This window comes from Pteropus medius, unplaced genomic scaffold, assembly GCF_902729225.1.
Source record: "Pteropus medius unplaced genomic scaffold, Ma_sr-lr_union100, whole genome shotgun sequence".
NCBI lineage: Eukaryota > Metazoa > Chordata > Mammalia > Chiroptera > Pteropodidae > Pteropus > Pteropus medius.
The window spans coordinates 23,250,511-23,318,273 of record NW_024349797.1 but is presented as its reverse complement, the minus strand read 5'-3'; the positions used below and the strand labels follow the sequence as shown (position 1 = coordinate 23,318,273).

At 57.6% G+C, this 67,763-nt stretch overlaps 4 protein-coding genes and 1 pseudogene across 12 annotated transcripts in view; 1 reads left to right on the top strand and 4 right to left on the bottom strand.

Annotated features, from left to right (window-relative positions):
• The window catches only part of TNFAIP2 (TNF alpha induced protein 2), a 13,748-nt gene extending 9,666 nt beyond the window's left edge, over positions 1-4,082 (bottom strand). The window contains exons 1-4 of one of the 7 annotated variants that reach the window (XM_039884296.1): positions 3,928-4,082; positions 3,203-3,527; positions 2,373-2,592; positions 70-439 (exon numbers count right to left, since the gene is read on the bottom strand). In XM_039884296.1, coding sequence (XP_039740230.1) covers positions 70-424 — 355 coding nt within the window. In that variant the 5' untranslated portion in view covers positions 425-439; positions 2,373-2,592; positions 3,203-3,527; positions 3,928-4,082. Of the gene's footprint in view, positions 1-69; positions 446-2,372; positions 2,639-2,817; positions 2,934-3,202; positions 3,528-3,927 lie in introns of those variants that run through there. The other 6 variants (XM_039884292.1, XM_039884297.1, XM_039884298.1 and 3 more) reach the window with 6 other exon arrangements.
• Positions 4,083-11,707: 7,625 nt separating this feature from the next.
• EXOC3L4 (exocyst complex component 3 like 4) lies at positions 11,708-25,701 on the bottom strand. Of its 3 annotated transcripts, XM_039884290.1 has the most exons (12): positions 25,526-25,698; positions 20,857-21,278; positions 19,317-19,968; positions 18,265-18,376; positions 17,911-18,033; positions 17,419-17,519; positions 17,114-17,194; positions 15,253-15,367; positions 14,650-14,751; positions 14,403-14,588; positions 13,721-13,842; positions 11,708-12,613 (listed from the first exon to the last, which is right to left on the bottom strand). In XM_039884290.1, the coding sequence occupies exons 2-12, from the start codon at positions 21,260-21,262 to the stop codon at positions 12,421-12,423; spliced, it is 2,193 nt and encodes a 730-aa protein (XP_039740224.1). In that variant the 5' UTR covers positions 21,263-21,278; positions 25,526-25,698; the 3' UTR covers positions 11,708-12,420. The 3 variants fall into 3 exon arrangements, 1 of the variants encoding a protein (XP_039740224.1); XR_005657645.1 differs by lacking the exon at positions 11,708-12,613 and having other exon boundaries at positions 14,403-14,555; positions 14,633-14,751; positions 25,526-25,701; XR_005657646.1 differs by lacking the exons at positions 11,708-12,613; positions 25,526-25,698 and having other exon boundaries at positions 14,403-14,555; positions 14,633-14,751; positions 20,857-21,293.
• Positions 25,702-29,006: 3,305 nt separating this feature from the next.
• Positions 29,007-32,377, bottom strand: LBHD2 (LBH domain containing 2). Its single transcript, XM_039884291.1, has 3 exons — positions 32,097-32,377; positions 30,381-30,537; positions 29,007-29,316 (listed from the first exon to the last, which is right to left on the bottom strand). Exons 1-3 carry the CDS (start codon positions 32,163-32,165, stop codon positions 29,219-29,221), a joined length of 324 nt encoding a protein of 107 aa, XP_039740225.1. The 5' UTR covers positions 32,166-32,377; the 3' UTR covers positions 29,007-29,218.
• Positions 32,378-47,824: 15,447 nt separating this feature from the next.
• The window catches only part of CDC42BPB (CDC42 binding protein kinase beta), a 92,746-nt gene continuing 72,807 nt past the window's right edge, over positions 47,825-67,763 (top strand). The window contains 1 exon segment of the mRNA XM_039884288.1: positions 47,825-48,218. Coding sequence (XP_039740222.1) covers positions 48,044-48,218 — 175 coding nt within the window. The 5' untranslated portion in view covers positions 47,825-48,043.
• On the bottom strand, positions 52,106-52,221 carry LOC120619945 (uncharacterized; annotated as a pseudogene).

The following is a 67,763-nucleotide window of genomic DNA, read 5'->3' as shown; positions in this document are numbered from 1 at the left end:
GCCCCCGCCCTGCCCAGGCCCTGGCCAGCTCGGACAGGGCCCCCAGCCCCACACGGGGCTCCGGCCTACCTGTGGGCAACCCGGCCGCCGGCCCAGGAGGGGCCTGGAGCTCGCCCTCCGGCTCCGCAGAGCTGGGCTGGCCCTTCTTCTTCCTCCCTTTGGTGAAGACGCTGAACATGTTGGCCAGGCCTTTCGCCTTCTTCTTCTTCTTCTTCTTCTTCGAAGCCTCTTCCTCCTCCCTCTCCGGGGCTGCCTCGGCCTCCAGTGGTGGCACTAGGTCCTCGGAGGAGGCCTCCGACATGGAGGCCTCTGACTCAGCCTCTGACGTGGAGGGCTCCTTCTGGGGGCTTCCAAGGCGGTCAAGAACTCCTGGCACTGGCTGCTGGCCTGGGAGGCCTTGGAAGAGGGTCAGCATCTTCAGCATCGCCCTGGCTCAGGCCTGCAGGTTGGCGAGGGACGGGAGAACGAAGGGGTCAGCATGTGCGCAGCAGTTGGGCGCACAGGCCCAAGCACACAGTCGTGGAGGCAGCTCTAAACGAGCCTTATCTGCTGTCACCCTCACGACTGCCAAGGCTCTGGCCTTCTTCCATCCGTGCCTGTGCCAGAGCACAGACAGCTCAGCTCCTTCCCCGGACACCAGCTTCTCATCTCGCACAGCAGCCCTTCCGACTCCGCTCCGCCACCCCTCCACCCCCCGAATCTCCTGAGCAGGGAGGAAGCTGGGGGTGCCAAGCCTCCCGGATGGAGAGGCCCTCACTTCGTTTTTGGCAAATCCTTCCTCGATAGCCCATCCTCTGGGCAGGGGATCGCAGGACACGAAGGCACCCAAAATCCAGGAGCCCCTGGGGAGGGGCAGAGACTGGGCTGCAGTCCCACTGCACAGAGCAAGAACAGCGGTCTGGGGACCTCACACAGGAACAGGGCGGGCTGAGGCAGAGACCCAGCCCTGGCCCCGCCCTGCATCTTGCTGGGTTCTTCTCTTGTCTTGTCTGGCTATGGAGTCCCAGAGGGATGCTATGAGCAGAAACCTGGCTGCTCCTGCTGGAACCGCGAGGTGAACAGAACCCCGTATCCGGGCCCCATATCCTGGCCTTGGGACTCAGTCTGAAGAAACCATAGCGCCCTCTCAAACTCCAGTGGCTGGGAAAGGACTTCGGAGAACCTTTCACGTGTCGGGTAGGGACAAGGGACCAATGGGCCATGGCTGCCTGTGGTCACACAGTAACTCAGACCAGGAACCCAGGCTTCCTGGCTCCTGCTTCACCCTGCATGGTCCCAAATGGGGTGACAGCATCATCACAAAAGCTTTTACTTCCTGGATGCCCATCCCATCTCTTCCTCATTCACATCCAGGAAGGGTGTTACTGTCCTCGCCTCACAAAACTGACCCAGGGAGGCGCAGAACACCCCTATGGCCAACAGCTTGGGCTTGGAACTCATCACCTGGCTCTGGGTGCCCCCGCCTCTGTGACCCCACCACCTCACGAGCTGCATTCAGAGATGGGGGACCCCCTTGTGCCCAGTAGCACCCTTCCAGCACCTTGACCATTTTTGTCAGAGCACAAGATCAGTGGAGGGGAACATGACCGACCCCAGGGGAGAGAACAGGGATGGTCTCCCTGGTAACTGGGGTCACCAGTAACCTGAGTAGCTACTCCACCACCCAAGAGTAAATACACCCAATCATGACTCATGGCACATTCTGACTTCGATTCTGCTTTGCAAAGGCTCTGCCAGGCAGGAGGAACCGGGGTGTGTGCGTGCGTGTGTGTGTGTGTATGTGTGTGTGTTAGAGGGGGGCCTTGCCCTAAGCACACAGCAGGCGTGGTGGCTCAGATCAGGCCTGGGAGACTTTCTAGAGACCCTGTCACCTCCCCATCAGCCCACCTATCTTGTCGCATTCCCCCAGTGGCTCGTCCCAACCCCCTGAGCTTGGCCAAAGCCACCTGGGGGCCAGGAAGCCTGGGTTCCTCCTACTGGCTCCACCAGGTGCCCTGGGCCAAGTCCTACAGTGGCCTCCCCTGTGCCATGCAGGTTGGAAGTTCCACTACAGAACCAGGCAGGGGGTGGCTGGGGCACCCCCAAACCAAAGTCCCTAGATGTGAGACCACTAGGCGCGTCTGCCATGCCCACCCATGCCCCAGCTTCCCCTCCTGATCCATCCCATTGTCATGCCATAGGAGCTGGTCTGGCAGGCTGGCCGGGGCTGCTCGGCCACATCCTGGATGCCCAGGCCCGTCCTCTGGTCCTCTGCCCTCCTGCTGGAGTGAGGGAGAGGGCCATGTGGCCCAGTGGCACTGCCCAGCAGCCTCACCTCTGCCCTCGCCGCCCCCCACCTCCTTGGCCCCCACACATGCTGGGCTCCATCTGACCTCCAGACCTTGCTCTCGCAGGTCCCCGCATGGCATCGCTGCCTTCTTGCCTCTGGGCCACAAAATCCTCCTCACCCTTCAAAGTCCTGCAGCCCGTGGCTCTCCGAGTGCTGAGACGATGCGGTGACACCACACGGCCAAGGGCCAGCCGCTGGCCGGGCCTCAGTCAGCGTTGTGTCCTGCGTCCCAGTGTCTGTCACGCCAATCTCAGCGCCCAGGTCTGCAGAGGAGGGCAGGAGAAGCATCCCATCAAGCCCGGGCGCTGTCTGCGGGAGACAAGGGGCCCAGAAGTGGCACCCCTCCTTCAGTTTTCCCAGCTCCCCCTGCTTCTCCTAAGGCCCACGTGCCCCTCACCCTCCTCCCCCAGCCAGGACCAGCGTCCACACAGCCCGGCCTGGCCTCTGCACCTGGCTCCTGCGACCTGGGCGGGATGGGGAGGACATACCCATCGCCCGGATGACAGCGCTCCGGCACGTAACACATGAAATGACTTGGCCTAGGTCAGCCAGCCAGCCTTCCTCCCCCCACCACCCGTGGGCCTCAGCCTTCTTCCTGCGAAAGGAATTCCCGCCCTCTGCCACCCCCGCGCCTTTCCCCACAGCCCCTCCCTCCGCGCTGAGAGCGCCAGATCCTGGCCCTCCGCGGCACCAAGCGCAGCCACTTGGGTCAGGGGCCTCAGTTTCCCTGGAGGTGGGGCTACGAAGTGCTGGAAGCTTTGAGCGCCCCGCCCCCTCCGCTGTCTTCTGGCCGCGGAGTAGGCGTCGCGCGGACCCGCAGCCGCGCGGAGTGGTGGGGACAGACGCCCGGCCCGGTGAGTGGAGGCCACTTACCGTGTCAGCCGGCCGCCGCAGTCCCTCAAACCCTGGCGCGGCCTGAAATAGCCTCAGACCCCGCCCCAACCCGCCCGTTCCTCTTGGCAACCGCGGAAAACCCGCGGGCGGGCGCCAAGGCGAGCGCCGCCTGTGTCCCCGGGCGCGCGAGCCTCCCGAGGTGGTGCCGGGGCTGTCCAGGAGGGGAAGGGTGCGGGGGGTCGCAGGCAGGGTGGCGAGACTGGCCGAGAATCCGGGTACGTGGGGTGCAGGGACCGGCGCCCAGGGCGGACCCGAATCCCTCTGGCGCTGACCCATTGTCCGACGACGGCTTCTGATTGGCTGGCTGGAAAGGACCCGGGGCTCAGGCCCACATTTCCGCGTCACAGAGCCAGCACCCACCAAGCGTCCCTCCCCACGCCGCGGACTACGGAAAGGTCCCACCCTAACATCCTCGGCCACGCGAGGATCGCCCCCTCTGGGGAGCGCGTTGCTTACTCTGGGTATCACTGTGACCACCTAGGAGCCTGGGGAGGGAGCCTTCCCGGAGGAGGCGCCCTAAGGGAAAGGGAACTTCAGGGATGGTCAGCTGTTGACAGAGTTCCTGGGCCAGGCGCCTTCCTACGTTCTCACGAGCAGGACTTGCTTGAAATGAGGAAATGGCTCAGAAAGGTGAAGTGGCTTGCCAGAAATCAGGTGGGCAATGATGGCGGAGTCGGGATTCACACCCTCCTGGTGACCCTTACCTAAGCCCTTTCCCTTTCTGGGACCAGGGCTGGGCCAGGACAGGCTCCTGGAGGCACAAGGCTGGGCCCCAACAGCTCAGGCTTGATCATCACTCAACTCAGTTTTGTCCTCCCTTGGTGTGGCCTTGAGCGGGGCACACCCCTTTCTGGGCCTCGGTTTCCCCATCTGAGCCCAGTGTCTCCGGGTCTGCAGTGGGGCGGGGAGGGGGTGCTGGTGGTCCCTTCCCTAGAAATTCCTGACCTCTGGGAAGGACTCGTCATCCAGGAATTTCCCGGCCGGGCTTCTCGTGGAGCTTTGGTCCCTCCCTCCCTTGCATTTGCTCCCCTCCTCCAGCTGGCTCCCCTCTCCCCCTCTGGCGAGTGGGCGGGCCACCGAACTGGAGTGCCCCTAGGAACGGAGAACTTCCTCTTCCTCCCTGGGAATGGTGGTCAAGTGTCAGGTTTGAGATTAAACATTGGTCCTGGTTCCTGGGGCGGGGGCAAAGCTGAGGAGAGGGTGAGAGGGGCTTTGGGACGTGGCAGTAAGATGGGCTCCACCCCTTCTCTCCCAGAGGCGGAGGCAGGGGATGACATTTTTCAGAAAAGCCACCAGAGCCAGTGCCCCAGGGGCTGGGAGGGGCATTCCATCTGCCCTCCCCGCCCCCGCCCCCCTTGCACAGAGGAGAAAGGAAAGGCCAGGACCCCCAAGTTCATCCAGCCAGATGGGCGCATGGGATGAGGACCGAATGGCCCTTGGCTCGCTGCCTGCTGCGGCCGCCTTCCAAGTCCTGAAGCCCAAGGGACCCCACCCCCCACCCCAGAGTCTCCAGATCCCATCGCTGGGCAGGAGTGACTCTCTGCAGCGCAAGGACCGACCGGGTGGCCAACCTCACCCCTACCGCCCATGCCACCTGGACCCGTCTCCATGACTTCATCTGAACAGCAGCCAGGGCCAGGGCTTGGGAAAAGCTGCCTTTCCCTTGTCATGTTCCCTTTCCCTGAGGTCTGGCGTGAGGGTCAAGGGTCATGTATGTGAAGCCCCCAACCCAAGGGAAAACCTCTGAAAATGGGGCTGCAGGAGGGATGACAGCCAGGGGAGGAGGCTGACGGTGGGAGCTATTCTCGCCCCTCGACAGAGGGGGAAACTGTCCCCAAGAGGCAGACACTTCCAGAGGGAGTCAAAGACCAGCCAAGAATTCCACCGTCATTAAGAAATGAGCATCAGATGCTGGGCGGGAGTGCGCCTGGCCAGCTGCAGTCCATTCTCCCCCGCGCCCAGCAGCCTGGCAAAGTTCAGGCAGGCCCAGAAGTCAAGTGCGCCAGCACCTGGCCAGGAGCCCTGGTCATCTCGCACGCAACATATGACCTTGGGAGCCAGGACACGTGTGACTGCATCTCCCTTCCCTCTGCTCAGAAGTGGCAGCTAACTTTTTAAGTACACGTTTACATGTGTCACAACCATCGCCACCATCGTCCATCTTCTTGCAAAACAAACTCATCAAACATTAACTCCCCCTCCCCCCACCCCCAGCCCTTGGAAACCACCATCCTGCTTTCTGTCTCCAAACATTTGACTATTCTAAGTACGTCACATGTGTGGAATCATTCAGTGTTTGTTCTTTCGTGACTGGTTTATTTCACTTAGCATAATGTCCCCAAGGTTCATCCACGTTATAGCATGTGTCAGATGTCCATCCTTTTTAAGGCTGAATGATATTCCGTTGTTTATCCATCACCTGTCAATGGACACTTGGGTCGCTGCCACTTTTTGGCTACTGTGAGCGGTGCTGCCGTGAATGTGGGGGTGCAGATACGTCTTCCAGACCCTGCTTTCAATTCTTTTGGGTAGACAGCCGACTTTTGTTTAACTCCCAAGAGCCACTCTGTTCTAAACGCTTCGCATGCAGTAAAACCTCCCGTCTCTGCACCTGAGCTGTCTGGCCGGGCAGGCCCTCGTTGCATCTGACCTGACTACGTCAAGCTTCATTTCAGATATTGATTGACACTGGGGCGAGGCGATGTTTTCATCACACTGTCTTGTGAAGCGGGCGCCCTTAATTATCCCTTTTTCACGGATGAGGAAACTGAGGCACAGACAGGTGCGGTCATGTGCCAGTCGGTGGCGGGGCCGGGAGCCCTGTGGCTGAGCCCTGTGCTCTTTGACTTTTCCTCGATGTCACTCTACGTCTGAAATGAAGCTCGAGGTAGTTCCGTCAGACGCGAGGAAGGCCCGCCCAGCCCGAAAGCTTCCGGGCAGAGATGCGAGATGTTACTGCCCTCCGCTCCTTTCATCTTTGAAGATAGAAAGGTTTCCCAGTATTTCATGGCCTTGTTCATTAATCCAGTCTTTACTCTCTCCCTCTGGGGAAGCCCAGACGCATGAGCTGGTGTGTGATTAATGGTCCTCGCTCTGTGCCATCTCGGGGTGGTCTAAGAGCCTCGCGGGAGAGATGATCCCTGGAAATGGAAGAAGTGTGGGGGCTATGGGGGGTGGGGGGCTGTGCATACTGGGTTGGGGCAGGTGGGTGCAAAGGCTCAGGGCTGCGCTCACAGGAAGGAAGGGGCTGTGGCTTGCGGGGCCTGGCCAGAAGGCATGGCCAGTGGCCTTGGTCACAACAGTGGTCTTGGCCATGGGGTGGGCTCCTTGGGACCAGGAGACCAGGGCACCCCAAGCTGCCACGCAGCCCCACCCCCACAGGCCCGGGCCACTTCCCTCTGTGGGATGACTTGCACTTCCTTGTCAAGGCCGGCTCCCCAATCCCGCCTCTGCCTCTCCTTCTCCAGCCATCGCCTGACCCGGGACCCCTCCTGGGGCCTCTTGTTTCACGGGATTGCCCTCCTCACTAACTGCACTGACAGATGAGGAAACTAAGTCTCAGAGGGGTAAGCGGACACATAGGTTAAGGCCTTGAGGCAAGGGTCCCCGCTGCCACCAGGCCTCCCCCGAGAGAAGTCACTTGCTCAGGGTCATTCGCAGCTGCACCAGACCTGGGCTGGAGTCTGCTGACCTCCCTGGGGACCACGGGATGGCCAGGACAGCTGACCAGGAGCCACCCTCACAGAACACCCTCTCCCATGAGAGCGCTCGCCCCCGCATGAAGATGTTGACTTGTCAACAGTTCCTTCCCTTTCTCCCAGGAGAAAGGCGGGTCACACACTCCTTTCTGTGTCTGGCAGATAGAAAAACTCAAGTCTAAGGGGAAACGGCTTCTGCAAGGACCATGGGGCAACAGGTCCCCAATACCGGTGGCCTTCCACGGAGTGCAGTACAGGAGGGCTTCCTGGAAGGCGCGCGCTGCCAGGAACCAGGGACTGTCCAAGTCAGCCCGATGGCCTGGCCCCTCTCTTTAAAAGGCCTGGCTTTTCACAGTGGTTTTTGGTGGTGATGCAAGATGGCCAGGGTTAGCTTCTGTCACCTAGGGCCTGGGGCCGCCCGGGGGCCCTTCCGCTAGCTAGCATGACTTCCAGGAAAACAGCTGAAGAACTCTGCTTTCCACTGCGTCCCATCCAAAAACAGAGGCCGGTCATGAGTCAGGAGCTCTGGTGGGAAGCCCAGTGCTGAATGGGGCCAGGCCAGGGCGGGGAGGGGAGGGAGGCTGCCCCAAAAAACAGAGAGCCTGCCAGTCCCCAGAGCCTGGCTGCTGTGTGCTCCGCCCCATGCAACACCAGCAAGCTCTGGGCTTCCGAACTTTGGAGAAGCAAGGCACGACGGTGGGGGCTCCGGCACAGGGACCGCCTGGCCCCGGTGATTTTAGACACACGGCTTCACCCCTGGTGCTTCAGTCTTCCCTCCTGGAAATGGGGCTGACATGTGCTTGAGGGGTGCTTGGTAGGCTGAAGGAAGATGGGAAGATGGTGTGTGTCAGTAAGAACCGCCGCTCCCGGGAGTGTGGGCTGCAAACCAGGCCCCCCTCCAGCACGTTCGCATTTTCTCAGACGGTGCTCCCCATTTCGCACCAGGAGCTAGAGGGCAGAGAGGTGGAGGAACTTGCCTGGAGTCACCCAGCTGGGAAGGTGCAGAGCCGGGACCCCAGCCTGCAGGTGTCTGAATCCACAAGCTAATTCTTAACCCTCACTCTAAATCCGCAGGGAGAGCAAAGCTCAAACTGCCAAGCAGAGCCTGGCACGTGGCAGGCCCCCCAGAGATGGTGGGACTGCTCAGGACACCCCTCTTTCCTAAGACCCTAAGATCCATTATTTGAAGACTCTCTCAATCTAAGAAGTTAGTTCTTACAGGGCTCAAGGACTGCCCGCCCCGCCCCCCAACCTCGATGCCTCTGCAAAAGTGGCTTCTTCACCCATGCCCGAAACTTCATGACGCAGGTCCCTTCCTTGGCTAAGTTTTACAAACTCAGGGGTCCTGGAAGGAACCCTGGTTGCTTCTGGGGAAGGACACAGGGGAGATGGGAATAAGGAGACTTCACTTTTTATCCTTTCTGTACCTTTTTAATTTGGAACCGTGTGAATGTATCACTATCCGAAACATGATCGAAGTTAAAAATGAAGACACTTATCACGTTTTATAAGCCGCCGATGTGCGTGTGGGCGGGTGTGCAGACAGAACAGAGCCTTGCAAGGAGGAAGGGCCTTGGCGATGACCAGGCCAGGCTCTGTGGGTCCCGGGGTGGGCCTGCCTTGTCCAAGCTTCCATCCCCTCCAAGCTTTGACTAGCATGAAGTCCCAGGGAGGCGGGGCTGAGACCCTGGTGGCACTCACCCATGGTGGGGGGCTGCACCGCCCCCCTCATGGGACTTGATCCCCTAGACCCGGAGCTTGGTGGGCCCTGTCTTGCCACAGTACCCAGCACAAGCCCACTGCCCAGCGTGCCACCCATCGGCTGGGACCAGTCCCTCCCCCAGGCCCGAGCATGGACAGCGGGCAGACAGTGACCCCGGCAGGGGCTCCTCTGGTCTGCTGGGGTTCCCAAAGGGACTCTGTGGTAGAAGGAAGTGAGACGGGGGACGGCACTGGGCCCTGGGAACAATGTAGCCTCCTTCCCCCGACCACCGCCTCCTATCCCACAGACGGTGCAGGGGCCCCCCTGAGATCTGGGGCCAGGAAGGAAGGGGCCTGGGTCACCAAGCAAGGAAGGCAGAGGGAGAGGCTGTGCAGGCGCGGGGGTAACATGCTGACCGCTGCTCGCAGCACAGCTTTGGTGCTAGGGTCTCATTTGCCCCGAGCTCCCTTGCCTGCTGGGTGGTGCCCGCGTGCTGCAGATGAGGACACCGAGCCTCAGAGAAAAGCGCCCAAGCCACCAGCTGCGGGAGGGTAGAGCTGAGACCTGAAGACACACCTGTGTGCCATGGCCCCATGGGCTCGTCCAACAATACGCTCAAGCAGGAGTGGGCCCGAGCGCCAGGGACCAGCAGGGAGAGGTACCACACAGGGCGCAAGCCCCCTTCTGTCACCCTGGGCCTGCCCTTGGGCCGGCAGGCTGTGGTTCCCCATGCCCTTGGACCTCTGCACCCCACCTTGGCAGGCTGGCCCTCCACACCTTCACATCGCCCTCCCAGCCAGGCCCGGTCTGGAGCCCCAGAAACTTCTCAGAGCAGGCCCTGTCCCGAGGGCCCATAGGCTCAAGGACAGAGAGCAGAGGCCCCTCTAGTCCATGAAGGGACCTGGAAAGCTTGGGCGTCGGAGGAAGCCGAGCTGAGCAGAGAGGAGAGAGGAGAGCCATGCTGTGGAGGGGGGTGCGGGGGGTACCAGGGATCAGAGGGTGGGGCCTGGGACCCAAGCTCGGGGGCAGTAAGATGGTCCCAGGCTACGCTGCTCCACTAGAGGAACACAGACACTGGGCCATGGTCCTCTGTCCCCGGGGCACAGACGGGCTGGCTCTCCAGGAACACGAACACGCACGTGCACACGCATACTTCCTTATCAGCCAGGTAACTCGCTCCGCGACATGGAAGCAGCTCTGGGAGCCAGCCCACCCTGCTGGCCTGGATAACAGATGGCCAAACACTCTGGGCTCTTTGCAAGGCCTCAGAGGACCTGGTGGGCAGGGAGGGTGGGAGGGTCCTGGGCACAGCACCCACCCACCAGGACAGAGAGGCCAATGGCCAAAGCCCTTGGTCTGAACCATCCCAGTGTGTCCCCTGCCTCTCAGCCAGCCCTATGGTCTCCAGCTTCCCGAGTGCACCCTCATTAGGAGCTGCCATCCGGCCTCCTGCTCATCCTGCTTGCCTTGGGATGCTGACCGTGGCCCCCGGCCCCTGCCAGGCTGGCAGGGACACACACCAGGGCACACATACGCACCTGGGCACAGACTTCCTGGCTCTGGGCCTGGAAATGCTTAGGAAGGCAGCCCTGAGTCTCGGGCCTAGATCCTTCCCCTGCAACTGGAAAGAGGCTGCTCAGCCTCCTGGGGCCCTGCCGCCCTCAGGCTTTGCAGCCTCTCTGAGTTCCCCCACTCCTGCACTCGGGGTCTTAGGTCCTGGGAACATGGGGTCCCAGGGGGCCAGGGTCCTGGCTGTATGGCTGACACTTCGCTCTCCCCAGCCTGGGAGTCGCACCCCATTTCACAGCTGGAAATACTGAGGCCCAGAGGGATAAAGGAACTTGCCAACAGTCTCATGGCTGCAGAGTGGCAGAGCTAGGACTGGACATTTTCCCACCTCAGCAGCCTGGCTGGGAAACCCGGGCCCAGAACCTTCAGACTTAAACTTAGGGGCTCAAGGGCCAGGTCAGTCAGGGTCTGCGCCGGGGGCTGCCGGGGCTTCCTGAGGAAAATCTGGCCAACACCAGACCAAGTCAAGACTTCCTATACCCCACCCTACCCGACCTGAGACTCACCTAGGCCACTCTTGGCCACTGGGGCTACAGGTGCAGTGAGGCTGAACTGTCAATCATCTGCCCCTTCCTAGTAAAAGAGGTGCCCCTCTGATACGGCCCCTCCCCGTGGCTGCAGATCCCAAGCCACCTGTGCTGGCGCCTGGTGTGAAGCCGTGCCCACCTCTGCCCTCTGCTGGCCTCAGTTTCCCCATTGATACAAGGACTCAAGCACGCCGTGCCCCCAACCCCCAGCCCAGAGCCTGGGAGCCTGGGAGCCCAACCTCTCCTCTTCCTCATTCCTGCCCCACCCAGCCCCACCCACCAGATGCCCTGCTCTGGACACTCCCTTGCTCCCTCGACCCCTGTGCACCCATGGAGCAGGCAGCCCTGGCATCTGCTCCCAGTTCCCGTTGGACCCCAACGTGACTCAGTCTTGGCTCAGAGCTCCAGCCTTGGTGCAGGGGACCGGGCGGAAGTGCCTCGGTCCCACCCACTGGCTGTCCACAGTGTAAGGATCTGTGCCCAGGAGGAGAAAGGCCCCCACCCGCCCAGCCAGTCCCGCAGTTTTCAGGACCCTCGCCCTGTCCTTGGCTGACTCAACTGTGTTGGGCCCTTTGAACCTTGGACCACCTATGGTTACCTGCTCCCCACTCCTGCCATGGTCAGGGTTAAGCCCAGAGAGCCAGCGGGGGCTTCCTGCAGGGGTGTTGGGGCGGGGGCGGGGGGTGGCACCCATCCCGCCTGTTTCAGTGTCTCCCTGTACATCCCCTCATCTCAAGCCGGGCGTCCTTGGCCGGCCCAAAGCTGCCAATGCAAATGAGCTTTCCGGTCAGCCTCACCAGCTGGCAGGAGCCAGATTTCAGTGCCAGCTTTTCATGAGACAAGGACGGGGGTGGTGTGGTGTGGGGGGCAGGTGCACACTGGAGTGAGCTTTTTGCAGCTCCATCTCCGGAGCTGACACTTATCAGGTCATCTCCCCCCCCCCCCCCCCCCAACCCCCACAGTGTCAAGCTTCAGCAACCCTACAACTCTCTCTGCTGAGAAGTCCGTCTCGCATCTAACCCGGACACCAGAAGGTGCAGGGCAAACCTGGGCCTTTTCTGGTCTCCCAGGGGCCCAGGCCTGCTTGGAGCAGGAGAGAGCAGTGCCCGCTTCTGCTGGGGGAGGATCGCTTGGCACGTGAGGCGAGCAGTCCAGGGCGCCGGGTTCTGAGCCCCGTTTGCTCTGCAGCCACAGCTGTGGTCTCCCCACTGATACAATAAGCAGAAGAGGGCCGTCCACTACATGGAGGCACGACAGAGCCTTCCGGCCTGGCTCCTTGGACCCGGGGACCCAGGCCTCCTGCTCCCAGACAGCTTGGTCCTGCACCCCACTTGGGGGTACACCATTTTAATTCATGTTTATTTAAAAAATAAATACTCTGTTGTTTGCTTTCAGACTGGGAGTGGTGTGGGACACTCAGGCGGGAAGGCCTTCTCTGATACAGTGTTGGAGGGAGGCCCTGGCTCCCACGCATGCCCCCACAGATGCCTGAAATGCCTCTATTGTGGCTGCGACTCTTGGCCCAGCAGCGTGCTTGGCAGAGGACAAAAATACCATGACTCTGGGCTTCAGGGTTGGGAGCGGGGCTGAGCATGCCTCCCTGGACTCCCAGCTCCAGGTTCGGGGCCTGCGGGAACGTGGTTGACCCTACGCCTGCTGCAGCCCCCGCCTGGGGTGGGCTCCCCTCTGGACCGGGAGCAGTTAGATGCAGGCCATGAGCATGTCCACGGATGGGGGCACCTTGATCTCCTGGAACAGCACGCGGTGCCCATGGGTCCCGGAGTCCCCAGCCTTGGCCACAGCCCTCAGCAGGTCCTGGGCGTGCTGCAGGAGGCGCTGGTTCCGCCGGTGGCCCAGGCGGCGCAGGGACAGGATGGCCAGCACGTGGTCCCGTCTGCAGAGACACGGGGCCTTTGCTGAAGACCCAGCACCTCCAGGGACCCCACATCCCAGGCGGAGGGAACCCCTCGCTCAGGATGGACGTGCGAGGGCACCCACATTCCTGGAGCCTGGTCTGAGAGGGGCTGGGAATGAGGAGCAGAGCCCCCGGAGGGGCTGGCTGGTACTTGAAGGGTGCCTGCCAGGTGGAGACGGGAAGGGGCCCGCTGGACAGGTGAGACAGCCCGTGCAGAAGTTCAGAAACGCGGCCTGAGGGAGGGGGGGCGACGTGGCCCTGCAGGGGGCGGTCAGGGTCAGGGGACCTCCAGACGCTCGTGTGAGCCCCGTGCTGGTGGCTGCAGCCAGAAGGGCACCGCGTGGAGGCGGGAGGCCAGCACCCAAGGGCGTCGCTAGAAGCTAGTTGCCCCTTCGCAGCCCAAGCACCCCTTCAGGGCTCTAAGCAGGAACCTGGGAAGGTGGGGCGGCAGAGGGTGGAGGGGGGGACACGGAGGTCCCAGGAGGGGAGCCCCAGAGCGTTACTTTGTGTTGCAAGGTGAACAATCACTCTGAGTCAAAGGCAGAAAGACAGCTGGGCCAGGCCTGGGAAATCTCCCCGGGGCTTGGCCGCGGGGCCAGAGAGGGAGTGAACACCGGGTTTTCTGCGCCCTCCCCTATCCTGGAATCTCCCAGGCCTGTGGAGAAATTCAGACCAGGATTTCCACAAGGTCGATGACTCACCCAAACCCCAGTACGACCCGGGGATCAAAGCCTCCTTCCTCTTGGCAGGAGTTTCCAGAGAGGGCTTTCTCTCGGAGGTGGGGTCACACCTCCCCCCAAACTCCCGGGGACATGTCTCCACCATTGGACTTCTGATGAGGGGCCCCAAGCTCGCTCAGACTCCAGGGCTCCCCCATCCCACCACGAGACCAAACGAGGACCTCAGGGAAGAGCTTACGAGGGGGGAGCAGCCCTGTTCCCTGGCTTCCCCACCCCCAATGGGCTCCCGGGGCTCCTCACCCGCCCACCTACAGCCCCCAGGACCCTGCTGGAGGCACAGATCCCAGGCCCCACGGCCCCCTGGCGCTCCAGCAGAGCCCGGGGTGGGGGCAGGTGGGGCGCAGACCTGATGTCGGGGTAGCTCCGGATGAGCGTCTCCAAATGCCTCTGGATGTCCTCTTTGTAGGTCTCACCCAGTATGTCCGCCACACACGGGATCGCTGGGCCCAACCACGTGGCCCCAGAGCCCTGCAGAGGCAGGGGGACAAGTGCAGGGCTGGCCATCTCCCCAGGAGTCCCTTTGCCACCTCTGCAGTCTGCCTGTAACCCGTCCATTAGTGTGCTGTTGGCCCTTCTCCTGCGGCCCCCACTGCAGCCCCACGGAAGGGGACATGGGACTTGGCACGCAGACTCGCCACAGCACGTTTGGCATCTCTCCAAGTGCAGCACAGTGTCTTCACTCTCTGCTCATACGGGTAAAGTGAGGCCCCAGCGGGGAGGTCCTGCCTGGAGTCACTCAAGTCGGGGACCAGCAGGCCGGATGAGGGGTGTTTGTGTAGGGAGAGGGTACCTCGGCTCCACTGAGCCCGTCCAGTCCAGAAGATGCGGCTGCGACCCTCACTCTTTCCCCATGCACCCCACAAAATGTAAGCAAGCTACGCAAAGCACCGCCCACTAGGCCCCGCCCCTCTCCGGCGGTGCGGGGTGGAGGCCTCCGCTTTCCCCAGAGCCCTGCGCTATGCTCTGGGCTCTTGCAGGGACCAAGCAGAAGTGAGAACAGTGAGTGAAGGGCCCATGGCTGCAGGTACCAGGCGCTGGAAGGTTCCGTCAATGGCCTGGGCATCAAGGGCCATCTTCTGGGAGCAGGCCATGCGCTCCACGCCCCGGAGCCGCTCCTGCGGCCTCAGCGCCTGGGCCAGGTACTCCCGGACCACGTAGCGGTGCACCTCCTGCAGAATCTCCTGGACAGCGGGGGCGGGGTCAGGCCCAGCAGCCTGGCCGGGCATGCCCCCACCAGGCGCCGGCCCCTTTCAGTTACCTGTGCCGGGCTGGGACCACAAGCTCCAGCTGGCTGGTGAAGGCCAACACCTTCTCCATGATGGGCAGCAGTGCATCTTGAGTCAGCCAGGCCTTGGTGCACAGGACCCTGAAGAGTGGCTGCGGGCGAGGGTGGGAGTGGGGACTGTCCAACCGCGTCCTCCCCGGCCACCAGACCCTTCCCTCAGAGCCCAGCACGCGGCTCCTGACGGGTGTTTCAGGCCTGGGGACAATCTGTCAATAGGAAGAAACTCTAGGGGACTATCTGACTTCTCGACAGGGTACCCTAGTGACATCTCCTCTCCTACCACAAATTATGTGCCCTGAGCTCCAGGGGGCACAGTGTGAGTTGGAGCCTCTGGCCCGGCCTTGCTTGGAGGAGCCCTGGGGAGGTGCTGAGTCCTTGGCCCTGTGTCCTTGGGCCTTCTGTCTCCAAGAAGTGGAGACTAATTGTCCTGCTCAGCTGAGAACTTGTCTGGATCTCCTGACCACCCCCAAGACACAACACCTGAAACTGCCCCTGGGGTAGATGAATGCTCTGACTTGGACCCCCAGGTTCCAGGGCCCGGGGAGCACCTGCTGGGTGTGTAAAGCGGGGAGAGAAGGGCCCATGCCACGCACCTGCACATCGCGCTGCAAAGCCAGTAGCAGCTGCTTCTGGAAGGTGCAGATGGTCGCCACCAGGGGCTTCTCCAGCTCCGCAAAAGTTCCCGGGAACCTGGCCAGAAGACTGGTCCTGGGGAGCGGCAAGGTGGGGCAGGCTGGGGGACAAAGCCCAGCATACAGCCATGCAGGCTAGTGCCACACCAACTCCATTCACTTAGACTATAGTGTGAAAGGCAGCCCCTGCAGCCACGCGGTGTAGTAACCCTGGGAGCAGAGTCAAGTGAGGTGACAGCACCAAACCCCCAGGGGCCCATCATCGAGGGGTAGGTCAGAGGGATGCTGGTGGTGGCCCCACTGCATGGCAGAGCCACTCTGTGACAGCTCTGATCCAAACCTCCATCCATCCTGGACCGTGCAGCACAGCGTGCCTGGCAAAAGGGCCCTCCTCTGAGCCTTATAACTGCCTCCCTGAAGGTGACGATGTCCCCATTTCACTGTTGAGGAAACTGAGGTCTAAGCTATGCCCAGTCCCTGGTTCGGGGACGGAAAAGGGCAGGCTAACGTTCCATCGGGGGCTGGCCAGAGGCTGCCTACCGGAAGATGGGAATGTTCCCGGGGGCTGAATTGATGGGCCTGGCGCAGATTAGGGACAAGGGAATGTTAGGGAAATAGTGCCTCCTTGTGGTCAGGCTCTGGATTCAGACAGGCCTGGTTCAAGTGCCAGGTCCAGCACATACTGGCCATGTGACTGTGGACAAGTGGCACTTTCCCCCCCGAACCTCCACTTTCCCATCTGTACTCTGGGATGTCACACTTGGGATGAAATGCATCCGACAGATAAAGCCCTAGCACAGTGCCTGGCATATCACAAGTACTCACGAAGAGCGAATATAAACGGAGTCTTCTAAGGCAGGGGTCCCCAACACCTGGGCTATGGACCAGTACTGGTCTGTGGCCTATTAGGAACCGGGCCTCACAACAGGTGAGGGGCCCGAGAGTGAGCGAAGCTTCACCTGTATCTGCAGCCGCTCCCCAGCGCTAGCATCACCCCCTCAGCTCCACCTCAGATCATCGGACATTAGATTCTCATAGGAGCACCGGTCCCTGGTGCCAACAAGGGTGGGGACCGCTGTTCTAAGGCATTGAGTCCTAGGGGCAGGTGCTCTGATTTCCACTTGACAGAAAAGGAAAAGAGGCACAGAAAAGGGACGTGACTTATCTCAAGGCACACGGCCAGCTGGGATTGGAACCCAGGATGGCTGAGTCTGTGCCCATAGCCGCTGGCTGCCCTGCAGCAGCTGGTGCACCCCAGCGAGGTGGAGACCCTGACATTTGGTGTGAGGTTAAAGACACATAAGGTGGGCAGCCACTGCCAGCCTGCAGGGAGGGCCTCTGTCTCTTGGGGACAGAGGGATCCAGGCCGCGTCCCCAGTATATCTCAGGTGGAATGTAATGGAGGGCGTCCCGAAAAAGGGGGTGTCTTAAAAAGAAAGAAGTCTGGCTGGGATGAAGGGAGGAAAACAATGGAGTCCAGAGTGGCAGGGATGGACTGGGCAGGAAACCAGGGTGGCAGGGATGGACTGGGCAGGAAACCGGGGTGGTTGTAACTTCTCGGCCTCTGCTCAGCCTTGAAATACCCTGCATCCCTTCCAGGGACTCAGCCCCGCGGATGAAAGACCCCACAGCGGGGACAGGTGTTGGGGGGTGCATTCCTGGAGGCCACCTGGGACGTCCGCCCAAACGCCTGTGTCCAAATTTGTTTCCTTTGCGCGCGCGCCAGCAGCCGAGAGCCATCCGCGTCCCGGTTTCTGGAGCTCGCGCGCCCCCTGCTGGCTGCGCCGGCACCGCGCCCCGAGGAGGAGCAGGAGAGACCCACCTGAGCTCCTCGCAGGCGTTGATGTTAGCGCCCAGGTGCAGCTGGTTCACTGCTTCCGATTCCAGAAAAGCCTTTTCAAATCTGGGAGCAGGGTACGCAGAAGCCTTGGGGAGCCTTCCCGTCGCTCTATAACCCACCTCCCCCCGGCCCTTCCCTCCTCGAGTCCCCACGCAGACCTCCAGCCTTATGATGAGGCTCCTCCCTCCGACGTGTCCCGGCATCTCCGACTCCCCCAGGGACGACCACCGTCCACACCGGGATCCGGCCGCTCACCCACCCCGCCCAGGCAGAGGATGCGCCCGCACCTGGGCACAAAGAGGCCAAGCTCGCGCGCGCATATCTTCAAGGTGGTGGCCTCCAGCTCCGCGGAGATGGCCCTGGCCGCCTTCACGTGCTCTGCCACCAGCTGCGAGTGATGCCACGCGCTGAGCGGGAGTCTGAACCCTTGCACCTAATGCCCCCAGCCCCCACCTAGTGGCTCAGCACGCCCTGCTCTGTCTCACAGTCTCAGCTTCAGCTTCCAGTGGCCCCCACCTGGGGGTCAACCCTCCCAACTACCCGGGTACACCATGGCCACCTGCCAAGCTGGAAGCTGCACTCTGGCGCTCCCAGCCTGGCCATGCGACCAGCATCCCTCGTCCCGCCCCACGTGCAGCTTCAGGCTCCCCGCTAATGGGGAGGGAAGGTTAGGACCGAATTTTATAACTTTGGGTGTCCCCACCTCCAAGGAGACCAAACACCGGCTGCGGCCAAACATACGTTCCCTCCTCAGCCCCCCTCGCGGGCCGCAGCCGCACCATGTGAACGTCCACGGACAGCGGCGTGTGGTAGCGGCCCTGTATCACGTCGGGCGCCTCGGCGTCCTTCCAGCGGCTCTGCTCCAGCTCCAGGATGCCATCGAAGCAGCTCGCGATCTTGGTCTGTGTGGGATGGGAGGGGGTGGCGGCGAGACCTTCCCAGAAAGGAGATCCGGGTGTCCCCTACCTCCCGAACCCTGTCGCGTGCCCTTGGAGACAAGCATCACCCAGCGAGGGCACAAGCCGCGCCCGAGGCCACAGGGTGAGGCCTGAGCCGCAGCCGGCACTTGGAATGCGATCCCGCAGGCGCTGCACGGCCCCGCCCGCCCTGGCCCGGCCCCGCCCCCGCCGAACCTCGAGGAAGCTGGTGTAGTCGTTCTCCAGCCGCGCCCACACCTCCGGTGCCAGGAGCGGGGGCAGCGGCTCCGTGGACAGAGTCAGGTCCGGGGCGCCCAGGAAATTAGGACTAGAAGACAGGCAGGGGGCTGATGCGGCAGCGGCTGCCCCACTCCCCTCTGGCCGGGCTCAAAGCCTGACGTCATCACCAGCCATTACCGGAGGGTCCCGGACCGGGGCCTCTGGTCACTCACTCCGCCCCGCACCCCGCCCTCCCGGCTTCTGTGCCAACCCCACCTCGCCCCACAAGCTTCTCAATGCTGAATGTCCTGGCGCTCTGGCAATCGGCTGGGTGCACAGAATACACAAGGACGGCTGTGTAGATGGACCTCGCTCTGCCAGGCTGCCTCTGAAGTGACCTCTACCCTCACAGTCGGGGCACACCCAAGACTGAGCTCTAAGCGCCCCCAGCACCACGCAGCTCAGGGAACTGCCACTATCCAGCCCACACCAGGGAAGCCGAGAGAGGGGCACACAGCAAATTGTGCCCAGGACTATAGGTACCCTCTCCCCACTGTCTCTCCGGCCCGTGCGGCTGGGGAGCGCTCACACGGGAGGTAATCCACCCCACGGCACCGCAGGCGGAACGGCCTGTGCCCTGCGGCCGGGTGCCCGTCCAAAGGGGAGAGCAGGGGCGAGATCCAGCCCAGCCAAGCCGCTGTGAGCGCGCGGTCGTGTTCTGCCTGGACTGGCGCCCTTTTCTTAATTCGCCCAAAGGCACCTTGTGGTCTGGCATAGGCTCTCTAACGGGGCTCCACACCCTCCCCCACGCTTTCCAGCTTCAGGAACCAGCGCCTCGGTGCCCCTTAGAAAGACCGTGGCGGGAGCGCACCCTGACCGAGAACCGGGAGGAAAGAACGTCAAAGGCACCGGCATTTTTGACGGCCAATCAGCCGCCCTCTCCCAAGGAGGAAAGGGAGGAGCCCTGCGCTCCTCAGGGTTTCCGAAGGCCTCCAGGTGAGCAGTGCCAGCCCTCCCTGCTGTCCACGGTGCCCTGGCTGAGACCTCACCTGCCGTAGACATTGGCGGCCCAGTCCAGCAGGATGTACAGCTGCTCGCAGCCGCGCGCGTCGTGCGCGAGCTCCTGGAGGCGCTGGGCCACCGCGCTGTGGAAGGCGCGCAGGTAGGCCTCCCACGCCGAGAAGCCGGCGGCCACGTAGGCCGGCTGCACCTCCAGCTGCACCTTCTGCAGGTCGCGGCGAACCAAGCCGCCGAGCTCCGCCAAAAGCTGGGCCAGGCCCGACGCACCCCCGGCTACCTCCGGAGCCTGCCCTGCGCCCGCCTGCTGCACACGCTCCTGCGCGCTCCGCCTCACGGCGTCCTCCCAATGCTGGCGCCAGCGGCGTGGTGTGCGCAGGAAGTCGCCGTCGGCAGGGGACGTCGGGTGGGCCTCCTCTTCCGCGCGCACCACTTGGGCCAGCTCCGCCAGCGCGGCCGCGTCCACGCCGTCCGGGCCCAGCGTCTCGCGCACGATGGCGGCTATCTCCGCGGCCAGCCCGTCGTAGTGCAGGCACACGTCCATGGCGCGCCGCGCGAAGCCCGTGGGGTCCTGCTCGAAGGTGTGTGAAGCTTTCTCCGCCACTAGCCGCGCCTCCAGATGCTGCAGCTGTTCGAAGGCTGTCAGCAGCTTTCGCTCGGTGATGAGGTCCGCCACGGATTTGCCTTTTTGCAAGGGCAGGCGAGGAGAGGGGCGGTGAGGGGCGCTGCCCCCGCAGCCTGCCCCCTCCACCCCCAACCCCCGTCTGACAGATGCGGACCTGGGCTTCCCGGCCCCAGAGCTCAATGGAAGGTCTGCCGAGCAACGTCCTCCACAGCCACAGCTGTCCCCTCCGAATCGCCTTTGAGGAGGCAGAACCCCAGGCCCCAAGCCGGACCGACAGCTGCGTTTTGGGTCAGCCCCTGCCTTCCTCACTTTCAGCCCAAACCTTCGCCCCTGCTCCCACCCTCGCCCCAGCTCTGCAGAGCTGGGCCCCCTGGTCTCAGGCGCTGTCCCGATGCAGGTCCCACGGGGTCAGAGCTCAGGCTGTGTTAGTTATGCACTTCGTGTGCTGTCCCCTGCCCTGGGCCAGCTCACACCCCCAGGAGGCCTCTACCTCCACCTGCAACCCCCCTTCAGGGCCCAGCTCCAGTTCATCCTGGCCTGGGCAGCCCTCTGACCTCCCCTGCAGGCAGCCATGGCTCCACGCACCCCCTGCGGCCCTGTGATCTACGGGGGCCTGTGCCTGGTCCATCCCCGAAGTTCAGCCAGCAACCAGGCCACAGAGGGCCGTGGAGAGGCGGGGGCTCTGGCCCCATGCCAATGTGGATCCAAATCCCCTTCCTCCACTTTCCAGCTGGGAAACGTGAGGCAAGTCACTTAACCTCTCTGAGCCTCGCCTTCCTCGCCCGCCCAGTGAGGGCCGCCTTCCCCGAGATGCTGGGGGAATTTGAAATGCGATTGTGCAGCAGGCGAGGATTGGGGACGCTGGTGAGCAGAGCCGTCAGGAAGCGCGGGTTCTCCTTCACCGCCCCCTGGCCTTGCTTTCCTCCCAGGCTTTGTGAGGTTCTCACCTGCCTCAGTTTCTGGCTCCTCAGGCCCCGCCCCAGTGGACAACTGCCGGCTGACACCATCCGTGACTCTTGGCACAGCGGTGGCCTGGCACTGATCGGCAGCCGGGCTGTCGTTCAGGGCACGGCGCCGCAAGGACTGGAACAGGAAGCGGGAGCTGCGCCGGAGCAGGCCCGGGTCCTCCTCGGAGCCCGGGCCAGAGGCCCGCTGGCTCGCCCGGGCGAAGGCCCGCTGGCTCGCCCGGGCGAAGGCCCGCCGTAAGGTGCCCAGGCCCAGCCGCGCATCCCCACGGTCGGTGCCAGGCGCATCCACGCTGCCAGCCCTCCCAGTGACCGGGGTCTTTGGCTCCGCAGGCTCCTTGGGGCTGTGCAGCTCTGGCCCAGAGGTCACTGTCCGAGGTGACGGCATCTTGACAGCAGGAGAGCTGGGGGTGAAAGAGAGGCTCAGGAGGCCTGGGGGGTGCCCAGCCCTGGGGAGCAGGCACAGAAACCCTTGAGAACACTGTGGGCCCTGGCGGGGCCCAGCAGCTTGTCAGGGGAGCTTCTCTCTGAGAAGGAGGTGAGACTCAGCCTGTCAAAACAGTGTCATTCGGCAGCTCTCGTGGCCTGAGCTGTCTGTGCCGGGCTGCAGCCAGCACTGAGTTGCAGACAGCTACCTCCTCGAGAAAGTCTTCCCTGACAGCACCTTCCAGAAGGGTCTCAGGTGCACGTCCTCACAGGCTCTGCCAGGCCAGACCCTCCATCGGAGTTGGAGAGGGGTCCTGGACATGCAGGTTCTGGGGCCTGGCCCAGCCCGCTGTCCCCAGGGCTGGACCCAGCAACCACATCCTGGATCTTAGGTCCTGAGACCTAAAATATCCCACCTCCGCAGTCACCACCCCCAGAACCCTCAGCTCACCCCATTCAGCCCATCAGGCCCAACTGCTTCAGCACTCAGGGACCCCCGTGGAAAGCCACCTCCTTCCCAGGGTATCTCAGAACCGGAGGGAGGCGGTGTCAGGGTTGAGGGCACTGGTGGAGGCAGAGGCCACCCGCAGCTTATCAGGGCCTTGCAGCCCTTGGTGGGGGGTGGTCCCAGGAGCCATGGGTCCGTATCTAACCACTGCTGTTTCTCCCTCACTGCCTCTCTCCCCCCGCCCCCGCCATGTGTTCTGGCCTTAACCCCATAGGGGGTGAGGACGGGGTCCCTCGAGTATGGGGGTGCCAATCAGAGGCTGGCTCTGTCCCACCCGGAGCTCGGGTTCTCACCACCCGGGCCCCCCAAGCCCTGCCCACACCCTCTTTCAGCCCAGCAAGGCTGAATTTGACTTTCTGGCTTTAGGTTAAGCCAGGGATGGGAGAAGGGAGAGCAATTTCTGTGCCTGCCGGGACCTCCTGCCCACGCCACTGTGAAGAGCGGGGTGGGGTAGGGGTTCCGGCTCGCAGGTTTTCATTTTGGCCTTGGAGAACCTGGGACCGAAGGGAGCGCAGAAGTCACTGACCAAGAGGCTGAGCCCCAGCCCATTCCCGGGTCCCCCTGCCCCCCAGGACAAAGGCCGGAGCCAATACCTGACCCTTGGGTGACCCCAAGCGGGAACAGCCTCTCCCCAGGCCTTGGTTTGCCTGGGGTGGGCAGGGCCCAGGCCCTCACCCACACCTACACCTTCCAGCGAGATGTGTGTTCAGGGGTCAGGCAGGCAGGGCTCAGCCGAGGCCTGAGTTCCCTTGCCAGAGGCAGCCGAAGGAGGCCCCAGCGAGGGAGGGGTAGGCCCAGGTGATTAATGGGGGCCTTATCAGCCCCGCCCCGGGCCACAGGTCATTGTCCTCCCCTGGCGCCAGGACTCAGGGACCCTGCCCTGACTCAGACTGGCCCACACAAGGCAGGAAGCATTATCACAGGAACCACGTGTCCCCCCCGCACTCTCCCCTTCCTGGCGCCCCTCAGCGCCCACAAGGGGCGGGCGTGGTGCCGAAGAGAACTGTCCCGGCTATGCCGCGCCCACCCCTGCTACGGGCTCTGTCACCAGGGGCATGTGGGGAAGGACAAGCTGAGCCCAGTCTTAGTTGGGAAGACATCACACTTACTAAGCACCTACTGTGTGCCCAGTCCAATGCCTGGCACACGTCACATCTTTGGGACAACAAAGTTTCAGGGTGTCATTCATCTTATTCCCAGATGAGGAAACAGGCTCAGAGAGCAGCAGGGTCCTGCCCGAAGCCACACAGCTGAGGGGTGGGAACCCCCACCAGCCCAGGCCTGGCTGGAAACCTGGGAGCAGAGGGTAGATTGCTCTGCCTCCCAGAACCAGTGACTCGAGGTGGCTGCCCAAGGAACCCTTTCTCTCAGCATAGGGACCCAAGGTTGGGGCGGCTCCCAGATGCCACGATGGCGTCAGACTTGAAGGTCTCCCCAGAAGCCTAGGCAGATTCTGGGAGGAAGCAGGGCAGCTGGTGGCTGGGGCTCATGGGAGGTTACACAGGCAGAGACGGCTCGGCCACCCTCATGCCAAACCAGGGCTGCTCTGAAGGCCCATTGGGGTCCCCAGCGAGTCCCTCAGTCTCCTTTGACCCTGCTCCTGCAGCTTCCCAAGCTGTTCTTGACCTTCCCAAAGCACAAGGCAGCCAGGTCACTCCCTTGCTTTAAACCCTTCTGTGGCTCCCACCGCCCTCAGGCCAAGCCCGAGTCCTCAGTTGGGCATTCGCAGCCCACCATCCAGGACTGAAGTTCTCCAGCCTCCCCTCCGGACTTCCCCGACCCACCCCCACCCCACGCCCCTGGCCTCTGTCCCCCAGCCTGTGCAGCCTCCTGGCTTCTGCTTAGGCCACCCCCATTCTCAGCCTCCACCTCTTTGCTCTTCAAACCTGACCTGGACTTCAGAACCCAGAGGTGTGGTGCCGCCGCCTCCAAGGAGCCCTTGGGCTGTGCTGCACCGCCTCTGCTCAGCGGGCACTTGGGACTGTCCCTGTGGTGATAAGGCCCTCCTTGCTGGCCTGGGAGCCTTTGTCCTTCTGCCCCACCCCATCACCCCAGAGCCAGCCTGGAGGAGTGAACCATCCGTGTCAGGGTTGCTGTCACCTGGGCTGGCCCTGCTGAGCGCCATGCTGGGGTCTGCTGACTGGTTCTGCTGCCCCCACTGTGGCCCCTGTCCCATACCTGCCTCCCCACGCCTGTGGGGCCCCTCTCTGGCTCTGTCTCCAGTGCCCTGAGTGTCCAGAGGCCCTGGGCCCCACAGTCTCCAGGTCAGGCCGACGCGGCTGCAGAGCCAGCGGCAGGGGTGGGAAGGCCGCCCAAAAGATGTGGTCACTGGGAGCTCCTAGCCGGGGCCACTGTCTGTGACTAAGAGGTTGGGTCTGAGTCTCCCCCACTTCCTACCCAGCCTTGGCTTCTCCCCACTTTTCCTAGACCTGTTCTCCCACCTGCCTCGCCCTCAGTGCCCAACCACCAACCCCCACTTACCCTGAGCCTGGGCCATCACCCCGTCCTGCCGGCCTCCAAACCAGCCACCTCGGGCAGGTGACCGCCCGCATCCTGGGCCATACCCCAGGCTGTCTCCCTTTTCCCTTCCACCTGCCATCCCCCATCACCTGATCACAGGTGCTAACTGCGCTCCTTCCTGGACCCATTGGATCCCGTCTCCTCAGAGCAAGCAGGGGGGGAGGGGTCTTACAGAAACATAAACCCTCCTTGAAACCCTTCCTTGCAACCTAAGAGTCTCCTCCTGAAAATAAGAAGTCAGAATATGTGTTCTCATACATTTCACATTTGTCTGGAAGAACGTAAGGCAGTAGAGCAAGCAAAATAAATATGGGGAAGGACCATATCCACAGGAGATATGACCGTCTGCTGAGAGAGTGGCTCTTCATCCCCCCGGGGAAGCCTATTAGAAAAAGGCACTTAAAACGCTCTCCCTCAGCAGCGACAAAACATGAGACCCCAGGGCACCAACACCCTCGGAGAAACGGACTCCTTAGCTGGGCATCCAGGCTGCTTCTCCCGCTCACTCACCAGCTCTAACCTCTCTGAGGCACTCACCTGTCCTCCACACTTTGTACAGGCTGTTCCCTCTGCCAACAGTGACCTCACCCCCACGTTCTCCAGCTGCCAATTTCTTCAAGGCTCAACACAAGGGGCTCCTCCTCCGAGAAGCCTTCCCTGATCAGCTGAAGCCCAGGCCACAGTCCGTACCTCCTGCTCTGGGCCTAGTCCAGCCCTGGGCATATCTTCCCCCATGACTGAGGGACAGAGGTATCTACCCTTTGACCAGGACCCCCCCACACACCTGGACAGGGGGCGGGGCTGAGCCAGCCCTCAGCCAGGGCTAGTACACAGCAAGTGACCGAGAAAACAGATAAGCGTATTTAATGTAGGAGTGTAAGCCTGTGAGTGTGTGGGGGCTTTGCACCTCTTTGCGCTGGCTTACGTGTGTCTCCCTGTGTGTGCCTCAGAGGGTCTGCAAGTGGTTCCCTCCATGAGTCTGTGTGTCTGTGCCCTCACGCATGTCTCTATGTCTGCGTCTGTCCGTCCGCTTTCTGCATGTGTCTAATCCCACTGGCATTTTGGCCTGGGCTCCAAGCCAAGGCCCTTGGCCTAGAAGGCCTTTAATAGAACCAGAGCAGTCTTCGGTCCCTTGAGTCCCCACCCACAGCCTACAGCACCCCCGTGGCCCTCCCGCTCCACCTGCGTGGAACATACCTGCCGAGTGGTAGACACTAGGCGCTGGCAGAGCAGGGCCACCAGGAGAGGCCGCTGAGCAGGGTCCTCAGAGCCAGGCCCAGGCAGTGAGGCCTCTGGAGCAGCCAGAGCAAGTGACCAACAGCTGGGACTTCCCAGCTGTGGTCAGTGACGGCCCAGGCCCACCGGCCCCACCCCCAGTCCCACCCTCCACCCTGCCCAGCACTTTCACTTTCAGAAATGCCCCCACCCCCTTCCCATTCCAGAGGCAATCTCTCCAACCTTTGATTCCTGGCGCCCAGGGCTCAGGCTGAGGTTCAGGGGCCATGGGGTGGGGTCGGAGGAGGCTGCCCTCCTGAGCAGTGTGGCCGGACACGCGGGGGGGGGGGGGACTCTTTCCTGGCTGCCGGCTCCTCCTGCGGTCGGACCCAAGCCAGCGGGAGCAGGCGCCGCCCAGGCCACAGCACCTTAGCCTGAAAAGACAGAGGTGCCAGCACCAGGCCTGTCTGCCAAGCTCATCCTGAGAGCGCCCACCTGCCACTGAGAGCCCAGAGAGCAGAAACGTGGGCCTCGGGCGCGGGGGCACGGTGACAGCAGAGGGAGTGTCGTCAGCCATGCCACGGAGGGCTTCAGGAGCTGGCAGAAGGGGCACCCTTGGGTGCGGAGGGCTGGCTCTCTGGGCAGGGCCTGCGCCAGGTGGACAGGGAGCATGGCCCTGCTCCTCCCCAGTGGGTCAGCTTGGAGACATTTTGTGGGAAGAGTCACCGAGACTTCCCAGAAGAGGCAGACCCCACACTGTCGTGGGGAGATTCTGCTGTGAGCGTCCTGAGGGAAAATTCTTAGGGAAAATCCGAGGAGGACAGATCCAGGCCTGTCCTACCTGGGCTGGAGCCACCAGGGTAGGGGCCAGAGAAGGGAGGTACCCTGCCTAGCTTTCTGCTCCGAGGACAGGGTCTTCCGACTGGGGCCGCCCTGACGGACGCGGGGGCACCTCAGGCTGACCCTCCTGTTCCCCAGCTCACAGGGCACAGCGGGGTCCTGGGACCTCCAGTTGTGGGTCACCTCCACTCAAAAGACAGGGCCCTGCAAAGCTGGTGGTGCCCTGGGCCTGCGGATTGTTCCTGGACTCGCCCCAAGTCTCAGCCGCACCCCACGCCCTCCCCCACCCGGGTCCGCTTTACAGAAAGAGACTGTAATATTTCTTTTATTCTATTTCCATGTTGTTTTCCCCCAACTTTCTGAGTAAAATCCCTTTGGAAAAGTTCCAGCCTGTCTCAGAGGAGCCTGGGCCGGGCTGGTCTGGCTGGGGTCCGAAGGCGGAGGGAGCGGGGGTCGGGAGGGCAGGCGTAGTCCCCGCCCCCACGTGGGGCTGCACTTCTGACTCCGAGTCCCGGGCTGCTCCTCCATAAATGGGGTTGCTATTGGGGTCCAAGGGGGTCACCTCCATGGAGGACCTGGATCCCAGGTCAGAAGGGCAGGGAAGGACCCTCACCATCAGACACTTGTCTGTCCCAGAGGTTCCTGGGAGGCCAGGCGCTCTCGCCCGGCAGGCAGGGCCAGAGGCGGGTCAGGACGGAGATGGGTCTGGGCTCCACCCGCCGCCCCTAACTGTTGGCCTGGGCGGGAGACGGTGCCTCTGTCTGAGCCTCAGTCTCTTCAAGGTGAATAATGCAAAGGATAGGTGGCCAGTGGGCGGAGGCGCCCGTTCTTTCTGCAGTGACCCTAACCGTCGCCAGGGGGAGCCGCGGGATGACTGCCACGGACGTTTCCCCGGGTCGCCCAGAACCAAGGCTCTGGGGGCGGGGCCCTAGGTGAGGAGGCGGGGCTTAACCAGGGGCGGGGCATCGGCCTCTGACACCGCCCCCGACTGTTCCCACCCGCGCAGGTCCTGGCGAGTGGCGGTGGGTGGGCTGGGGTCCTGCCGGCCGTGGGCCCCTGAACTGTGCGGGGCGAGCGGATGGCAGGGTCCACACGCCCTGCCCGCCGGCACTGGGCTGCCTGCCGGGGTCTGACGCCCCACCCTCCAGCTCACCCAGCACGGTCCCTGCACCTCTGATTATGGGTCGCCCCACCCAAGACCTGTTCTGTTACAGGATGTGCTCCAGCTACCACGCGGGGGTCTCACGCACACCTGGGATCCTGTCCGAGCTCAGCTTTTTGTCAGCTGCGAGACCTTGGGAAAGTCGTGTTTAAAGGGGTGTCACGCTGCCCGAGAGGGGTGAGGGTGAAATCGCCACCCGACATTCCGCAGCAGGAACCCGGAAATCACCCCGGCTTGCTCAGGTCCCTCACCCTACATTCCAAGTGTCAGCAAGTCCTGGCCACACTTCCTGGGAAGTGTCTGCCCCCCTTTCCCACCCACTGGGGACCCGACAGGAAGGTCTGGAGGACAGCCCAGCATCTCTCCCAGGCTGCAGACCACTGGAGGGCCCACAGAGGCGTCTTTGACCTGCGTATGGGGCCCATGTGGGTCACCGGGCTAAAATTAAAGCCGACTCCCAGGCCGCAGAGCAAACTTCTGCACCTCCGACCTCTCTGCATTTGGGGTGAAGAGGGCTATTTTTAGAAGGTAGGCGGGTTGCAGAAAGCGCCTCATTCATCCTGGAGGTTAGCAAGGACTCCGGGAAAGAATAAAGGGGCCTGTGTCTCCCGCCTCCCACCCCATTCACCAGCCATCCCACCCTGCCTGGGCCTGAGGACTTCGCTGTGCTAACATTTATGCCGGACTGCCCCCCCCCCGCCAGGCCCGGAGCTTCCTCAGGCCCCAGTCAGGCTAGCCCAGGGCAGGGGGCCTGCGTGGGGAGATGGGAAGGAGGCGGCACGCCTGGGGAGTGGGCCCAGGCAGTGCACATTTCTGACCCCCCTGCCAACCCAATGGGCCAGCAGGGCTTCCCGGTCCTCGTGCAGTGGATCAGAGCCAAGAGACAATGTCGCTGGAGCCCACGGAGGGACAGGACGCTCGCGTGGTGCAGGAGGAGGTTCCACCCAGTCCCCCGTGTGGGCCCAGTCTAGCGGGCTAGCTTCCCATCATAGCCTCGGGCCCCAGTCTTCACAGCTCAGTTTCCTCGTCTGTGAAATGTGACTTTTGTGAGATTTAATGAGATGGAGGCCGGAGCGGCACACCCTATCCCCTATGCCATTCGTGTGCCGCACGTGCTCGGTGTAGAGGGGGCCCAGAGAAAGACTGCACTCCTCAGGCCGCTGGCCCGGGGTGGGGCGGGGTGGGGAGGCCACCGGGACGAATCTGGCCCTGCCTGGGGTGGCCTGGGCTGGGGCAGAGCAGAGCAGAGGGTCCTAGGCGGGGGCACCGAGGAGCAAATGCCACAGCCCCTGGACAGCCCCCTGACCCCCACCCCCTGCAGAACACCCGAGGGGGCTCTCGCTTAGCACCCTGGCCTGGTAGAGCTGGGCTCCAAGCCGAAACCCTTGCCCGGAAGGCCACTGGCAGAACCAAACTTGTCCTCAGCCCCTCAAGTCCACACCAGCTGTGTCCACTGACCACCAGGAAGAGCCTTTATTCCTGCTTCAGACGCGGAACAGGGAGGGGTGCGACCCAGCCCCGGGCCGTAATCGGGATTGGGCAGGGGCTTGGGCGGGGCCAGACTCGGTGAGGCTGGAGGTGTGGCCCGGCCACCTGGGGCTGAGGCCCTCTCGCCTGTCAGAGGGCAATGGCAGGGTGGCGGGACAGCAGAATCCAGCCGTGTCCTGGTTCTGTTACTGGGCCGTGGGGTCCTGGGCCTTGGCGCCGGCACACTGGCTGCCAGCTTCATCCGGAGCCTTCCCTGGTGCTCCCGGCAGAGTCCGCGAAGGGGCTGCAGAAACACAAAGGCCTCCATGTTTGCGGGGCTGCGTTTCCAACAGGTTTGCAAGGAAGCGTGGGCATGGGGGCTGCAGCCCAGGGGGAGCAGGCAGCTGAGCTGGGGCTGGCCACGAGTTCCCCACAGACGAAGGGGAGGGAGCGGGTGCTGGACGCTCAATTCTGGTCTGGGAGGCAGAACCAGGAGTACCTGTCTCAGGCTCATCCACCAGAGTAAGGGGGCCGCGGAGGGCAGGGAGGTGCAGGGCAGACCGGGAGACTGCCCCAGAACCCGAGCGCCACCAGGGGGCTGTCCGGTCCTGAGTAGAACCTGACAGGTGGAGGGAGCCGTGGGGAGGGGAGTTCATGGCATGGACAGGCCCCTTCTGGGCTCAAGCTAGGGGATGGCTGACTGGTAAGGGCTGTCACAGAGGAGGAGAGAGAGGAGGCGGGGCGCTCACAAACATCGGCTGAGGCCGAATTCATTTCCTCACCAGGGGCAGACATCCCAGGGCATAGCTCAGCCCTCAGCTGCCCAGCCTGCTCTTTCCTGTACCTCGGCCCTGGCTCCTGGCTGACCCCTCTCCTAGTCACGCGTCCTCCCAGCCTCCCCAGCTTCGGCGGTCCCTCAGCCTTTAACCAAGGCTCCCGTGGCCAGGACAGGAGCCTGCCACCGGGCCGGCCCGTCTCCCCACCTCGTGGGACTAGGCCTACTCAGCACCCTCACCCCTTCCAGGCCCCCGTGGGCAAAGATGATGAATCAGGAGAGAAGAGGACAGAGGAGGCAAGACTGGTTGGTGACAGGTGACGACGTGCCACCGTTCATCCAGCAAATGCTCACTGCATGCCTCCCCGGTGCCGGAGCGGGGCCCCGACAATGGACGAGGGGGCCTCGGTGTGTAGGTGGGAAGGAGGATGGTGACAAGAAGAGGGTCAAGGCCAAGCAGAGGCTCAAAGGGCGGGCAGATGGGCGGGGTATGAGCCTGCTGGCGGGGGGACAGTCCTGCTCGCAAAAGCGGGCAGGAAGGAGACCCTGCTTCGGACTCCTTTCTACGCCCCCACAGCTGGCCCCTCACTCACCAGCAGCAGCTTGGCTCTGGGGGGGCCCCCTCTGGGCGCCTTCCGGGGGCCAGCGCAGCTCCCCACTCTCCACGGCACCCATCTCACTGGGCTCCACCACGATCGAGGGCAGCCGCTGGCCCAGCCGAGGGCCTTTCTCCCGGATGCCCACCGCAGCCTGCGGGGAGGGTGGATGGGGCTTAGGCGGTGCCAGGCCCTGAGCTCCCCACTCCCCCCGACGCCGGTCTTGGGGCCCTCACACACACATCGCTGAGAGCGCCCCAGTTCCTCCCCCATCCCACTGCTGAGGCTGGGGCACTCAGAGCCTGAGGTGACAGCTGTCCCTGGGCACCATACAACCCACCTGGGCTCCTCCTTTAGGCCCATTTCACAGATAGGAGCCTGAGACTGAAGAGGCCAAGGTCACATAGTAAGCAATGGAGCCCAGGGCTTCCGTGCGCCCCGGCTGCCTCTGGGGACCCTGTACAGCTCCTGCATGGGGTCTTCCCTGTTGGGTCTTTGATCCCCTCCCTGCTCAGAGGAGCTGAGAAGTTGTTGCCATGGCAACCTGAGCCGCTCACTCTGGGCTCATTGTTTAGTGCCCACAAGAGTGTGCGGGGGCGCGTCCCCAAGCCCTCCTGGTGGCCTCAGCATCTCCGCCTCCCATTCAAGGCCTTCCAAGGCAGCGGCTCCGGCCGCCGGTGCCACCGCGCAGACCTCTGGCCCCGGCGCCCAGCGCCCCGGACTTGCCTGCCGCGCGGGGCTCCTTCCCCCAGCTCCCCGCCCCGCCCCTCTGACCTAGGGCGTAGTCGTTGGGCGCATGTCCACCTTCCCCCAGCGGTGAGTGCCTCGCGGGAGGGCAGACGCACCAGGCGGGACTTCCCTAAGCAGCCCTCCGACCACCGCGGCAGAGCCTGTGTTTAAATGCATCTTCCAGGGCCCCGCCCAGACTCTCTGGGTGGGAGCCCAGGAATCCGCATCTTCACCAAGTATCTCCGGTGACCTTGAAGTGTGAGAACAGGTGTCCCTGGGCTGGGACATCCGTGGAATGAGAGGAGCAGCAGAGCAGGGCCCAAGCCACGCCCAGGTGACCAGACTCTCCTGGGTCCTCTGACTGCTAGTCCAGGGGCTGCTGCCCTCCTCGAGTCCAGCTACTCACCCTCCTCCTTCCCACCGCCTCCGAGAAGCCTTCCTGACCCCCATCCTGGGAGGTGTCACTGGGGCAAGGGACATCCAGGCCAGCAGAGCTTGGAGTTCCAAGGCCCGGTGTGCCTCTTTCCATCTGCCCTGCCAGGGAGGTTGTGTCTGCAACCCCAGGCTCCAGACTGGGCCCTGAGCTACTCCAGCCTGTCCCCACTCTCCGGCCGCATTGGCCCCAGCAATGACAACAATGAGCACTCAGAACATTCAGATTTACCCCTGTGTAAGGATCTCACCTTTTAGCTGCATCGACCCCTCCCCCACAAAAAAACCAAAAAATAGCTAGAGCTAAGGGCAAGGGACCCCGGCCCTGAAGATGAAGCCTGGGGACCCCTGGGCCTGGGAGGGGGGCTGAGTGAGCCAAGGCAGCTCAGCCTTCAATTGCTTTATCTATCAGACGTCTATGGAAGAGCAACTGCCTCCTCCACCCAGGGGGGTAAACTGAGGCATGCCCCAAGTCATGGGCCAGGGCTTGAGGCTGGCTCGCTCCTGTCCCCCAAAGCTGAGGGCTGGCACCCCAGCACCCCAACGACCTACCTTTCCTGCTAGGCTTCCGGCCTCTTCAGCGGGGCTTAGCTCCGGCATGGCAGTCTGCGGGGCACTCATCCCGCCGCCGCTGTTGGCTGCACGAAGACAGGGAGCAGAGAGACCCCGAGACAGAGGTGTCTGCTGTGGACCGGATGCTGGATCCCACCCTCCTTCCGGAAGCCTCAGACTGCTCCAGCCCACATCCACCCCACCCCACACTGGGCCCAGCGCCTATGGCTCCAGCTGGACCTCTGTCAGGACTAATCTCTGCCCGAGCCCACCCTCAGAGGGGGCACCACACAATGTAACCAGGGCTGCAGAGGGGCAGGGCTGGGGGCAGGGGCAGAGGCTGACCCAGCCTTCAGGCCCACGAGGGCTTCCTGGAGAGGGTCAGTTGATCTGAGGCCCGAGGCATGAGCGGGAGGCAGTTAGACCAGTGGGGAGGGGAGTAGATGTCCTGAGCCAGGGAACAGTGCGGGAGGCACAGGGAGTGGAGGGACCCGAACGAGTTTCAGAGACAGGAGGCTGGGAGCGAGAGGGGCCAGGTCTGAGTCAGCGGGATGAGAAGGTGCCCAGTTCCCTGCTCTGCCCACCCCCTCCAGAGCAGACACTCAACATCCACAGCTGAAGGGGAATGGACATCTTGCCTGCAGCCGGCCTGACCACTCAGGCCAGGCACAAGGGCATGAGAGCCCAGCCAGAGACCACCCGGCTCTGGAAAGGAAGCCTCAGACCCTCCCCCTGTACTAGGCCAGAGGCGGGAATGGGGGTGGGGTCTGGCAGGCAGATACCTCCCTTGGCACTGCCTGGGAGGCGGCAGGGGCCACGGACCAGGGGCAGGAGAGCTGCGAGGGGACCGGGCAGGGGCAGAGGCAGGGTGGACTGCTAATGATGGCCTGCTGGGTGTGGGGGAGGGGGTCCTGTGGGGACCCAGCAGAGGGGGGACGGCCGCCATTCTGGGAAATGAAGTTCCTTTCCCCAATACCCGGCTCAGGTCAGCTCAGTCCCCTGACACCCAGGGGAGGCGCGAGGGGGCCACATGCTGTGCTGGGTGTCCTGGGCAGCGGGCGGCAGCGGGCGGCCAAGTCATACCCATGCTTGCCTCCACCCCATCCCGGAGCATGCGAAAGCTGCCTCGGCCCTATGCCCGCTCCCAGGACTGTCCCTCTCATTGATCCCCTCAGCCCAAAACCTCGGCTAGAGCCGAGGGCAGCTGGGCCAGAGACAGGAAGAGTGGACTCAGAGACAGGTGTGGGAGGCAGAGGGGAGGCAGGAAAACCACTGGCCACAGACAAAGCAGAGACGATACAGCTGGAGAAAGGAGACCCGGACAGAAGACAGCCCCAGGAAGGTGACTCAGATGGAGAGGGAGAGGGGAGTGGTGACAGACGCAGGTGACAGAGCTGTCACCTTGGGTCGAGCCAAGGGGACAGGCAGGCAGAGAGCAAGTGCCTAAGGGCTGCCTCCCCGCGGCCCCGCGCCAGGGTCCCGTGTCAGCCGGGACACCGGCCCACGGAGGGCTCCAACCACACGCACCTCCCCCGGCTCTCAGGTGCGTAGGGACAGGTGTGGCGGTGCACAGCACCCGGGGGCACTGCTGTGCCCCAAAGCCTGGCGTCCAGCAGCCGGGGGCTGAACGTGGTCCCCACGCCCTCCTCTTCCCCAAGGAGCTATGACTCAAAACCCTTCAAACGGCCCCCTCCCTCCTCTCCCAGCTGCGCGGCGCCTGGCTGCCAGGGCGCACGGGGCCGCGGGCCGGGGCAAGGGTGGGGAGGGGGCGCCCGCGCGCCTCACTCACTCACCCTCGCGCGCTGGATGCTGGCGGCCACGTTCAGCTTGGCGCTGCGAGCCCCGCTCGCCCTCCCTCGCTCCGAGCGCGCTCCCCGCTCCCCGCGCTCCCCGCCCACACGCGCTTGCACGCCCGGCCCCTCATTCACACTCGCGCCCCTCTTGCAGGCCGCTCGGCGCCCCTCTGCGCTCCCCAACTCCCGGCTCTAGCTCCCAGGCAGGACCCTGGCGTCATCTCCCTTTGGACAAGATCGCATTCCCCAGAACCCGATCCCTCTCACTTGAGATCTCTAGCCTCAAGTTTGAGGTGTAGGAATTGAGGAGTCAGAATCGAGTGGGGCCAGCTACATAGGAAGAGGACACCCTCTAAACGGAAGGAGGAGAGAGGACAAGGAAAAGCGGACGAGGACGCGGGAAGGCCACGGGGTGTGTCTGCGGGGGTGGGGGATGTGGGGGCAGCCATCCAGCCACGCTCCCCTCTTCTCGTCATCCCCGACCTCATTCAGAAAATGGAGCAAAACGCTTAGCTCCCTGTACAGACCTGACGCCTGAGACCAAGGTGCATAACCTCTGACCCACGTAATTCCCCACCCTTCCAGCATCCAGCACGAACACTAACGTCCATTATCTAACATCCAATTTCCATCCAACACCCACAATCCATCATTCAGCATCCACTATCCAGCCACCGTCATCGACCATGCACCATCCAACATCTATCCACTATCCATGAGCCACCAGCCATCATCCACCATCCAACGTTCACTAACCATACAATTCCAATCACCATCCACTGTCCAACCACCACCCATTCATCATGCATCCATCTATTCATCACCAACGCCCACACTGACCAAGCATCAGTACACCACGAAAATACCCATCAGTCCAACATTCATTCACCATCCATGCATCTACCACCTACCCATCACTCGTTCATGGTCTAACAGCTTTCCATCAATGTTTAACAACAACCTATCCGCCTACCATTCATTAACCCATTCACCGCATATCTGGTTGTCAGTCAATCTACCATCTATCTACTGTTTGTTTATCCAGATTTACCCAGTTTCCATCCATTAGCCTCCATCCATCCAATCAGCCACAATTCGTCCATCTACATTCAATCACCACTGTTCACCATCCCTCATTCATTCAAATTTCTATGAACTATAACCCACCAACCACCTGTCCACCAACCATCTACTATCCCTATCCAACACATATCTATCCATTCATTGTCCATTTCACAATATCCTCTATCCATCCCTCCATCATCCAGCCATAATTCACTATTCATCCAAAACCCATGCAAGTATCATTTACCACCCATTCATATTCATCCATGCCAGAAAGATTTACCGAGTCCCTTCTATGTTCCAAGCATTATTCTAGGTGCTGGGGACAGAACAGAGAGAGAGAGCAGCGAGCGTTCATCCACCATCGCTTCATTATCTGTGCACCGTCCCCATTCATTATTCATTATTCTTCAATATCCATCTTCATTCACCAGCCATTCACCACCTACTTGCCATCTATCCATCTTCTTCCATCTATACATTAAGCCGCCCGTCTACCATATACCACTCACCACCTACCATCCATCCACCATCTCTACCATTTACACATCCACCATTCATCTTTCGTGCATCCATTTCCCAAGATATAACTATGTATCGTTTAACCATCATCTATTTATCACCTGCTCATCATCCATCCATCTAGAATTCACCCATTAATTACCTCGTCACGGTTCACCTTCTGTCTACACTTCCACAGTACACACCCATTATCCATCCACCTAACAACCATCCATTTATGTGCCATCTACTCCCCCATTCACGCACCATCCAGCCACCATTTACTTGTTCACCATTCATGATCCGTCCATTAATTGTATATACATTCACATTTATCTACCATCTATCCATTCTTTTTGGATAGATCCATCATGATCATCCACTTACTATTTATCCACCATCCAGCCATACTTCTACGATTCAGCTACCCATCAAGCATCTACTATCCATCACCTATTACCTGCAATTAATCTACTATCTATAGATTCTTTCAGTATCCATCAATTCATCATTTTAGTGTCCACATCCATCCAACCTCCATCTCACAATCTACAATCTATTTATCTGTTCGTCATCAATTAACCAACTACCATTAAGCAGATGCGCCCACCCTCCACCAACTTCCATCCACACACAGTCTAGCACCACCAACTATGATGCCTCCAGTACCTATCTAACCATTATCTGTACATCCATTCACCCCCTATGCATTCTACGAGTGCATCATTCATCCACTAATTTACCTCTCCATCCAGTCATTCATCCCCACCAACCATCCATCCATCTAGTAAGTCATCTGTCCATTATCCTGCCACGCATTCATCTATTATCCTTATATTTTATGTTATCCATACACATAAACATCTCTTCACCACCCATCTCTATCGCTCATCTATCCATCCATCCATATCTCACCATTCTTTTGCCCTGTCATTCATAAACTAAACATTTATTTATTAATAAATATTAATATTAAACATAAATATTGAACATGTATTAGTGGTTCTAGTGCTGGGTTCTGGGATCATCAAGATGAATAAGATTCCATCCAAATTCGTGATCTGATGGATTCGTGGTGTGATGGTCCACAAAGCAGAAACAGATCAGACAGAGAAGCATCAGTGCAAAAACGTGGATTGTGTGAAAATCTTGGTGCCTCCACCTTCCAGCCACAGGATGGCTGGAGCTCTTCGCACTGGTTCCTCACGAGGAGGACTGGGAGGGGGCGTCATGGCAGGATCGGCAGACACCTGATTGGGTCCCTGTCACTGCGTCGTGGGGGACCTGCCGATGTGGGTGTAGAGAGAGGTGAGACTGGCATAGATCACGCATGGCCAGGACTACCTGGATGGGTGCTGGGTCCCCGATAATGTGGCCTGATGACAACGGCGAGCTCTGGGAGCGTTTTAGGCAGGACCCCACCCCCATCTGCATACCCTTCTTCCTGGAAAGCGCCAGCTCCAGAAGGACAGGGTTTGCCTTACGGTCATGCAGCCGTGCTGGAGTGGCCACTGTGGCTGCAACTGTGCCATCTCGACACCCAGACACCCTCCTGTCAGGAAAGCCTGTTCTAGCAGACTCCCCCTCCGCCACCCCACCCCCCAAAAGGCCACCTCACTCCTTTCCGATTGTGCAGGAATTGCTCTCCCTACTTGTTAATGAGGGTGCTAGCTGTCACCTAAGGTGTTGGTTGTCATCCAAGGTGTGAGCTGACAAGGACCTCACGGCTCCTGGTGGTTGCTCCTAATAGGGTTCTCAGGAGGTGCTCAAGTCCCTTCTCGCATAAGGCTCTGACTGAGAAGCAGGAAACTGGAGACAGCGAGTATCTTTACAGACAGGCCTGGGGGCCCCTATCTGAGCCTGCAGAGTCAGCCTTGAGGCCCATCTTTGCCTCGAGCCTCCCATTCTCCGTCTTCTCCTCCTTCCTGCCCCCGCCCGCAGGCCTCTGAATCGAGGCAGGCAGATCTGGAGGTCAGAGCTGTGCGTCCTGGCCTCGCCCAGCCTTTGCTGTGCCCTTGGGAGGCCACGCCCCTCTCTGGGCCTTCGTGTCCCTGCCAACGCAGCAGGATGAAGTGGACTAAATAAAGAGCAAGGACCAACCATCTCTGATGTTCCCTGGCCGCGGTCAAGCTGCAGTTGTCCCCTTCACAGGCCCCTCACCCACACATTCCCCCTCCAAAGCGTGAGTGGAGACGAGGCAGCGGCCCTGGGCTGAGGGTACCGCGGGGAGGTTCGCTCTTGCCGCCCTCTTGTGGTCGTTCTTGGTTAAAACACTCCAGACTGCGCGACGGCCACAGCAGAGCAGTGACCAAACAGCGTTCAGGGGTTAGTTTCAAACATTTACTATTTTGAAGTGCGATGTGAGCACGGTCGTCCTCACATCGTGAGGACTTTCTCCTCACGTGAGAGGCAGTTTCTCGACTGAGCCCTCCTGCCTTTGGTGGGCTGGTGGGAAGAGGGTCCTAAGTGAATGACACCAGGGGAAGAGTGGATGGTCCCAGGGGATGGACTGACCTGGAGGGAAGAGGGAGGTCTGGCTGGAGAACATCTCCTGTCTCACCCCGAATGAAAGGCCCAGAGGTAGGGATGTCACCTGTCTCGCTCCAACACTAAATCCCCAGCCCCTAAAGACAGGCTGACTGCACAGTGTCTGGACGTTTGTTTCTTACACAGACAATTAGATTTCACAGTATTAAAAATGCCGTAATAGGAGGATCACGCCAACGGAGGCAGCCCCGGGAGCAAGGCGCGCGGGTATGCGGGGCTCAGTGCTGGGCGCCCTTCCCAGGCTCTGTGGGACTCCGAGAGCCTCAGGCGTTGCCATCAGCCACCACCACAGCATCCCTGGAGGCCTGTGGCATGTCCTGCCTACGGCGAGCCGGGGACAGTGGGGGGCAGATCCCTGGGAATGGGGGAATGTCCTCCCATTGAGACTGGAGTGGGGAGAGGAGGACCCAGCCCTGTCCCCCAGACCTTAGCTGCCCTCCCTTGACCTGCACTGTCACAGGACTGGGCACGTTGTGGGGCTGGGCCCAGTGGAGGTTTGGGGTGGATGGCGGGGAGACTCCAGGGGTCGAGCTTGGCATTCAGGTTGGGCCACCGGGCTTCGCTCGAGCTCCCTCTCCGGGCCGGGTGACAAATGCCCACCGCCTGTCCTGGGACTTAAGCGCCGGTGGGTGACAGGGACACCCATCCATACGCCCCACTTCCCCTGCCCACGAACCCGTCCAGGGAAAGGCAGGCTGCAGGCTGCGGGCCTGGGGGCCTGGTCTCCCCTCTGACCCTGGGAGTGGGGGTGAAGGCAACACCGAGCGCTGCCCCAACACCCTGCTCTCCCCCAGGACCCGATGCCTTGGAGCCTGTTCCTCAGTCTCTGTAACAGTCGCGGTCCCCACCGTCTTCCTCCCTATGGGACGAGCTGGGATTCTGGCTTGTGCAAGCCAGAGGAGGAGACCCCGGTGACACCCCACTCAGCGCCACCACCTGCAGCCCGTGTCCCCGGCACAGCCAGAGGAACTGAGGCTCAGAGACACTGTACCGGCCCAAGAGTCAGAGACAAAGCCGGGCAAGATCCAGGGCCTGACCCCGCGCGGCGCCGGCACCCCGCTCCCTGGGGAGGAGGGGACTTGCTCCCCATTTCGCAGGCCCCGAGCGCAGGGAGCTCGCCCCCCGGCGGTCAGGGGGCAGGGGGCGGTGCTTGATTCCAGCTTGAAGGACAGGTGACCTGGGACCGATGAGGAAGGAAGTGAGAGCAGAACCCCAAGTGTGGGGACCACAGCGGGGCGCCGGCGCGACCCGTGACCCGAGGCTGGTCCCGCCCGGGGCATTGGCCCGCGGCAGCCGCGGGAGGGAGGGGGCTGTCCAAGCCCACGCCTGCCGAGGTCACCCAGGGCCGAGGTCATCTCACCAGCGCCTAGCCCGCAAAGCGCTCGGCCCACCCCACCCTGAACCCAGTCACCACAGGGGACAGTGCGGTGGCCCGCCCTTCCTGCTGTTCCACTCCGGCCCACCCTGCTGTGCGCAGGGAGAGACAGGCTGGGCAGGGTTCACGGGTGGGGCCTCCTGAGGACCCCCGCACTACCAGGAGCGGAGGGCACGACCCAGCTGGCCAGGCTTGGGGACACCCCAGGTCTTGCCACGTGGGACCACCCAGTCCCACCCCACTAAGCTGTAGCTCCTATTCATAGAGGTGGTGACAAATCCTTCTCCAGGAGATGTTGGTTTGCGAACAATGACTGTCCTGAGACACCTTCGTGTAACAAACATAAAGTTTAAAATAGGTGCCCCTTTATGCGCCTGTATATTTGTATAGCACAGAATGTTCTGGATTCTAGGTGAGCTTGCATGCACTTTCTGTGTCCTGGGCCCTGTCTGGGCTTCGCCGTGAGGATGGTATATTATTATCCCATTCTACGGAGGGGAGCGGGGCGGAGAGGCTGAGGGGGCTGCCCCGGGGCCCAGGCTGAGTGGGAGGCGGGCTGGCATTTGGAGTGGACACGCGCCTCACGCTGCCACTGCTGAGCCGGGGCTGCGCCGGGGTGGGGGCGTCACACTTCTCACTGCACCAGCTGGGGCCCGGACAACCGGTGTGTTTGGGGACAGGGGCCGTTAACTTCCCCTGTTATCCTGGCACAGGCTCAGGAGATGCGACTCGGAGAAGCGGCCCTGCCCAGGCTGGCGCAGCACAGGACTGAGGCGGGACCTGGAGTCTGCCCCGTCCCTCTGCTTCCAAGGCCAGCTGCCCACGGGGGCGCCCTGCAGTCATCGCTGCCCGGGAGCGCTGAGTCCCCTCGGAGTGCGGGGTGGCTGTGAGGCTCGCGGGTGACGCGGAAACTGCCCACTCCTGGCGGGAGCTGGGCTCCGAAAGCCCCCCGGGACCCCCCTGAGAGTGTGGGAGCAAAGCCGTGAAGCGGGCAGCGGGAGGCCCGGCCTCGGTGAGACCGGCGGACGGGGGGCAGGGGTCGGGGTGGGAACAGCCGATCCAGCCCCGGCCCCTCCTGCAGGTGGAGGCAGAGCCGGGTTCAAGGCCTGGAGGCCTGGCGGGCGGGGGACCTGCGCATCACGGCGGAGGGGTGGGGCCTGGCACCCCGGGTCCTGACCGCCTCTGAGCCCGGGACCCCGCCCCGGCCCCGACACGCCCCATTCGGACCTCCCCGCTCCCTCAGTCCCAGCAGCTCCAGTCTCCCCCACCCTCGTCCCCGACCTCCAGAAGGTCATTAAGCCGCGCGTGTCACCATTTCCTCCTGTGGCTATCCACCGAACCCGCGGTGGGACACCCGCGGCAACAGGCGCACCTCGTGCGCGGTAGCAGGGGCCCCCAAACCCTGGGCCCTAGCGTGTGCGCTCTGGACCGCGCCGGGTTGGGAGGCAGGGTGGAGAAAGGCCAGGGGAACTGGTGGCAGGGGCAGCCCAGGCCGCGGCCCTGGGGGACAGGCCCGGCTTCCCAGCTCCCCGACTCCCCGACTCCCCGACGGTCAAGGGGGAACCGGGAGCGGGGTCTTTAAGGCCAATTTAGGGCCGTGATTTGTTGGCCTCTGTCCCGGGTTTAGGGCTGTGCGGCCCGGGGCGATGATGGGCTTCTAAGGATGAAGAATGGGTCCCGCGGCGCCCTCTGTGCCCACCCGTGCATCATCTCACTTCGTCCCCACAGCCCTGCAGCGGTGGGGACCATTATGCCCACTGAGCAGGTGACCGATAGTGTGCCAGTGGGGGTGCTCTTCCCCTGAGCACAGACGGGTGAGGCAGTGGACTGTCCCCCTGGAGTGTGCAAGCTACATCTCCACTCTCCTTCCCTCGGTTGTCACCCGGCCCTGGGAGGAGGGGCGCAAGCAGGAGGGAGGGCAGTGCCCCCCAGGCGGGGAGCAGAGGGGCCCACGGTGGCGGTCTCTTTAGAACATGCAGCAGAGTCACAGGGAGGCCCCTGCCCAGCGCCTCTGGGTGTGTGGGTGGGGGCTGCATTTCTAACGAGACCCCAGGGGATCAAACTGAGATCCACAGAGTGGAAGGGGTGGCCAGAGGGACAGAGTGTCCTCAGTCTGCCCCTCCCAGACCTCCTCTTCTCCACGCCCCAGGGTCAGCCTGGGGGACATCTCTGTGTTCAGGGGCAGTGTCCAGGCCTCTGCTGGCTTAGACAAGTCCTGGCTCCATCGACTCGCTGGTGGCCTGGGGCAGGTCTGTCGCCCACTCAGAGCCTCAGTTTCCCTCCCTGCACAGTGGGGAGGGGACAAGGCTGTGTGCGGATAAGGGAGAGGCTGTGTGGAGAGCGTTGGGCACACAGAGGTCGCTGGGTTAGTACCCCTCGTGGGGTGACTCTTCTCGGGAGGAGGACACCAGCCTGTTGGAAGGTGGCACCTGCTGCTCTGAGGAAAGGCAGCACAGCGTGCTGGCCCGGGGGCTGGGCTCAGATGCAGGCGCCGCCACCAGCAGTCACTGCGCTGCCCCAGCCTCCGTTTGCTCTTCTGAGAAAGGGGGGGCGGGTCCTGTCCCTGCTCATTGGGTCCTGAGCAGGCTGGTCTGCAAAGTGCTGTGCCCAGAGCACTTAGAGTATTTGCAGAGAATACTCCCCACAGGCCCCCGACTCTGGGCGCCTCCTCCCTGACCTCCTGGTCCAGCCTCCACACCCAGGCCTTCCAGGCAGCAGGTAGTTCCCTTCGGTCACGCTGTAGGCTCCCGGAGGGGAAATCCTAGGTCCGAGGCTCAGAAGGGATCCTCGTCACCGAAGCGGTGGGGAGCGCAGAAGGCTTCCGAGCTAGAGAGGGGCGTGTTCAGAGCAAGCCTTTGGGAAGACTCCTTCGGTGGCCAGTGGAGGATGCGGGAGACTGGCAGGGAGGGGAGGGCAGCGGGGCAGGGGCTGTGCTGACCGCCGCCTCTGTCTCTCGCCTTCCATTGCCATCGGTGTCACTGGCTACTGTCTGTCAGCGCAGCCGCAGGACGATCTGCACAAGGCACACCCAGCGTGACTGCAGGCCGTGCCCAGCCCTCGCAGAAGCCCCACAGAGACTCTGCGATGGGAGGTCCCCAACCTTTCAGACAAGGAGCTGGAGGTCACAGCGCCAGGCTGGCTCCCCCGTCCTCCCCCGCAGCCTGCAGAGCACCGCTCCTGGGCACTGCTGGGCACTGCTGGGCTCCGTGCGTTGAGTGCGCGGGGCCCTCCGAGTGGCTGTGCAGTGTCTCCTGCAAGGACAGGCCTGGGACCGGACCGGGAGGGCAGGGCTTGCAGACTCGCGTGCAGTCAGGTCTATGGCAGGTGCCGAGGGACGGACGGGGGACTGTCTGACCTTCCTCCCTCCTCCCCGCCACCCTCGCGCCTCCTTCACGCACAGACATCGCCGCAGGCTCTTGCTTTGCGTCTGATCCCGGCAGGGGATGGGTTCCAGCCCTTGACCGTCACCGTCCTCCACGTTGTCAGCTCTGAGGAGGAGGAAGAAGGGAAACAGCCATGGCCCAGGGAGTCAGACGGCAGGAGCCTCAGGCCCAGGCGCGACCGGCAGCGCCCCGGCAGACACCCCCGCGGCCGGGGAGGCCGAGGACCACCGCCTCTCGGCCATTGGGCCAGGGACCGCTGGCTGCCTTCTGCTCCCCGACTGTGCCTGCGGATTTTCTCGGCCTGGAAACCCTCGCTCGCTGCTTCCTTCTTGTTCGCTTCTCAGCTGCGGCCACTGCTGTCGAGACGCCTCCCTGAGGTCCCCACCTACGAGGCGTTCCCCCAACCCCCCCATCACGGTCCATGTCCGCTTTCCTTGGAGCCTTCCCCACTGTCGACATTCTCCCTTCTTACTCCTCTGTGCCCTGGTCTGTGGTCTGTCCCTGGACCGCAGTGGACGCCCCAGTGTCCGTCTTGGCTGCTGCTGTACCCTGGGCTCCTGGCACAGTGCTGGCGTGGAGCAGGCGTCCAGCCCTTCGCGTCAGTTGAATGAATGATCTGCATCATTTTTGAATGGCCACGTGGAGTTCCGCATTGTGAATGTACCATGATTTCTGTATTCGTCTTCTGATGGACATTTAGGTTTTCCTTATGCTAATTGCAAGGAAGCCGGTAATGAATCTTACTGCACGTGTGACTGTCTGTGTCAGAGTCCCAGCGAGGGCAAGCGGAAGCGGAGAAATCGAGGAAAGCATAGAAAGGGGCCTATTTACCGAGGGGTGGGCAGGGCGCGGGGCCGGCAGGAAGGGATGGGGCGCTCCCAAGGCGGGCAGCAACGGGGAGCTGTTACTCCCTCTGGGTCCTCTAGGGGCAGCAGGAGGGAGGGGTGTCCGGAACCTGGGGACAACTGCTTCGAGAAGATGGGCTCCAGCAGGCTGTGGCTGCAGTGGTGCGATGGGGTGGGGGTGGGGATGGGCACCTCTTGCCCTCCCCAGCTCCCCTTCCCATGGGTACAGCCCATTTGGAGCACAAAGCAGGTGAAGGGGGGAGAGTGGATTGGGAGGGGCAGAGTGTGCTGCCCGCCTCGTGCCCTTCAGCATCCACCCTTGTCCTGTGGGACAAGGGTACCCGCCTTGTGCCCTTCAGCATCCACCCTTGTCCTGTGGGAGAAATGTGTCCTCAAAACCTGGGGCACACGATGTCCCATCAGCCTCTGATGGTCCTGGATGATGATGACCAGGCAGTGCTCCAACCTGCAGCCTGAGACACGGCATCAGCGGCGCTCTTCATGGGAGGTGGGGGGCGGGAACGGACGAGAAGGAAGCCCTGTGACCCGTGCCAGCGGCCCCGTCCTCCAGTCTTCACTGCTGGTCCCCCGCCCCCTCGGCTCCAAAGCAGCTCTTGCTTTCAGCTTTGGTGGCGTGACCCAAACTTTTGTTCCTCCAGGACCTGAGTCCTTCATGGGCCTGCCACCAATGAGCTCCTTTTCCTTTTCCCAATAAGAACCTTCAAGCCCCACGGCGACACCCCCGGGCTCCACATGTCATCCACCTGGCCCCCAGGTGTAGTACCAATTCAAGTACCCTCTGACAATTGGGCCTAATATTCCAGGCAGCACGGGGATCCCTTCCCTGCCTGTCGGTTCAGGGGCGGGAGGAACCAGACGTGACCGTGGGGAGGGGCTGTCTCAGGTTTAATTCATCAGAAGCACGACTGTTTCCTGGTGGCGGTGATGCAGGCCGGGGCAAATTCCCCCGAGGGGGAAGCAGGCAAGAGCGACAGAACAGCCTTCTTTGGTGGAAAGTGTAAAAAGAATTCGACACACACCGAAGTTAGAATCGAAAGGAAAGTTTATCGGAGAAGGGGTCACACACCACAGAGCGTGGGCTCTCAGAGGCAGAGCGTGAGGCTCAGGGAGACTCGGAGGGACAGAGACAGTAGGGACGAGGACAGTGAGAGAGACAGAGTAAAGGCCCTGAGAGGGACTGAGTAAAGTCAGGGAGAGTGTTGGGGCGTTCAGTTTATGTATCATCCTTTGGATCCTGTGAGTTACAGTTTAAAGACTTTGTTTACCCACTTCCTTTGATGGGGAAGAGTGTGTCGTTTGAAAAGGTAAGAATATGTAGCTGGCAGTTTCCAGCCTTTAATCCATAGGTTCCCTATGGTTTTATTTTATTAACTTTTTTTTTTTAATTATGGTGACATTAGTTAACAAAATCCAGCAAGTTTCAGATGTACGATTCAGCAGTGAGTCATATATATATATGTTGCATTGTGTGTTCACCGCCCTATGGTTTCAGCCATGGCGCGTGAACGATTTTATTTGTGTAGGCGCCACTTAAAGACTGTTTTTCCTGTTTTCCTTTCGCGATGTGGGAAATGGGTTGTTAGCAACCCCAGCAGAAATCTTCCTTTGTTCTGCAGGTGTCCTCCTGGCCTGGCACAGGGCTGAGCAGCGCATTGCAGCCTCTGAATATAGCTTGATCTAGCATTTTAGTTCTCTTGCCTCCTGCCACATTAGAAGCACTCCTCTCTTAGACATTACCCCGAGGTCACAGGAAGGAAAGCAGAAGTTCCTCCCGTGTTATTAGATGTGACAGTGGGAGGGCTGCCCCTGCCCCGTCCCACTGCTTGGTTCCTGGCCCCATGCATCAGGCTGTGGGCGACTGCACCACACAGTGCTTGCTGGGTTGGGGCATACACCACAGGGCTGCAGACCTCCAGGTTCTCTCTGTGACACTTCTTTGTGACGCTGTCCTGAGTATTTCAGCTGCCTTGGTCTCCCCAGCCTCTCAGCCCTGCATCTCAGCTCGTCCACTAGGCTCCACCTCAGTGCCCGCTTCCTGGTGGGCAGTTGTAGGGATCACCTCTTTTGTTTATGGTGTCTTGGGGATCATTGTCCTTTGATGCCTGATTCACAGTATCGTGAAAGTTGTTTTGTGTCTTTTGTGTGTGTGTGTGTATATATATAAATTCACCGTTTTACCATCTCAGGGTAAACCTGGTCCCCATTACACCATCTTGGCTAGAAGCAAATGTTAATTTACATTTTAACACCGATGAGATTGAGCATGCTCTCACATTTATTGATCTTCTGTGTTTCCTCTTCTGCGTATTTCCTTGTGCAGATAATTTGCCCATTTTCTTTATAGATCATGCCCACTTGTCCTTGATTTGAAAGGGCACTTTGGAGTGCCAATGGCAAGATCCTTCCTCACCTTGGTTTAATAGAAAACATTTTATTGTTTCGTATAACCAATCCTCCCCACTTTTCAATTTCTTTCCCTAACAGAGGCCCTGGCTCTCGGTCATAAGTCCCACCATCACGACCTGTGCTGGAAACTGTCAGCAAACTACAGCCCTGTGGGCCAAATCCAGCCCACTGCTTCTTTTGAGTAGATAAACTTTCACTGACATGCAGCCCTGCTGATTTGTTTACATGTTGTCTATGGCTGTTTTCATGCTATAAGGGTAGAGGCAGAGACGACAGGGCTCACGAAACCTGCAAATTTACTATCTGGCCCCTTGCAGATAAAATTTACCTGCTTCTGGTCTAAAGGAAAAGACAAGAAATTCTCTAGGTTTCAGTATAAAACATCCCAAAGAGGTTCTGTGATTGGCCTGGCTTGAGTCACCTGATGACCCCTGATCAGGGAGATGGAGAGCTGACTAGCTGGCCCTGGGTGACATAACCACCTCCGCCCCCCCGTGGCCACCCTGGTAGGATCCCATAAGAGTGGAGCTGGAGCAGAGACACAGAGCGTGGGGAGAGGTGGGTAGGGGATGCCAGGCAAACACAGGACTGCCCAGCAAAGGGACAATGACTTTTGTCCAGTGTACGTGTTGAGGCTGCCGTATTGGAACTCGCCAGCTCCCAAGTTTGTCAGGGCCAGGGGTGCGAGTCTCCTGTGGGCAGACGCGAGCTGCATAGACAGATGTGAGCCACATGGCCAGGTTTACTTTTCCGCCTTCAATGCTGTCTATCATCTGTTCCAGCTCTGCCCTATGGAAGTCTCCCCACCCCTTTCCCAGTTGGGGTTCCCACGGGCCCTGCACTCTCGCTCGGCGCTCTCACCCACACCAACGCCCTCAGTGACCTCCCACGAGTCCCAGGCGGCCCCTCCTCTCCTGACGTCAAAGGTTTATTTGGGTAGTGGGGGTATTCTCCTACCCCCACCCCCCAAATAAACCAACTACCTTACTACAAGCGAGCAGTGACTCTGCAGGCAAACCCGGCCCGGACACAAACGGCCGTTCGCTTCCTACCAAATCGCCACCCTGAGACGTGGGTTTGCGGGAGGGGTAAGCGGGACAGTGGGATCGACAGTGGCCCCGGCGCGCGCTTCGCGAATTCACGGGGCGCTGGGTGGCCGGCCGGGCCGCCGCCTCCGCTGCCGGCGCGCTCTGCCCCGGCCTCAGTCTCCCGCCCGTCAAGTCGGAGGTGGGCCGCGCTTCCGAGGCCGCGTGGGGCTCGGACGAGCCGGGATTTACGACGGCCCGTGCTGCCGGCGAGGCCACCACGGCTGCGGCAGCGCGGCGGCCCCGACGCCCCAGGTCGGTGAGGACGCGCCGGGGCCGCGGCGAGCCTCGCACCCCAGGTCGAGGCCCGGGACACGCGCACGCGCACGCCGCCCGGGCGCGCTCTGCGCACGCGCCGGCGCGGCAACCTCGGCGGCGCCCTGGCCGCCCGCGCCCCGCCCGCGCCCAGCCGCCCTACGGCGAGCGGCGGCCCGATCCCGCCGGGAGCCGGGAGCCGGGAGCCGGCGCAGGGGCGGGGCGGCGCGCTGAGGTCAGCGCGGCGGCGGCCGGCCCCGCCGTGGTTGGCTGCGCCCGCGTCGGCCGCGCCCTGGTTGGCTGCGGGCCGCGGGGCTGGGCCGCCGGGTCGGGGCTGGGGCGCCGGCCGGGTCTGCGCAGCGCTCCGGGGCGGCGGGCGGCGGGGAGGGCGCGGCCGCGGGCGGGGCCGAGGGCAGCGCGGCGGGGGCGAGGCGCCGAACGGGGGGCGGGCCGGCCCATGGACCCGCGGGGCCCGGCGCCCCAGACGCTGCGCCGCCAGGACCGAGCCCAAGATGTCGGCCTAGGCCGGGGCGCGACGACGCGGACGGGGCGGCGACGAGGCGCCGCCGCTGCCGGGGCTCGCGGCCGCCGGGGCCCCGATCGCTCGCTCTGACGGACTGGCCGAGCGGGCGGCCAGAGGCCGGCGCGTGGGGAGCGGGCCGCGCGGCACCATGTCGGCCAAGGTGCGGCTCAAGAAGCTGGAGCAGCTGCTCCTGGACGGGCCCTGGCGCAACGGCAGCGCCCTGAGCGTGGAGACGCTGCTGGACGTGCTCGTGTGCCTGTACACCGAGTGCAGCCACTCGGCCCTGCGCCGCGACAAGTATGTGGCCGAGTTCCTCGAGTGGGGTAAGTGCGCGCGGCGCGGGCCCGACCCCGGACCCGACCCCGGACCCCCGCCCCCGCCCCCGCCCGGCTCGCCCTCCTCCCCGCCGCCACCTCCGCGCTGCCCTCCGGCTTCTGTTCGGCCCGCCCCGTCAGTGCCCCCAGACCCGCCGCTCCTCGCGGCTCCTCGGCCCTCCCGGCGCGCCTAGGCCCTCGCACGCCCGCGTTCGGCCGCGACGCCCCCTCATCCTGCCGGTGGGAGCCACATCCTCCGGTCCCACGCCCCTCCCCCCGTCGGGCCATCGCCCCTGCCGCTTCCCTGGGTGATCCACCTCGAGTCTGGATGTCATTTTCTGCGGCGCGCTCGGCACCAGGATATCGCCCCCCACCCCCGTTCCCCGCTTTGGGGTACGGTCAGCGTCCAGTGCCCCCACCCTCGCTCTGCCGACCTGGGGCAGCCGCGCGGGGTGCTTTTTGCGTCTGCCTTTCCCACCGCCCGGTGGGCTCCCCACCCGTGTGCGTATCCTGGGAGCCCGGCTCTATAGGCCCCTCCTAGGTGACAGCTTGTCTACGTCCCCTTGGTGTCCAGGGCCCGAACGCACTCTTTACTTTTGCGCCTTCAAGGGAGTTTTAAGGTTAAAAAACCTTACTCTGAATCCGCCATGCAAGAGCGGATTGATTTTTTTCTTTGTAATTGCGCCAGACCCTTGTAATATTTTGGAGGTAGTTGGAACTGTCAGTACATGGAAGTCATTAAAAAATTTTTTTTCCCTTTGCATGCCTTCTCTAGTTCATTCAAGGACTGTACTGCTGAAACCGTTCATCAACTAATCTGTTATGCTTTATTAGGACACAAATTTGATTGAGCCATTTAATGATAGTTAAAATCCCAAACACTGCTCCCAGCGTCCAGTGGAAGCTTTGGCTTCCCCTTCCGCTAGGGCGGGCACCCTGTCAAGACCCCAGACTCTCTTCCAAACCGACCTAGAAGGAAGATGCAGTGGTCACGTTCAGGCCAAACCTCCAGAAATGCTGTCCTTGGGTCATTTGTGTCATTGGACTAGGGCTGTACAGTTCGAACCGGTAATTCCTGATCTGTGGGGCTGGAAAAGCTGACATTTGCATGAGGAAACAGACGGATGCATCTGAAGCCAGGCCTCCTACTCTGCCAGAGGGTAACTGGAATTGAGATTTTGTTTTCAAGTTAAAACTCAAGTGGCCATATTCTTTAGAGGGCTCCTGGGTTTTGCTCCTTAGTGAAACGTTGACTGACGTCTTGTGAGAGCAGCAGTGGAAGGCGGCCCAGAGCCCGGGAGAGCCCGTTATGCTCTATTTGGGTGGGGACCCCCATTCTCGGCTACGTGCAATATCAGCAAAACAAGAGTAATTGCTTCCTGGGTCCTTTATCACTGACCTGATTTCCAACTGAATAATTCACTGACTTCACAGTTGCTTTGAAAGTGAGGTCCTTGTGCCTCTTACCTCAGCCTTCTGGACGTTGTACTTGGCATTCCTTTCTGAGCATTTGATCTTGAAGTCCAGCGTTCCACACCAGGTTCAGCTCCGCGCACAGTCTGTGAGCAAAACCGTGACTGAAAGGAGGAAGCAGAGGGACGGTGGTTGGAGCCGGGACAGGGTGGGGGTGGGGGGCGGTGGCCTCTGGCCTGGGAGCTGAGCAGTGCGGTGGCGCAGGTTAGTGTGGAGGCTCGGCGCCCCGCAGACTGGTGGTCCCGGGCAGCCCCTCACTACCAGGCCGATCTGGCCACTGAATTGAAGGCTCTTCTCGGTGTGTGTGGAGGTCTTTTGAGATTTAACCTTTCCCACATCTATACAGGAGCTATGTGTTATTAAGATAGAAACGTTTTCAAAACTGTGTTCTGGCTCGTTGGAAATTATGATTACAAATAAGTTAAAATTGTCCCGAGAACTCAATTTGCCCAAGTGTAAACTCTGAGTTACAAAGAATGGACTTAAATTTAAGGTGACGTTTTAATGAAATAGTATGTGTTAGAAGTAGTATTTGGTCTCGTGTGTGTAACTGCAGCACCGTGTTGCTAGTTAAGAGAGACACGTGTGTGGTCGTTATTTGGTGCTACTTGGAATGCCGATTATTGAGATTGGAAGGCATAAAATAGAATTGTTTGTGGAGCAGCATTAGGCACCCTAATAATCACTTCTGCTCAGGGAGCGTGTACAGGCTATCCGGCTGTGGATTGTTGAGATCTCGGAGTCACGCTCTGTGTGATGTTTGAAACCTTGGATGTGTTGAGTCCTGTCATGCAGAGGCCAGTCCCTCCCCACCTTCCAAGTTCTGTGAAGGGTCTAATGACATTTATGTGGAATTCTTGAAACTTAATGAGGAAATAGCTGATTCAGCTCAGATTTGGAGACTTGCTGGGCAGTCTTTGAGGAAATCTGGGAAGTATAGGTAATAAAGTTTCTCGTTTTAAAAGACGACTGCTACTGGCTGTTACTCTCTCTCCCCAGTGGTTTCATGGGACAAGAATCATCCTGGCCTTCAGTGTAGGTTTTTGTCTTTAATTTTCCCTTGATTATGTTTATAGTTTCATTAGTTTTCTCTATTCAATCAGGGACCTTAATTAAAAGTCAGCGATACCGTCCTTTGAATGTGTATTTCTTTAAGCTATTTTTAATGCAGATTTGATACCATTTGAAGCAGAGCATGTGAAACACGGAAATGTCTACAAATAAAACAGCAGCAAAAACACAACTAAAATGAGATGAATTGTCTTTCATCTTTGTCGTGTAAAAACGCTTTTAGATGTGTTAAATACGTAACGACTTAAATATCATGGCTAGTGTGACATTTGGACAGAGCTGACGTTTGAGTCCCAGGCTGTTGGCATTGGACGGACCACAGCGGCCCGTGTGGCTGCAGACAGGGTGGGAAGTCTGGGGCTCGCTGCTGGAGTCGACACCCGGTGTGGGCGTCCCGACTCCCAGTGGAGCCCACCTTCTCACTGGGACACGTGCTTCCTCCGTGAGGAATAGAAGTAATCGTCAAGCGCTCTGTTTAACGTGCAGCTTCTTCTCAGGGACCTGTCAGTGCCTTCTCGGAGTCCTCTGATGTGAATCCCGTGGGGATGCTCAGTGCTGGGCGTGAGTGTGGTGACTTCCGAATTCAATCCGCTCAGCTTCACAGATGGTGCTCCAGGTCCCCAGATACGTTCGAATCTTAATGGTTTCTCCAGAGAAGACGTTTGCATAACATGGGAACACTTTTTTAAAATAACAGATTTAAAAAACAGGTCTTTTGAATAATAAGATCTAAATGGTAGGGAAATATTGGGATTGCATAATAAAGATTAGGTTAATGTAATTTAGATTTTACTGCTATTTAAAATGCACAGTGACATGGAGCGCATGGCATGAGATGAAACAATCGGAAACCATCAAGCGTTACCAAGCCAGCCTTGCCTTTTCTCTCCTAAAACCTCTGCGCTGACAGTCGGACTTTAAATGGTAGTGTCTGTGAAATCCAGACTTTGAGTAAATAAAGTCGAAGTTGGAGTGAGCTACCTGAGGAGTTAGTGATGTGCGACGAATTGCTCTTCAAGGAGAATACTCGGATGCATGTAGGTAAACACCTCGGACCGTGCCAGGGCTGAGGGCTGGCTCCCTTTGCCTTTGCCCTGCCCCCTGCCCTGTCCCCTGGCACCCGATGCCCTTAGCAGTCCCCTCCTGTCTGTGCTGGCTTCAGTGCCGGTAAACACATGAGCAAACAAGACTGTTAATTCCAAACTATATTAAATACAGCGAAAGTATTGAGTCCTTTTCTTGGTAAAGAGGCAAAGAATGTCTTTTGATTTTAAAAATTTTTTTTTAGGCGAGGCAACCCTTGGTTGACCTCACAGATTGCAGCTTGTCAGTTTACAATCCCTTATTTTTTACGCCTGCAGCACCTGGTCTGGCTTGGTCTCCCATCCAGGTACTAACCAGGCCCGACCCGGCTTAGCTTCCGAGACCAGACGGGATCGGGCTCGTTCAGGGTGGCATGGCCATAGACAGAGAGTGTCTTTTGAGACTAATAAAGTAAGAATTTTGCCGGAAGAGGACAAATAAATATTTTTAGCTTTTTTTAATCAAAAAGGGGATAAAAATAAAGGAAATTTCAAATGAATTAAACCCAGCAACCCTGTATCACATCACTCTACCCCCCATAATGGAACATGATACCTTTTAGCCCCTGTTCCAAGTTTGTTTGATGCTTAGAGTCTTCAAATGTTCCAGAATCACAGTGTGTTAAAGTTACCTTAGATTCATGTGAGAAGGTCACTAAAGAAAAGAGAAGAAAATAGTTTCCTTAGATTTAAAATCACAAGTGTTTTGACAGTGTGGACTTTATATAAACTTAAAATCTACCAGAGAAACAACTTTAAAAAAAAAACAAAATAGATAATACTACCTGTGAAACAAACGTCATACTTTCCAGTATGATTTTAGACAATTTACGTATAAGATTTTGTGTATTTAGGTTTTGGTCGATTTTATTGACTGGTAGGTAACTGGCAACAAAATTGTTTTTAGACTAAAACTTTGCAAAAAGGACCATTTATAATAGTCTTTGGATTTTGTGATCCGTAGGAAAGAATTAGAAATTCGGAGATAAATTTGAATTGAGTCATAAATTTCAGTTAAATTCAGTCTTGTATTTGAGCTGCTTTGGAGACACATGGAACTTATTCTTCTAAGGGCCGATGGTGGAGGGAGGGGCTTCAGAAGTGCCCGGAACCTGAGAGATCACGTGGGCTGCCCTCCGCCCTCATCCCCGCTCTGCCTTGGGGGAACCAGGCTCTGCGGACATTGTCCTGACTCATTTCTGAGCACACAGCCCTCCGGCCAGGGATCCTCGCCACTGGACCATGGTCAGCCTCGGGCCTCTCTGCAGCCGCCTGTTTTGAAATTCCTGTTTTACTGTAGCTTTTCCTTTCCCTCTCCGTGATCCCTGGCGGAGCTTCACTCCGAAGCCTTCTGACCTAAGTGCCCTTCTCACTTGCAGATTTAAATCCCTCTGCCAGATCAGTTGTAAACACACCGCTTTTCAAAAAACCTCCACGATGACTTCGTATTCTGTTGCCTTGAAAAAAATCAGGTCTGAAATCCCTGGTCCAATGTTGGAATTAAAAATCGACCTAAAAAGACACACCTGATCTTTGTTTTTGAAGTCAAAATTAACAGCACTTTTGACTATACCCTGTGGGGTGATTTTTTGTTAAATATAATATTTATCAAGGCATTTAGTTTTAAAAGTCGAGTAGTTCCACAGAGTTGTCATGAGAAACGGCAGGCCCTCTGCCCGCCCGCCCGCTCCGGGTTCTGACTTTCACGAGCAGCCCCCTGCTGACCCCTGTTTTCCGGTGTTGTCGTCTGTCCCGGGGTCACTTTCAGCTGCCAGTAACAGAGAACCAAGTAACAGTGACTTACACGAAACAGTTTCTCTCGTGAAATTAGGGCGTCGGCAGTCCAGGGCTAGTAAGACATCCTCATCTCAAGGAGTCGCCTGGACCTTGTCCTGCCCTCAGTCCATCGTCCGATGGTGGCCGCCCCATCCGCCTCCCAGGAAGGGGGAGAACCTCGGATATTGGTGGTGATTGTTTAGCAATTCCTGCCTCAGCTGTCACGTTTCTGTATAGCATGCGTGTATTGTTAATTTCTGATTTTTCCCTTTTAGACATTATCTGTTGGCTTTTGTAGAATGCTTCTTATCGCCCCCTCCATGCCCCAAACACACATCCCTTCCTTTCCCTTTTTCCAAATATGGTTATGTAATAATTTTTGTTTAAATTGATATCATTTGTGTTCTCGTTCAGTAACCATCTAACAGCTAAGCCACGTAGGATGCAGTTAATTCCCTGTCTTAGTAAATCAGAGAAGCGATGATCAAGAAATAATTCAGAAAAGCTAAAGGACCCACGTGTCCCTCCCCTCTCAGGAACACTAAGGATAAACAGAAGACCCCCAAAGCTCCCAGAGGTCAAACGAGTCACACGGGGCTTAGGGATCACAGTGGTCTCAGGCTTCTCATCGCCAGAAATGGAAAGTAGACAGCATTGGGGTAGCGACTTAACTCTTCTGAGGAAAATGGGTCCAACACCCAGGCAAGCCGCCATTCAAGTGTCAGGGAAGAAAAGGTGTTTTCAGACAGGCTAGGTCTCAAAAAATCCATCTCCGACGAACTCATTCTCACGAAGCCACTGGAAGATGTACTCCACCCAAAAGAGAAAGTCGTGGAGTCCAGAAAGGGGGTTTCAACAGGGGAGAGAGACGAAAAGAATTCCCGTGAGGAAGGAAGCGGGGTCCCAGGATGGCCGCTCAGTAGCAGGCTTCGAGAACAGGTGGCCCCGAATGGACCGGGAGAACGAAAGGCCTTGTGAGGCAGAGGAAGGAAGGAGGAAATTGACAGGCTGACTGGCCAAGAGGAGGCTGGGCCTGTGTCTGGGAGCCACCTCTGCCTTGAAGACCTGGAGACAGCACATGATCCAGGCAGGTGGCCTGCATGAAGGAAGGGAGGAGTCCGTCCCTCCTCCTTACATGGCCTTCTAATCCACGTCTACCGCGATCCGATCACTACCGATCCATCTATGGGCGATCCGTCACCGCACGATCAATCTACGATCCCGTCTGCACGATCCCGTCTGCACAATCCCGTCTGGTTTCGCCCTTCGCGCCGTCCCGATCTCGCGCCGTTCAGATGTTGGACCTTACGGAGTGTCCTGCTAATTTCCTTTTGTCCCGCTCTTTTCCATTTGCGTGTGTATTTTTATTTTTCTGGGAGAGGGCCTCAAATTTATCTTCTCGTTCTTTTACTTTTGCCATCGCATCTTTAATTTCTAAGTGTTTTTCTCAGTATTTCTTTTTATAACATCCTGTTTCTGTTGCACGAAGGCAATGCATTTTTAAAACACTTCTTGTTAGTTGTTTTACTGAATTGTGTCCACACATTTCTGTTTTGCAGACATGTTCTCTGTTTCGTGTGTCGTCTGTCTCTTCTGCATTTTCTCCTGCTGATGACTGGCTGTCTTTCCCTAACTACGAGCGAGCTGATTGGAGACTGTGCACGGCAAACTTCCTAAGCGTTGAGTGTCACCGTTAGGAAGTGGGATGGGGACCGTGCCAGTCTGGGGGGGCACTACCAGAAGTTGCTGAAGTAACTACTTCTCTTGAGCCTGTTGTTTCTCCAGTGGGGTTTCCGGCCTCCTGCCTGGGCAGTGGGGAGCAGCGTGGCATCAGCCTGGCTGCCAGCGATCTGGGAAGCTGGGGCGAGGCGGCCCTGGAAGCTGGGGCGAGGCGGAGCAGGGCGGACGGGGTGGTGGCCGGCGGGAGGGGCCGGGTGTGGCCACTTCTCCTGCAGACCTGCTGCCTGTCCTGTTTTCTGTCCGGTGTTGCTCTTCAGGCCTTCTGGGATCTTGGTGCCGCTGGCCTTTCCGAGCCTTCGTCACACGCAGTTGCCTTCCAGTTTTCCAGTTTTGTTGAGTTAGACACCACTTGTCCACTTGCTTTTCTCACGGTGCAGAGTTAAGCTAGCATTCCCAGTCTGCTCCCATCTCCCGTCATCCATTCATTCAAGTGTTTTTAAGGATGGAAGACGTGCCAGGCAACGGTGACATGGCACGTCTTAAATTCCCGGAAAAGGGGGATGCGGCAGAGGTGAGAGACCAGACAGACCCTGGCCTCCCGGGGCTCCTGGTATCCATCGTGATCGTGTGCTGTCGTTTTAGGAGGGGTCCCGATGGCTCCGGGGTAAGGTCGGTGTTCTGTGCCCTAGACTTAACCGACAGGTGCCCTAGTCTTCATCTCTGTAGGAAGGCCGCGTGTATAGTGGCTGTCTGGTTTGGTGTGGATGTCCTGCCATTTCTGTTCTTACACTTTTTTATTAGGAAGATTTTCCCGTAAGTGGGAGAAGAAATGGGAATAAGGGTGGGCAAGGTTTTCTCTAGCGACAGCACAGGGAGAGGGAGGCGGGGGGGTGGGGGAAGGGCCGTCAGGATGGCTGTGTGGAAAGCAGAATAAGGGGTGCTTGGAAGGTGCTTCCTCAGGTGGCCGGGGAGAGGGCTGGGGAGCGGCATTCTAGGGTGGGTACAGGGCGATGCCGGGGTGTGCCTGTGGAGACATGTAACGTGGACATGTTTGTAATGGGCTGTTTGTGACTCAGGGCCTGTGTGTCCGGACTTTATCTTTCTTAAAGTGACATGCAGCTGATTTTGTTTCACTCCGAAGCTTTTGGTATGTAGGAAGAAATCACTAATTTAAAACAAACAGAATGAGAACTGTTTTTGCCACTCAGTTTTCTAAAAATGCTGATAACAAATGAAACGCAAAGGTAAATCAGCCTCCCCCTGCCACCCAAACTACGTTTTAAGGCTGTTGTTCTATTGTATTTTACTGTCGTTCATGTGAAAGAATTGAATTGAAATCATTGAATTTCTCTTATTTTGTTTAAAAATTTTAAATCAGGGCCGAGTTTATTTTTTTAACTTATATACAGTTGAAATAGCGTTTGTGTTGATTCTTCACTGTTGAGAAAGACATTGATTTCATAGTTAATGGCTCTGCAGCAGTCATTCAAAAATGATTTTGCAGTTCTGTCGCAGATGGATTTGTTACTTTTTTAACCAAGTATTTGAAATTCGACTGTTGAAAAGTCTTTAAGTATATTAACAAACCGCCTTTCCTACGTACCTTTAAAGTGAGCCTTGGACGACCACGTGGACGCAGCGGTGCTTTCCGTACGGAGTGTGTCGCCTTAGCCGGTGCAAGCTGCGTAGTCACTGGGAAAGCGGTTTCCAGTTTCACCAGCCAGTCAAGGTGTCGGGGGTTATAGGAGAGTGTGTGCTAGCGTGTGTTAGCACAAGAAACGTTTCTCAAAACATCAGACGTTACTGTGGCTTCATGTTACCGAAGCGATAAGCCTAGAAATGTTTCCTTCTACAAATATTTAACTATTTTTTCAAAAAGCAAGATTTATGTTTATGAAGTTGTGATAAACCTTGTGAAATAATACTTTAAGAGGGTTATTGAACCCAAACCGGTTGTTTATCAGCAATATGAGAGAAACGTAAATCGAACTACACAGCTGATTAACTTTATTAGTTTATTTTAGTGGAAAAGGTTTCTTTGCCATTTTCAATTACCAGATGGTTTCTTTTCTTTACTTATTTTTTGGTAATGCCTTTATTGAGATACAACTCATATGCAATTTACCTGTTAAAATTGTATAATTCAGTGGTTTTAGTATATTTATAGGGTTGTGCAGCCATCTCCACTATTTAACTCCAGTACATTTTCATCACCTCAAAAAACCTGTGCTCTTTAGCCGTCACCCCCAGCTCCCTCCTTCCTCCTAGCCCTCAGCAAGCACTAATCCATTTTTATTATGTTTGCCCGTTCCAGACATTTCCTGTCAATAGAATCATATAATATGTGATCTCTTGCGCTTGTCTTCACTTATAACGTTTTTAAGGCTATATCGGTATTTCATTTGTTTCTCTTGTTAAATCATATCCCATTGTATGGATCGTCCACATTTTGTTCATCAGTCGATGGACATTTGGTGGCGTCTGCCTTTTGGCTATTACGACTGATGCCGCTGTGAACATTCACGCGTAAGTTTCTGTGTGGACAGATGTTTTCATTTTTCTCGGGCGTACACCTGGGAATGGAGTCGCTGGGTCATTCATTCGTGTTGAGCGTTTGGAGGAACTGGCAGATTGTTTTCCGTAGCAACGACACCAGTTTCCATTCCCACCAGCCCAGATCCGGGCCCCGGTTTCTTCACGTCCTCACCAACACTTGTCACTGTTTGTCTTTTTTATTCTAGCCATCCTGATGGGCATGAAGCGGTATCTCCTTGTGGGTTTAATTTGCTTTTCCTCGACGGCTAATGAAGTTGAGCATCTTTTCATGTGCTTATTGGTCATTCGTGTGTCGTTGTAGAAATGTCCATTCAAGTCCTTTGTCCATTTTTTAGTTGCGTTTGTCTTTTTTTTGTTGAGTTCTGAGAGTTCTTTATATATTCTAGATACAGGCCTTTCATCAAATGTATGATTTGCAAATATTTTATCCTGTTTTATGGGTTGTCATTTCACTTTCTTGATGGTTTCCTTTGAAGCAAAAACATTTTTAATTTTGATGAAGTCCAGTTAAACTTTTCTTTTGTTGTCATATCTAAGAATCCATTGCCAGGTCCAAGGTCACAAAGATTATACTTAGTTTTCTTCTACGATTTTATAATTTTAGCTCTAATATTTGGATCTGCGATCCATTTTGAGTCAGTTTTTATATGTGGTGTGGAATAGGGGGTCCACATTCATTCTTTTCCACGTGACTGTCCTGTCGTCCCAGCGCCATTTGTTGAAGAGACTATTCTTTCCCCATTAAATAGTCTGGCACCCTTGCCAGAACCAGTTGGTCTTGAATGTGTGGGCTGTTTCTGGACCGTCAGTTCTGTCCTATCGATACGTGTGTGTCCGTCCTCATGCCCGGATGGCCCTGTCTCGGTCACTGTTGCTTTGCAGTCAGTTTTGATTCAGGAAGTGTGAGTCCTCGAACTTTGTTCTTTTTCGAGATTGCGTTGGCTGTTCTGGGTTCCTCGAATTTCCATACACATTTTAGGATCAGTTGTCAATTTCTGTAAAGAAGCCAGATGGGTTTTTTGTAGGGATTGCACTGACTGTAGATCATTCTGGGGAGTGTTGCCATCTTAACAGTATTGTCTTTCTATCTGTGAATAAATATATCTTTCCATTTATTTATAGCTCTTCATTTTTTTTTCAGAAATATTTTGTAGTTTTCAGAGTTTAACTCATTTATTTTTTACTTTTTTGTTGTGGTAAAATGTGCGTGATAAAGTTTTCCATTTTAACTATTCAGTAACATTCATTACAGTGCAGAGTATAAGATGTGCACTTACTTTGTTAAATTATTCCCAATGTATCCTTTTAATGGAATAGTTTTCCTACTGTCGTTTTTGGGTTGTTTATCGCAAATGTGTACAAATACAATTGCTTTTTTATATTGATCTTGTATTCTGCAAACTCAATGACCTTGTTTATTACTTCTAATAGTTTTTTAATGGATTTCTTAGGATTTTTATATATAAAATCATGTCACTATTGAATAGAGATAGTTTTGCTTCTTCCTTTCCAAATTGGATGCCATTTATTTCTTTTTGTTTTCTGATTGCTAGAACCTCTGGTACAGAATGGAATAGAGTGGACATTCTCGTCTTATCCTTGACCTTCGGAGAAAACATCCTGACTTTCACCATTAAGTGTGCTGTCAGCTGTGAGCTTTCACAGATCCACTTTGTCAGGTTAAGGGACAAACCTGACAAATCAACATTTAACTTAACCTGTTCTTTCTGTTAGATTTTTGTCGATTGCTTTTTCTGCATCTATCAAGATAATCATGTGGCTTTGATTTTTTATTCTGTTGATGTCATGTATTATATTAATTGATTTTTATATGTTGAACCAACCTTGCATTCCTGGGATAATTCCCACTTGGTCATGGTGTACAGTTCTTTTTCTGTGTTGCTGGATTAGGTTTACTAGTACTTCGTTGAGGATTTTTGCATCTATATTCATAAGAGATATTGGTTTGTAGTTTTTTTCTTTCTTTGTATGTCTTTGGTTGGTACCAGGGTAGTACTGGCTTCGTAGTCTATGTTAGGAAGTGTTCTCTCTTCAATTTTTTGAATTTGTAAAAAATTAGTTTTAATTTTTTAAACGTTTGGTGAAATTCACCTGTGAAGTCATCTGGGGGTGTGTGTGTGTGTGTGTGTGTGTGTGTGTATGTGGTGTGTTAGGTTTTTTGGTTACTAATTCAATCTCTGTACTTGTTGTCGATCTTTTCACATTTTCTGTTTCTTCTTGAGTCAGTCTGGTCATTTTTGTCTTTTTAGGAATTTGTCCATTTCATCTGGTTGTCTAATTTGTTGATATACAGTTATTCATAGCATTTCTTAGTCATCATTTTTATTTCTATAAGATCGGTAGTAATGTCTCTTTCATCTCAGTTCCAGCAATTTGAGCCTCTTTTTTTCTTGGCCAACCTTAAAAATGGTTAAAATTGCAAATTTTATGTTACACGTATTTTATCACAAGGTTATTGCAAGTAAAGGTAGTTGAGATCACTCGTGTTGTTGAGCGCGACTGCAGTCGGCTCCTCCTGGTTGCTGCGCAGTGTTCCCCTGTGTTTGCGTGTCACAGCTTCTTGTTTCCTCCAGGTGGACATTTGGGTTGTCCGGGTTTGGGCTGTTAATGAAGAGTGCTGCCACTAGAAGTTGTTTTGGGTCTTAAAACTCTCCAAAGAAAACTAATGATTTCTTCGAATCCAGTGCATCTACTATATCATGAGTCAGTTTTTTTTAAAAAAATTCTTCTCCAGACATTTCTTGAGTTATTGTCCCTTAGCTTTGAATTTTGTAATGGTTTGCGGAGGATGGTCACGGTGGTCCAAGTCACAGTTCTTTGTGATTTAGAATTACCCCTCACACCAAGTATTAAAATTAGAACGTAAATCACAGAAATCACATTAGGCCAGTACTATTTTTATTTTAGATAGTCTTAAAAATCATTAAAATAATATGTACTCATGATTAAATAAATTCAAGCGGTACAGAAGAGTCTGCCATAGAAAGTAAAAGTCTTCTTCCCCCCAGTAGTATTATAAAATCTTTTACTTCTTCCTTTTAATTTTAGAGCGTATTCTAGACATTAAAATTAAATGTTGATTTGAAAGATTATTTAATATCAAAAAAGTATATTTCTATTTATAATCACCTAATCTATTTATGAGAAATTAATGTTGACATATGACTATTGCATATATCGAGTATTGTGATTTTTGTCTTCGACAGTTAGTCTTTATTGTTTGTTACTGCGCATGGTGCTCTTGAGTCACTCGTGTGTTCCCAGAGCGAAGCGCATTTAGTTGTGACACTTTATTCTCTAACTGTGGGTGGCCTCTTGTATTCATGTTGTATTTATTTTTAGTTTATATTTTCAATTGAGGAATAAATAGTCTGTAGTTAGCCTGTGGTTTTAACTTTTGTATGTTATCTTTGGAATATTTCGGTATCAGGGTTATGACAGAGTTCCACGAAAAATTATGACACTTCCGTCTTGTGTTCACGGATACTTTACGGAATGAAGTTTTATAGTACTCATCTATCACACGACCTGAATAAAATGCCTTTGAGTGGGGGATCTTCTTAGACAAGTTTCAGACTTTTTTCCAAAGTTAATATTTCTGTTGGATTTTCTATGTCTTTTGGTTGATTTTATTATTAATACTCTCTTAGAAACACCATCCATTCTATCAGTGATTTTTGGTTTTTATTAACATGGAGTTTTATATAGTCATTTAATTTTCTTTTACCTGTGGACATGTCATTTTTAAATTCATCTTCACTTACGAGTTAATTAGGGGAATAAAAAAACAAAAAGGCAAAACAAAAACCAAGAACTAAAACAAACAGAGTTAGGGCAGTCACGGTCTTCTGCACCGTTGGAGCTTTCCGCATCTCTGTTATGTGCCTCCACGGCAGGGGGGGTCTGCCCTCCGCCATTTTTGTCTGAATCGGTTGTAAGAATTGGAAACTAGTAAATAGCATTTTTCCAATTATGGTTATGTAACTTATTCACTGCGAAACTGCGTGGCTGGACCCGGAGACAGGCGCCTGTCCTACGCCTTGGGCGGGAGGAGCCATCGGCCCCCAGGGCTGAGGAGCTCCCCGACTTCCTTTGCTGCTTCTGGGTCACACCCCGCTGCCGCTGTTCCTTGAGTTCACATCGCTCTTTCTTGGGTCCTTTTGTGAGGATTGGTTAAAGTTTTCTCGTGGGAGTGGAGGTGGGGGTGGGGATGTGTAACGTGCACATGTGCGCACACGTGTATGCGTAGGGAACATTTTCCCTCATGCAGGAACCAGGAGCGGTAAACTTTCCAAGGTTATTGAATGTCTGAGAATGTCTTATTGTGCCTTCGTTTTATCTGTAGTTTGTGTTTGGAATCCTGGGCTCAAGACATCTCCCTCCGGAAGAAGATACTGCTTCATGATCAGGATGAGGTGGTTGGTGGTGGGTGGTAGGTGGCTGTCATTTTCTCTCTTCCCGAGGATGCTAATTAGAAATTTTTAAAGTTTTCTTCTCCTCGATTTATCCGTTTCCTCTGGGGTCAGTTCTTTGTTACCCTTGGAACTTTTCCTTTTAATGATTTTCCTTCAAAGACTGCTGATTCTTGACTGTCCATTTTCCTATAGATTATCTAGAAAACGTCCCTCAAAATGATATGGAACTAGTAGTCGTCCCTATGGAATTGCATACTGCTAGATTCTCGGTTGGTCTGATTTTATAGTTTTTCTTTTCCAGTAGCATTTTCGTAACAGTTGGTTTATAATATAAACAAAACTTCATTTACTAGTAAGAAAAAACTTTCAAAATCCATGCCATTTTCGATTATTCATTTCACAGCACCATCCGCATCCCTTTTCTTATGGCTTATTTTTTTCCTACTGTGGCGATTCTTGTTATTGATTGTATTACAAGTTTAATTATACTTTAAATATTATGTTTCTCATCTGAGAAAAACATTCTGGTAAAATGAACTTAGACAAGTGAACTTTAAATGTTTTTAAGGATAACGTCCGGTGCGGAGAAATCTGTTTCCACTGTCGCCGAAGTGTTCTCCGCGTCTGCAGGGGTCTTCGGGAGGCGTTCGGCGGTACCAGTGGCTCGTGACGAGCCCGTGGAGCGTGGCGTCCAGGGCGCTGCTCTGCCGGTGTTTGAGCTTCAGGATATGTCCGCGATGCCGAATGCTGAAACCATTAGTCATGTCAGCTTCGCAGGGTTTGTTCAAAAGTTTTTACTAGCTCGTAAAACTGTTTTATGACCCAGAAGGAATGCCAGCGATGGAACAAACTCATGAGAAATAAACGGTGCACGTCGCCGACGTCCGTGTCCAGACGTGCTTCCGGTGAGGGAGACCGCCCTGCGGTGTGCACAGGAGCTTGTCGTGGTTTGGTGTCAGTCTCCCTGGTTTGAGTATTCGTAAAAAAAACCTGCTTTTAAGAAAGTGTCCCGCCTAGTAGCCCATGTCACGCCTTCAGCTGCCCTCCATTTAGGTGTCTTGAAGTAGTAGATGAGCCCAGATATGAAGATGTCACTGCTCCTTTCTTGGCGTGGCTTGAATTTTTCATATGTTGGTATTCTTTATTTTCACAATCAGCATTAATAAAAGTGACAATAATCGGTATTATTTCCTACTCCAAATTAAATTTTTTTTTATTATAGGAAATGTCAAACATTAAAGGTAGAGCACATAGAATAGAACTAACCCTCCTCCCCCCCCGTTTTGGTCACTCAGCTTCGACAGTTGTCAAATCACGGTCATTTTTATTTTTACTTCAATTTTTTATCTCTCGCTTTCCCCCAAAAAAGATTATTTTGAGGCAAATCCTAGACATCTGTCATCTCGTTTGTAAATGTTTCTATGTATACCTCAAGAAAATAAGGGCTTTCTTTAAAAACGTAGCCATAATGACATTATGACGTTGAAAAAATAACAGTAAGTCCTCAGGATAGTCAAACAGGCGGTGATGGTTTAAAGTTCCTTCTTTCGTTGTTGTTTTTAGTCGGTTTGTTCTTTGGACGCTGGAGCACAGCCCGCACAAACCCGCACAAACCCGCACGTGGTGTGGGGGTCGCACGCTCACACCCTGAGTCTCCCGATCTCTTTAACCCCAGGGGCGGCTTCTCCCTCTTTTAGTCCGTTTTTTGCAGTTTATTTGCTGAAGGAACCAGGTCATTTGTCCTGTCCTGCTCGTACCATTTTAACTTATTTTCCGGTGTTTTCCTAAGTGGAAAAATTTGGCTTTTGACAAATCATTCCTATACCATTGGTCCAGTACCTTTTGTGGGAAATAGAGCTATTTGGGGATTAAATTGTAAAAAATTAGGTATCTATTTCATTTGAAATGGTTTATTTTTTCTTTTTCTTTTTTTAAATATCGTTGTGAGGTGTACGTTCTCTCTCAGATCCTGACTTAAGATCCTGGATGTGGGCCGGGTGCCAGGTCAGCTGTGACCGAGGACAGTGATTCAGGTCCCGGGTGGTGACTCAGGAGCTTGGGGGTGGGGTCCATCGCTGCCTCCCTTCCCTGGACGGGTGGAGGGCCCTGGGACCGCGGTGGCACCCCGCCTTTCCTCCTCCGGCCCACGCGTCTGATTCAGCTCCCCCGTGCCCTCCCCGTGGGGCTTATCAACGAACACGGCACATTTCGAGAGTCGCTTAATGTTGAGCTAAAATCCCTCCTTTCCCCATACTTCACATGGACTTGTTTAGGTTTTTCCTGTTAATTTCTGAGAACTCTTTGCATGAGGGAAATCACCCCTTTTCTGTCGTTTTCCTTAGTTTGCCTGTCGTCAGCACTTGCTGGTTCCCGGCTGGTTACCGGTGGGAGTGCGTGGCGCGGGGCCCGAGCTCTCCCGTGCCGTCCCCCTTCCTAGCTGGACGCCTCTCTCCCCTTTCTGGCTGACGGTCCCCCTTTCTCTGCTGGATCGTCCCGTCTCCGTGCCGGGGGGTCAGCTGGCTGGTCGCTCTCACCAGCTGTGTCCGATAGCCGGTGCGCCCTGCCCGCCGTGGAGGTGGACGATGCCGCCGGCGCTCTGTGGGGACAATGGACGAGGCCTCCGCGGCCGCCCCTGCCCTGCGCCCTGCCCTGCGCCCTGCGCCCTGCACCCTGCCCTGCGCCCTCGCGTCCTCCCCGGGGCGGCGGCCTCTCAGCCTCCCTCAGACACTCGTCACCTCGCTGTCGCCGCGAAGCCCGCAGAGGTTCAGACCCAGGGCCTTTGGTTTCGGCGCGCCCGGATTGGTGCAAACTGTTGTCACAGGGAAGTCGCGGTCACCATCTGACACTGGGGTTTGCGTCTCTCAGGGTGGACGGGGTGGGGAGTGTGGTCTGTGCTGCAGGAAGTGGGGACTCCGTGGGGACCTGAGACGGCCCGAGACAGCAGGGGGGCCGAGGAGAAGCGGAAGAGGTGGTGTCGCCGCGCCAGTCCTTCGGGTCAGTGAGAAACACCCCATCACTCTGAGTGCCCGGGGTGCCCGGCCGGGCGACCTCACCACGGAGGCACCGTCACGTGCGTGTTCAGCCTGCACAGCTGGCAGGTGCCTCAGAGGGGACGCTGGGGGACACCGGGCTTCCGTCGTGTTCCCCTTACAAAGCACGTAATGGGAGGCAGGTCTCACCTGGATTGACATTAGCGAGGACTCTAAAAAGTGATCTTAAATTTTTGGTGGTTTAGTTGGACTTAGGAAAACGAGCGTGGACTTGCCCGCGTCCCAGCGACGATGCCGTGTCCTCCCGTGTGTGCGGCTCTTCCTGTCTGTCCCCCGTCCCGCTCCGGAAAGTCGCCCTACAGACAAGGCCGAGGGACGGCCGTGCTTCTGAAGAGGTGGCAGAGCGCGCCAGCTCCTGCGAGAGCTGCGGCCGCGGCCGAGTGTGGGCGGCGCAGGGAGCGCCACGCAGTCACAGGGTCACGGGACAGGCTGGACGCGCACGACCTTTGCGATCACTGACAGTGGTGATGTGCCTCTTTCGTTCTTACCGAAGGTCTGGTTTAAGGAGAAGTGGTTTCGACCGCCTTCTAACGTGCACACGCAGATTTCGCAAAGCCGGGTGTGCCGTTTTGAAGTGTCAAACATTTGCCCACCGGTCAATGCAATCCTATTGATCTGTGGAACGTTCTTGTCATTCGTGTGTGTGTGTCACCTCTAGTGGGGAGAGGGCTGGCTCACCCATGGCCGGACGAAACCGGAGTAACGCTTCAAGAGTCTTACGTAAAACAGCTTCCTTCCTCCCTGTTTATGAATTTATTTATCGTGTGGACAGTGACCAAAGGAAAAGGGTCCAAGAGGACATTGACTCTTCTTTCCGTCGTCCTGTCCGCGTTATTTTCCCTTGCGTTTCCTTTATGCTGACGTTTTGATATTAAAATGAAAAACTATCAAGCACGGAGAGTTCGTTTCCTTATTTTAAAAAAAGTGCCTCAGAAATGCATAAGCTGGTCAGCTGGATAACGCGACCCACCGTGTAATGCGGACGGTGTGGCCTCCAGTCTGGACAGACTCAGTCATTGACGTTCCAATAAATAAGTTACGATGAGCGAAGCCGTTCTTCTCACATCCAGATAGGCGCGGGCCGCTCTGAGGCCGAAGTGGGTGACGGCTGGGCGTGGGCATCCGCTGGCCCTCCTGTCAGGGGCGAGGCCGGGCTGCGCCCCGTTTCTCCTTTCTGGGGGGAAAGCAGGTGCATCACTGGTTCTTTTCTGTGGTTCAGAGGCAGTAGCCGTGAGAGTCATCAAACGCGGGACGGGCCGAGCGGGTCGCTGTCGCTGTTTGAATATTCTTCTCATTCTCCCGTTGGGTCTGGCCGCTGGAGCCTGCAGTAGGGATTTCTTTGTGGCCTCAGGTGTCTGGCATAGGATTAGGTTCTAGGAGGTTTATATAGTTTTGGTAGAAAGTTTTTTTTCCTTCCAGAGACACGTATTCCTCCTGGGGAAAGACAGAGCTAGTCACTAAATGCAGTGGAAGCTCGGAGGAGTTTGGGATGGGACAGGGTCACCCCCAGAGCGTCGCCGGTGGTCGGACTTGGGTCGGACTCTGGGCGGTTGCCATGGACATTGATGAAAATGGTTTATATGCAGAGTTTAGGAGCTTGGAAATGGGACTCCTGGTCTCAGGATGTTTGCTAGAATTTTTTTTTTAATCTCTGGCATAAATTCGCTTTTCTGATGTTTTGCAGTCCAGTGCGTTTAAAAATAACAGTCCCGTTAAACAACTCCACGTACTTGTGTTCAGATGGAAGAGTATGCGTCCCACGGACAGGTCGCGGGCACAGCGAAGGCTGGGACAGCATGGAGAAAGCCTTGCTGGGAGTGGTGGGCTTTGTTTGCTTTATTCAGACTGCGTCAGCGTCCGAGGCTCCGGGGGGCAGGCGTGAGGTCAGGGCCCGGTACTTGGTATCCTCAGGGCCGGGCAGGGAGTGGTCCCCGGCTAAGTGCCCAGGTGCCCGCGGAAGAAAGTAATGAAAGAAATGGCTGGAGGGCTGGCACGGGCAGGGCAGGCCAGGCCAGGCTGTGTCGCAGGAGAGCGCCAGAGGTGTGGGGTGAGCGGCCTTGCAGCAGCTGAGCGGGGCTGGCACCGGGGGCCGTCCCCTGCAGAAGGTGTGTGTCCTCGTGACATTGTTCTGTGGGAAAAGGAATGGGGTGGGTGGGGAGCACAGTGAGTCTTCCTGTGACAGGTGCATGATCACAGCACAATTGTAATGGCTCTGCGCAGTCACACAGTGAGCGCTGTGCTCAGGGTTTATGGCCACTGCCCCCTTTAATCCTCTCAACAGCCCTCAATCCTGGGGTCATCCCTAATCCACCGGGGAGGCAAGTGTCTGCAGCTCGAGCAGGGCGGCTAGGCCTGGCTCAAGGGCCTGCTCCCAGCCACAGTTTCTGTTGCTGCATTTCAGTAATTTCTTTAAATATCATTAATACCTTT

Excerpts from the sequence above, each read along its gene's own strand:
- EXOC3L4 (XM_039884290.1), bottom strand. The coding sequence starts at position 21,262 with ATGCCGTCACCTCGGACAGTGACCTCTGGGCCAGAGCTGCACAGCCCC. Across the intron at positions 18,377-19,316 it reads GCCGCCAATGTCTACGGCAG|TCCTAATTTCCTGGGCGCCC; the intron begins GTGAGGTCTCAG and ends CCTGTCTTCTAG. Across the intron at positions 17,520-17,910 it reads TGTCCGTGGACGTTCACATG|CTGGTGGCAGAGCACGTGAA; the intron begins GTGCGGCTGCGG and ends CATCACTCGCAG.
- LBHD2 (XM_039884291.1), bottom strand. The coding sequence starts at position 32,165 with ATGAGTGCCCCGCAGACTGCCATGCCGGAGCTAAGCCCCGCTGAAGAG. Across the intron at positions 30,538-32,096 it reads CCGGAAGCCTAGCAGGAAAG|GCTGCGGTGGGCATCCGGGA; the intron begins GTAGGTCGTTGG and ends CCCTCCCCGCAG. Across the intron at positions 29,317-30,380 it reads CCAGAGCCAAGCTGCTGCTG|CCCCTTCGCGGACTCTGCCG; the intron begins GTGAGTGAGGGG and ends GTGTTTCTGCAG.